The sequence below is a fragment of the Phyllobates terribilis genome, unplaced genomic scaffold (genome assembly GCF_046119375.1).
Source record: "Phyllobates terribilis strain yellow unplaced genomic scaffold, ASM4611937v1 Scaffold_529__1_contigs__length_1196974, whole genome shotgun sequence".
Classification (NCBI taxonomy): Eukaryota; Metazoa; Chordata; class Amphibia; order Anura; family Dendrobatidae; genus Phyllobates; species Phyllobates terribilis.
In genome coordinates, this window is record NW_027363289.1 from 165883 (window position 1) to 237971 (window position 72089).

The window sequence follows — 72089 nt, forward strand, 5'->3', positions numbered from 1 at the left end:
CCCAGCATTCAGACCCCCACTAATCAATAACTTATCACTTATCCTGTGGAGAGGTGATTACTTGTTTTCATCGGAGAACCCCTGTAAGTGCATCTTGTTCCAAGTATTTAATTAATCACTAATGGAAACAAAGAATCTTCTCCTAATTAATATCAGAGAGAACAGATGACTGCCATACACAACACAATCCACTGTACCAACACAAACAGTACCACATACAAGGGAGAAATACTGCCACATCATGACTGGACTACATATTACCACCACATAGTGACCAAATAATACTACATACAAGGGAGAAATACCACCACACCATGACCAGACCACATATTACCACCACATAGTGACCGAATAATACCACATACAAGGGAGAAATACCACTAAACCATGACCAGACCACATATTACCACCACATAGTGACCGAATAATACTACATACAAGGTAGAAATATCACCACACCTTGACCAGACCAGATATTACCACCCCATAGTGACCGAATATTACTACATACAAGGGAGAAATACCACCATGCCATGACCAGACCAGATATTAACAGCAAATATCGTCCAAATAATTCCCCATCATTTCTCTCTCCTACCTCCATAATTGCTCTTCCCCAACCCAATCATTGCTCTCCCCCACCTTCTCCAACATTGTCATATCTCCCCCACCTTCTCCATCATTGCCATATCTCCCCCCACCACCTCCATCATCATTGCCATATCTCCCCCCACCACCTCCATCATTGCCATATCTCCCCCCACCTGCTCCGTCATCATTGCCATATCTCCCCCACCTGCCCTGTCATCATTGCCATATCTCCCCCAACCTGCTCCGTCATCATTGCCATATCTCCCCCCTCCTACTCCATCATCATTGCCATTTCTCCCCCCACCTGCTCCACCATCATTGCCATATCTCCCCCACCTCCTCTATCACTAATGCCATGTCATATCTCCCCCTACCTCCTCCATCACCATGCCATGCATTTCTCCCCCCACCTCCCCATTGCCATGCCATATATCCCCCACCATGTCATATCTCCCCCCACCTCCTCAATCACCATTGCTCTCCCTCAAAAAACCCCAAAACTTATCTCTCAGCGCGCTCCCCCGCAGCACTGTCCTCTGCTTTCTGCCCGGCATCTTTCTCCCTGACACAGGTCCATGCTGCATGATGACATCATCAAGCAGCGTGAGCCTGTGTGAGGGAGGAAACGCCGGGCAGAAAGCAGAGGTGAGGACGGATCCCTGCAGCTACGCTGCCATTTTCCTCCTGTCGGCAGTGGAGCTGGAGGGATCGATCCTTGCCTGCCGCACAGGATGAGGGCAATCTGCCCATGGGACCGAGAAGCAGGCCAGATTGCCTTCATCAGCCGCACTGCAAGGGCCCCCCTGACCCTCCAGGCCCTTGCAGTGCGGAGCACCGGCGGCCATGTTAACCAGGGGCACCCGTGTGTCCTGCTCGGGGGCCCGCTGAGGACCCGGGCCCACCGGAGAATTCTCCGGTGTCCCGGTGCCCCAGTCCGACCCTGTATATAGACACACTTACACATTGGTGTGTACATACAGTACATGTGCATGTGTGTGAGTATATACTGTATGTGTATAGTGGCGTTGCTTGAAGTTTATAGGCCCTGTAAGGCAGCGCTAGTCATCATGCTGGGGGACACTCGCTGCATCGGGTCAATTAAAGCACACCAGCCACGTTTTCCAGTATTTCACAATCCAGCAGTTTATTACACTTCACTACTGCTTATCACCGAGTCCAACTCAGTGGCTCGCCGACATACACATATAATGTCCAGGAGCCTTTCAAGTGGCAGACAGGCCCACTTGGCTCCAGTTACAGCCATCAGCAAAGTCACTTATATCAACGTCCATATAATGCAGTGCTTTACCTTTGCCCGGTTTTAGCTGCTTTAGTCAGATTTGTTCTGCCACCACTGTGGCTTTACGGCTTCCCAGATGGGGGTCTCCAGCCCTCGTTCCTTCAAAGGCTACTGGTATGTGACGCGCCCCCTGGGCCAGTGTTGTTGGGGATACCCGGAGCCGGATCAGATGGGGGTTGTAGTCTCCGAGTGGCTGTGACCCGGTCCGTGCCCAGGGTGTCAAGCTCAGTGTGTGGCAGTCCTTATGATGTTACTAGATGTTCTTTTGTGTCGACTACGCCACCCGTTGAATTGCGGTCAATACGGCCGCCGCTGCAGCAGGGTCCACTGAGGCTGGTGATGTGTGTGCAGCTTAGGTAGTATAACCCCCAACGGGAGGGGTATAGCCTCAGGGGGTCAGCCGTGGAGGATGGTGGTTGTGAAGGTGCAGCAAGGAGACTCAGAGGCATAAAATGCAGTTCCAGGGTTTTACTTACTGGTGTTGCTCGGGTCACTGTGTACAGCAGTGACCACCCAAGCCGTGCTGCGTCCACCAGGTCCTGGACTCGGTCAACTCCCAGGCAATTCCGGAGTGTGGTCCTGAGCTCCTTTCTGACTCTCCCTTCTTCTGGCCGTTCCCACCAGGGATCCACCTAAGTCCGGCTCCCTCGGGCCTCCTGTTGGTAAACCCTTGTCTCTGGGTTCCCTGACCCTATTCTTGGTCTGCCTTCCGGGTGGATTTAGTGGGTGATCGTGGCAGATCCTGCCCATGACCTCCGGTTCCTGGCTAAGGTGTGCTGTAGCCTCTGCCAGCTTGGGATCCGGTACCCTGTTGCCGACCCTTCACCCTATTAGCTCTCTTAGGGGCTCTTGGGGTCCCCTCTGCGCCTCTGGGTCTCTCTCTCTTCTCCTATGCTCTGCTTCTCAGGTTACACTCTGACAGACTGACTGACGTCTCACAGACTGACCCTGATCATTGTAGAAGGATCATCTTTATTCTCATTTGCACAAGGAAAGACTAGAAGCAATGGGATGAAACTAAATGGGAGGAGACACAGATTAGATATTAGAAAAAACTTTTTGACAGTTAGGGTGATTAATGAGTGGAACAGGCTGCCACGAGAGGTGGTGAGTTCCCCTTCAATGGACGTCTTCAAACAGAGGCTGGACAGACATCTGTCTGAGATGATCTAGTGAATCCTGCTTTGAGCAGGGGGTTGGACCAGATGACCCAGGAGGTCCCTTCCAACTCTACCATTCTATGATTCTATGATCTAAGATGGTGCCCACCTTATATACTCCCTCTATGTGTGAGCTCAGGTGACCAGCACCCAATGAGCTCCTAACTTTACCCAGGCTGCTCCCCCTATCTGCCCCTACACTACTGGGATGTTCCACCCCCCCTCCCACTCCAGCCAGAAACAGACACTGTCGTACCTGCACATTTCTCTAGTGGGAGTACCATCGGTCTGTTCCCCGGAAATGGGATGTGTGTAGTGCATGCAGCCTACTAGCTCAGTTCCACACTCCATCCTTACCCGGGAGTGGAATATCACACCTCTGGGTTGAGGTGCAATACCCCTGTAGCAGCCGAATCCTCAGGGTGCTACATTCCCCCCTGGTAAATCACAGCACGTCCTCGGGCTGTAAAATATAAACATCCAAAACATACAAATTTTTTTTTTTTTTTCATAAACATATAAAACATATAAAACATCATATACATCATCAGCAGCAATAAACTCTTCATATAAAAACTTTTCATAAATAACATTCTTGTTTCTGGTTCCTCCGGTCACGGTGCAACTTGTGACCGGGTAAAGTGCTACAGTCTCTTGAAGAAAACAGTTTCCTATAAAACCGGTAGGGGGCGCTTTAGGAAGCGCAACTATATACAAGGGGATATGGCCGCTCTCAGTCCTCGGCCAGGTATTAGGAACTAGGGACACACGGGCATCAGTTCAATTGGCTGGTCCCAACGGGGACTATATTTTAACTAGAACAGTTCTTATACCCTGACGGGTAACTATGTACAGTCTCTCTCTACCGTACTTCAACGACGGCGTCCTCCTGCTCTTTCTTTAGATTCTTCAGACCCGTCCGGGTCCTCTTGCTCCTCCTCACACCGCAGCTCCTCCTCCGTCAGGCGATGCACATGGAGGGCGTAGGGTCCTTTGGCACACTTGTGCCGGGTGAAGGTGACCTCGTCCCCTACATACAGGTCACGACCTCTGTGTCCTTCTGGCAGATGGCTTTCTACGTCTCTGCGGGTTACAAAGACGTCGCCGGGGGTCTGATGGTCTCTGATAAAGCCCCATCCGTGCTGCATGTTGAATTTTATCACAGTCCCGGTGGAAGGGGGACCATGTGCTGCACGGGGATTCCTCCTGGTCCGGCTCTTCTGCTCCGCGCTCCTTATCTGCGCTTGCTGTTCCCGGACCCGCCTCTCTCTCCGCTCCCTCTCGAAGACCTCGAGCTGCTGCCGGCAGCACTCTGCACGCTCCGCTGCGGCCGCCCGAGTCTCCTGAGTGAACCCCATGAGGTCTTCTCCGGTGGGGTCCCACTCGAACTGTGCCTCCTCCAGCGGGGGCGAGGTCCTCTTTACAGGCTTCGGAGCCGGAATCAGGGGCTCGTCTAGGGGTCTCTCTTTCCGGAGTCGGGGATGGTGAAACTCCGGTGGCCATATGAAGGGCTGCCCATCCGGGCACGTATGCTGGGCAAATAGATCCTCACCCAGGTGCGGTACTCTAGATGTTGAGGGCGCGTTGATGGTAGTGGCGCCCGGGTCGACCAGGCCTTGCGACCAGGCTTGGGGCACCCTAAAGGCAAAGGGCACCGTAAGAACGGCGGCGCCCGTGGTTACTCGGCCCTGCGGCCAGGCCGGTGGCTCCGCGGAGGTAGGGGGCGCTGTTGGTATTGCGGCGCCCGGAGGTACTAGGCCTTGCGACCAGGCCGGTGGTATTTCCTGCTTGGCCACGCTCGAGGTCGAGGCGTGTGACGTCACAGGGGTCGCGGCCGCGGTTTCCGGTTGAGGCCTAGTCGGCGGCGGTGACGATGCAGCGACAGGCACGGCAGGGGGAATTTCGGGCTCTGCGACGGGGAGCTGGGGCAGGCACGCGGTTTCCCGGCTCGGGGTAGAGATGTCCCCTTTACCTGCCTCCGTCCGTTCAGCTCCCTTCTCGGCGCCGTCTCCTGCCTTCATTCCTCCTGCGCCATCCTCAGAGGCGGTCTGTCTCCTCGTCTCAGGTGGCGTGCTCCGCTGACGGGTGCCGGTCTGCTGGGCCATCTCTCGGCTCCACTCCGCCAACGTCTCCCGCTGCACCCGGGCCATCCTCCGTGCGAGGCCCTCCAACGCGGTCTGTGCACACTCCCGGTCTCGGGGGAGCTGTGCTAGGATCTCCAGCAGGCCTTCTGGAGTGGCGACCTGCAACAGGCTCCTGACCACTGGGTCGGTGCTGCCTGACTCTCCCTCCATCTCCGGGTAGGCTCTCTCTGGACTCTCTTCCAGACGTCTTGTCTCCGCGTGCGCTCTCTCCAGACTGCTCCAGGCGACACCCATCTTTGTTCTCTCGTTCTGTCTCCGCCCACATCGAGGGTGGTCCCGGGGCAACTTTGTGATTGTCAGTTCCAGGGGCAGTTCTCTTACGCTGATGGACACTTCCAGCATCACAGTCTCTGTTGGTGGGCGCGGTTTCCGCTTTTGGCGCCATTCTTCGACCTGGCCCACGATGGGAGGTGGCCTCTTGCCACCCTCTGGCACGCCCATAATGGCGTCCGCTCTTCCAAGGCGGGAAATCTTTGGAAATGGCGGGAATCGTCTCCCAGTGGCGGGAAACTCCATTGATGGCGGGAAAAAGCTGCAAATGGCGGACAACCGGCGGGAAACGACCTGTGATGGGGTCCGTTGGCGGGGACCCTCCGGAACCGGCGGGAGACTTCTTTTTGAGGTAACGGTGAACTTTTCTTCAGGCACGCAGTACCCGGTTGTTGCGGGCACGTGATCCTGCCGACTACGCCAAAGTTGACGCGCCCCCTGGGCCAGTGTTGTTGGGGATACCCGGAGCCGGATCAGATGGGGGTTGTAGTCTCCGAGTGGCTGTGACCCGGTCCGTGCCCAGGGTGTCAAGCTCAGTGTGTGGCAGTCCTTATGATGTTACTAGATGTTCTTTTGTGTCGACTACGCCACCCGTTGAATTGCGGTCAATACGGCCGCCGCTGCAGCAGGGTCCACTGAGGCTGGTGATGTGTGTGCAGCTTAGGTAGTATAACCCCCAACGGGAGGGGTATAGCCTCAGGGGGTCAGCCGTGGAGGATGGTGGTTGTGAAGGTGCAGCAAGGAGACTCAGAGGCATAAAATGCAGTTCCAGGGTTTTACTTACTGGTGTTGCTCGGGTCACTGTGTACAGCAGTGACCACCCAAGCCGTGCTGCGTCCACCAGGTCCTGGACTCGGTCAACTCCCAGGCAACTCCGGAGTGTGGTCCTGAGCTCCTTTCTGACTCTCCCTTCTTCTGGCCGTTCCCACCAGGGATCCACCTAAGTCCGGCTCCCTCGGGCCTCCTGTTGGTAAACCCTTGTCTCTGGGTTCCCTGACCCTATTCTTGGTCTGCCTTCCGGGTGGATTTAGTGGGTGATCGTGGCAGATCCTGCCCACGACCTCCGGTTCCTGGCTAAGGTGTGCTGTAGCCTCTGCCAGCTTGGGATCCGGTACCCTGTTGCCGACCCTTCACCCTATTAGCTCTCTTATGGGCTCTTGGGGTCCCCTCTGCGCCTCTGGGTCTCTCTCTCTTCTCCTCTGCTCTGCTTCTCAGGTTACACTCTGACAGACTGACTGACGTCTCACAGACTGACCCTGATCTAAGATGGTGCCCACCTTATATACTCCCTCTATGTGTGAGCTCAGGTGACCAGCACCCAATGAGCTCCTAACTTTACCCAGGCTGCTCCCCCTATCTGCCCCTACACTACTGGGATGTTCCACCCCCCCCCACTCCAGCCAGGAACAGACACTGTCGTACCTGCACATTTCTCTAGTGGGAGTACCATCGGTCTGTTCCCCGGAAATGGGATGTGTGTAGTGCATGCAGCCTACTAGCTCAGTTCCACACTCCATCCTTACCCGGGAGTGGAATATCACACCTCTGGGTTGAGGTGCAATACCCCTGTAGCAGCCGAATCCTCAGGGTGCTACATATGTTTTCTCACCTAACATCCAGCCTCTGCCTCTTGCGTTCCAAGCCTCTGGCCCTCCAAGGCTACTGGTATCGCTTACACATAAGGATCCAGCCTCTGCCTTTCAGGCTTCACTAGGCCTCACTAAGCCTCTCCAGGCTAACGGTGTCCCACACTCGGGAACAGGCCTCACGCCTTTCACACCTGTCTCAAATCTACCAGGGTTTATATATCCTCTAGTGCACACACAGGACCTGTGCTGATGTCACAGTCATGTGATCAGACCTTCTGTATGCACAGGACCTGTGCGATGTCACAGTCATGTGATCAGTCACCTCGGGAGGTACATGGTCGGCCAAAACACACCCTGGACCATTACAGTAATGCCGCAAGCCGCTGCATTACAGCCCCAATGAAAAATATCCAACATGGCCCCCAACCATTACAGATCTTTAATAGTACTGGTGTTCTCTTATGGGCCAAAAGGATATTTTGGCCCCATAGGCTCCAGGGCTAAGTGCGACTGCAACACATGTACCTACTATAGTTATGTCTCTATGTTTGTATCTGGACAATCAGACAGGCATTTACCATGTAGCCTATAGTTATTCTGTCCTATTCTGTAGTAGATGTGTAGGTACTGTAATAATCTGGCAATTCACCTATATCTCTGCTCTGTACAACAGCTGCATTTGCTCCTTGGTCTGGAATACGTGAGCTGCGGGGACTTTTACAGCTACTTACTGATGAAGGGGCAGCTTGACATCCCCAGTGCAAGGTAAAGTTTTTTTTTAATGTAATTATACACGAATAGAAATATACAGTATATATAAACAGCAGTTCTGTCATCAGTATTGATTGCTCTTTGATGGCAATATGGATTAGACTAAAGCAATATATTAGTCATCAGAACCTGGACAGAATCCTGACCGGCCACTTTATTACACTATGGATAGGGCAGGATTTCTTGTATTTCTGTAGACAGTCACTAATTTCTTGTCTCTCTGTCAGATTCTATGCCGCTGAACTCGTCTGTGGAATCCAACATCTCCACTCAAAGGGCGTCATCCACAGAGACCTCAAGCCCGAGAACATCTTGGTGGCTGAAACTGGCCATATTAAGATCACAGATTTCGGTCTCTCAATTGACAACATGCATGGAGACCGAACAGCCACTGGCTACGCTGGAACTGCAGGCTACATGGCTCCTGAGGTGAGAAGAACAAGGATTTTCTCTTTTTTTCATACTATAATTGTATGTCTGCCTGGATCACACACATAATCCAACAAATGTCCATTACAGTAAATGGGACATTCTGACATTGACATCTGGCATGCCATACACATTAGATAGGCAGCTTGGCTCAGCTGAGTGTACATGCGTTCTGAATGGGAGGGGGGAGTATGACCATGCCAGACACAAAGGATCGGGCACTGAAATTCAGCATCCAGGGTTTGAGGTGAATTGGGATGTCTCCATACACATTAGATGATCTCTCCGGAATCTGTGAGTCCGGCCACAATACATGATCATGCTATATGTTTTGCCAGCATTAGAGACCCAAAGAGTTACAAGTCAGCCAGCAAAGGTTCTGGAGCTCAGAAGAGCAGCATGGCTCCTTTCAGTCATTAGTGTAGTAATCATAATATCCAAGTGATGCCACAACCAGAGGAATCATCCACTCTCACTATATTACATAGTCTTACAATTATTATGCTGAGAACTTTGTTACACTGAAGATATGGAACTTTTTGACCAACTCTTTATCTATTTTCTTCTTCTTTATGTAGATTTTGGCTGGGAAGGAGTATAACGCCGGAGTAGACTGGTATTCTTTTGGTGTCATCTTAAAAGAAATGGTTACCGATGAGTGCGCCTACCATCAGACACTCAACGATAAATCCTCCGGCATCAGGAACATCATTAAACAGGTCAGTTGTCTTAACAGTCATTAGTACTATGATGTATACAATGTTATAGTTGTAGAGATGAGCAAACCTTTTGAAATTCAAATTAACCAGCTTGTTCCAATTTTTTCCCAAAAATGTTAAAATCGCAAGTACTCAACATAAGTGGGTAAACTTGTGGTAACTGTTCTTTACTGCTGTGCTGTCACATACTATCTGTGCAGTCTTTTACTGTTTTATGTCTTTCTCTCTCAATCTCTACTGCTAAGCTGTGATGTGCTCTCCCTATCCAGATTCACCACAAAATAACTCCTACATTCATTGCTTTGGCTTTCATACAGGCTATGATAGTCCCTCCTGATTGTGCTATAACATGTGATGTGACACCTTAAAGCATTATGGTGAAGCCTGGACGGCTTACATCAGAGGTCCTATAAGTCTTCTCTGGCTGATGTAATTTTTAGTAATACTGTATGAAAATTGGCTGCAATCATTTTAGGTGATTCCCAAGAAGCAAATCACAAATTGTTGAAATTCACCGGGTTCAGCAGATTCACAAAAATTCAACACAAATTCAGTTCGCATCAAGTGGATTTGCTCATCTCTGCATAGTAGTCATCATTTTCTCTCCAGCTTACATTCATGGATTTTGGTTTTATCTTTATTAGCTCCTTCAGAAAGATCCTGCCAGTCGCTTAGGAGCCAACGGTAACATCAGAAAGCACAGGTTTTTTCAGCGTATCGACTGGGTCTCTGTGGAAGCCCTGAAACTGCCTCCACCATACGTCCCTGTGGTAAGTATATGAGCAGATATGGTTTCTTAGTATTAAAATCTTTGTGTCTATTCTTTTACTAGTTTTCAATCAACACAACTTGTTTTTAACGGAGACTCTGATATAAAGTCATAATTTTAATGTTATAATTCCTTTTTTCCTTTATAGCCATCTGAGCCTCCCCGTCGTCATAAACCATTCCATCTGGAGAAACTAGAAGCAGCAGAGGCCACAGCACCTATATCAACAAAGGACCAGGCATTGTTTGAGGGATTTTCATTTGTCAACTTGGAAACCCTTGAGCAGACCCCAGCTCTATAGTCATCAGAGCGAGCGGCCCACCTGAGCCTCCGGAAGACTGAAAATCAGAAGACTGGACATCACTGGAGCAAACGCTGCAAGAATGAAGGTGACCATGGAGACGTCGAGGGACCCCGAATGAAGACACAGAGAATGACGGAGCCAGCAGATCCACCTATGGGCTGGCGGTAAGAATAAGCGCCATAATATCTGCGCTTTATTCCAATCATAGGCATGTGCCAAACATTTTTCACTGACCGGTAATAGGATTTCCTCCTGCTCATTTTAGCTCCAATTTTTGGTGCTGTCTTGGGCAACGATGAAATACCGAGGTGCGTGATGGCCGACTATTAAGGGGTGGCAGGAGGCCGGATTTTTTTTTTTTTAACAACATCTTGCACTTGCCTATGATAAATCTACCATTACCGGCAGTTGGATTTCCTCATACTTATGACAGTGTTGTCATAGGAGTGGGGAAAAAGGTGAGAGATGGCCGGCTATTAAGGGGTGGCAGGAGGCTGGATTTTTTTTTTTTTTTTTTTTAAATAGGGAAAATTTGGCCTATGGAGAACACAAGAGCTTACAGCTAGTGGACTTGCACATCCTCCAGATGTAAGTGTAAAATGAGAGCCGCAGTCTTAAAAAGTACATTTTGTTAAGACCCTGAGGATGGCAGAGCCGGCAGATCCACCTGGAGTACTATTTCATCAAATTCCTGTGAAGACACCCATGCCAATGTCATTCCAGTCCATGCCAGGGGTACCCATTCCAGAAGCCATTGAGCCTTCTCATGGAACATCTATATAGTTAAACAAAACAAAAAAACCTGCAAAGCTTTTTAATGCAACTAAAACCTCTTACATTTTTCTTACATCTGTAAATAACAACAGAATGAAGTGGGTTAAAAGTGTATTTTGAATATTCCCATTTTTTAAGGCACCTAAACAGGAAAGGGTTCTTTACAGTCAGAGCAGTCAGACTGTGGAATGCCGACCACAATAAGTAGTGATGGCAGACACTATAACAGCTTTCAAAAAAGGGCTGGACGATTTCCTCGATACACATAACATTGAGGGTTACAGTTAAATTAGACAAAATGTTACAACTATAGAAGTACATTTAATACCATAATAGTAATTACATAATTAGTATCATAATTAGGTTTGATCCAGGGTTCCTGGACTGATCGCCTATTTTCGGGGTCAAGAAGGAATTTTTCCCCTGTGACACAAATTGGCTGAAGGTGTCCTGGGGTTTTTGCCTTCTTCTGGATCAACAATGTAGGCATAGGGCAGTATTATTAGTGATAGGAAAGTTAGAATAATACTGTAATAAGATAGCAGGATGTTAATAATAGTAACGATATCAAATAGTCACATTTATAAAAATAAAAACAAATTAATTAATAACTGCAGTAGTACAATAAGTAGTGTAATATTAAATATATAACTAGTAATAACATAATTAGGTTTGATCCAGGGTTCTAGGACTGATCGCCTTTTCTTGGAGTCCAGAAGGAATTTTTCCCCGTGATGCAAATTGGCTGAATGTGTCCTGGGGTTTTTGCCTTCTTCTGGATCAACAGATTTAGGCATAGGGATTCTAGTAATACCATTATTAGAATCACAAGAGTAATACAAAATATAAAACTAATTAAAAAATTAAATTATAAATGGGTACATTCTTAATTGTTATAGTGCAGCAATAATAAAAAAGGTAATAATAATAATAATACATTTGTGAGGCCTAGTGCCAGTTAGTTAGTAAGTCAGTGTAGTGTTAGTGTACGGAGTACAATTGGGGGAGGAAAGTTGAACTTGATGGACCGAGGTCTTTCTTCAACCTACGTTACAATGTTACTAATATCTGCGCTTTATTCCAATCATAGGCATGTGCCAAATATTTTTCACTGACCGGTAATAGGATTTCCTCCTGCTCATTTTAGCTCCAATTTTTGGTGCTGTCTTGGGCAATGATGAAATACTGAGGTGCGTGATGGCCGGTTATGAAGGGGTGGAGGAGGTTGGATTTTTTTTTTTTTAAATAGAGAAAGTGTTTGACAAGTCAATGTATTGCTCAACCCGGCCACACAAGGCTTCAATACTTTATAACCCTAGAGACATTGCTTCATCTTCCGGCTCAGCTGTAAATGGAGAAAATCATAATCTTTGAATGGGCGTTAATATACTTTTTTTTTTTTTAAATCAAAGCAGCAAAAGCATATATAAATATAAGAGCTATAAAATACATACACATTTTGCCAAGACGTTCTTTCTGTAGGCTTTAATTCTGAAAAAGAAGAGGTATAATATAGCAGCACAGGCAGAAATAAGCATGCTGTTACAGTGTAACCCAATGAATGAGGTTATGACCCGGAAATATGAGCCCCGAGTCGCCGTCTGCTGTAAAGACTTAATATTCTATTCTGTATTGAATGATCTTAAGGGCAATAAGCACAAGAAGAACAGTTACTCGCTCCAACACTTTTAATGCTCTCACTATTGTAAGGCTACAATATGTTTACATGTGGTGTAATTATTGAGGATTCACCATCCAAATCTGCAATAAAGCTCAGTACAGAATTTGTGTTTATAAAGGAAAAATATCTCAGCAGATTTGAGAATTTCTTGTAAGGCATGGATGCTCCTAAAAAATATATATTTAAAAAATAAATCCAACGCAGTTCGCTCTGAGGTCGGTGCTGCCTGCTCCGTTTGGAGGACCCAAGACTGCTAAAGCCTGTGATTGGCAGCAGCGCTCAGGTGACTAGAATTGGATGTTTCTTTATTGTCCCCATCACAGCCTCGGTGCAGGAGATTTTGGGAAGCGAGTGACGTCTTACACTAAAACTATGACAGGGACATTGAACTCTTCTTCAGTCACAAAGAGGGGGCATGATTATAGCACATGAGGCCGGGCTAGTCCCGGCCAATAGATGCCCACCCCCCTCTGGACTAGTATTGGTGGCCAATAGATTGCGCATCCCCACTTCCCCCTCTGGACTAGTCCCAGACAATAGATGCCGCTGCCCCCCCCCCTCCAGACTAGTCCCAGCCAATAGACCCCCCCCCTCTGGACTAGTTCCAGCCAATTTGCATATTGCTAGCAGCGATGTAAGAAATGTTTTTACTGCACGTAGCAATCAACTTTTGGTTCCTGCATCATAATGAAGGATAATAACAGTTTGGGAGACTTGGAAGACATCACAGGTTTCCTTTGATAGGAATATCCCATAAAGTGTCATACATGACAAATCTATAGACTGCGTCTCTTGTTGGGATACCCCTTTCACTTTCCAGTAGAATAGGATTTTATAGCATAAGTATAAAAAAAAGTGCTAGGGGCCACACATGCTCAGTCTCCACAGCCAGATCTCTGTGTCCGTGCACAGGAAACTATTCCCATTGGTACTTTACAGTGAACAGAGGATAACTGTGCAGAGGACAGGATGGGGGGACATAGGTCCATTAGCATTAAGCTTATTAGATGGACATGCAATTTGATACACACTTTGAACACTGTTAAATGGTTAATTATGGAAATTCATTTGGAATGTTAATTAATAATGGATATTCATTTTATGCTTAATTTTGAGTTCTATACAAGGATTGCCTCAGCCATTGTGTCTAGTTGACATGCGCTATTTGTGTGTGTATTTTTGGTTCACTACCATATGTAGAACAGGTGTCCATACGACTGGCTATAAAAGCCCATGGTACAGAAAGGGGGGGCTCTCTTGCTCTTCCCACCCCACAAGAAGAATCTTCATGCTGAGAAGTATCTGACATGTAGGCCTGGACACGTGCTGGATAAAGACATGATTTACCTGCCAGGATCCAAGGAAAGATGGGTGAATCTCAACCATTAAGCTAATTATGGACAAATGGACAATTACTTTATAACTAATTATTGTATGTACCTGCTGCAATTTGATTCTTTTTAATGGACAATCCAAGAATAAATAGATACATTTTTTTATAAGAATATCGTGATATTGATACTTTGCGAAGTCCTCAGTAGGAAAAAATAATACAGGAAGAGTATTATTTTACAATGGTGAGCCAGCCAGTCCTGTTTTTTCGTTTTTTTAAATTAAGTAAGTGAATTTCTTCCGTGAACAAGGGGGGAAGTCCTGACGAGCTGAACACTGTTGTTCACGTGTCAGTAAATTCACTAGTTTGTCACGAGAAGCAGAAAGGACCTACAGACTGAGGACTAACAGGAAGCAGAGGTACTAACAAGGAACAGAATCACAAAGGAAAAGAATCAGACGAACTGAAGACAGGACGTGCTGATAAAGAGAAGCTAAGGAATCTTAAGGTAAGCAAAATATGGATATAATTTCTTCTGTTGCTAAACAAAGTAATATTAATTTCAAAGTTAATGTAGGAGATGACATAGAAGTTTTGTGGCTCAGTTTATACAAAGAATGTGAATTGCAGAATTTACAGTTATCTTCTAAATTGGTAAATAGAGACAAACAGAAATTGAGAAATATTCTACATTTGGTCGATTTTTTCATAGTCTTGTGTTAGAGATTTCTAAGCAGGAAAATAGTGTAGAAGTGTCAGATGGTGATACTGATTCTGACTGTAATGTGGAAAATGAACAAGAAGTAAGACACGTGTCTGTAACTGAAGGTGACCTTGGGTCTGACCAAGAGACGGACATACAGAAACCTGACATGGGAGGAGACATGACTGACATACGAGAAAACGACATACTAGGTGATGTGGGAGGAGACGTGAGTGACGTAGGAGAAGCGGACGTACAAGAGCCACTAAAAATATCAGAGAATTCAGGAATTACCCAGGCTCAACTGCAAATTAAAATGAGGAAAAATTTGCTGAAATTATACAAAATCATGCCAAAATATGATGTCAAAATCCATGCCTGTAGAAATTCAGAGACATTTGAGAGCTTTTCTGATAAGTTTGATCTAACCAATGAGGAGAGGAATCAATTATTTAAAATATGGATTCCTGTGACATTGTCCAGACGTTTACATTTAATGCCCTGTGAAAATGACTCTCCTAATGGATGGGAAAATGATTCGGACAGGTTAAGATATTTGATTTATTGTGTCACAAAGGATTTCCCCAACATAGAAGATCTGCAGAAACTAAGGATTGGTAGGAAGGAATGTACATATACATTCATGTCCATATTTGAACGGTTGTACAAAGCTCTCATCAAAAATGGAAAAGTACAACAAATGGTAACAACTTTTGTACAAAAATTCAAATTCCTAGATCCAGTATCTAGAGTTATAGCGTCACAAAAAGAATCCCTATTCAAATGTGCGCAGTTGCTGGATTCTGTTAGAAAACATGAGAATCGTGAAAAGAAAATAAATCAAGTTAAATTTATAAAACCAGGAAAGGTAAAATCTTACCAAAAGCCAATATCAAACTCTCCTAGACTGAGTCATCCCCATAGTGAACTCTATCAAATACGCAGGAGATTTCATATCTGTTATAAGCCATATCAGATGATTCAAAACTCCATATCTCCACAGAAAGAGTTAAAAATGCAAAGCTGTGACTTTTCCCTAGAAAAGAAAATGGCCGAAATAGACGGACAGAGACAGGTGAGACGACCAGGTGAGAGTGACGTCAGGGAATGTGGACAGAAGGACAGGCAGTTCTCTGAGGTTTTGAAGGATAGAAAAATGTCTTTCCTAAATAGGACGTTCCTGGAGATATTTGAGAGAGACAGAAGATTTGGTTTAGGGAGTGGCTAAGGAAAAACTGTAATTATAATGTAGCATAGAAGTGTTACAATGTCTCAATATTTATTTATAATCTTATACAGTAAAATTGTAGTTACATAGTTTCTAATAGTTCATATATATATATATATATATATATATACACTTGTCTAAGTAGAGATTGTGTATAATTGTATTTATATATATATTTATAAAAAATATATATATATATTAATTAATAAATTAGAACTTCATATATAAATTTAAGTAGCAATATTTTGAATTACATTAGAACCAACCAATATATGTATAAGATATTTAAATAATTCTTTTTCTGTATGAATTTGATATTTAATTTTATCTTCTTATATTTCCTTAGAGGTTTCATTCCAAAGCAGGATTTGATCAAACAACTCTAAAATGGATTTATTTCTTTATTCACACAGGAAGTTGAAAAATTGCATGATTTTATGTGTATAACATTTTAAAATAATAACAATATAACTAGTTGGATTATTATGTGTAGCACTTATGAATTAATATTTTCTGTGCATGAAGTGTTCGTTATAACAAGTAGCTTTACAGCATGACGTGTGACAGCTGCGGCCTTTGAACTTTGAGCTAATAGTATAGATCCCATTCATTCTATTTTCAGCTGATGTAACTTAAAACCTGGCAGCCAGTGAAAAAAGAATCTAAGTCAAGAGTTTTTTCAAGTGTCTGAAATTCCAGTGACTTACTCTCATATTATATAATATGTACTTGGGGAATATTCAAAGAAATATAAAGATATTCAATTTAACTGATAGTTTACAATGCGCATTAATAAATTGGGATACAATTTTGGGTTAAATATATATATATATATATATATATATATATATATATATATATAAAACTTCATATGTGGAATGTTTGAGTTGAACAGATCTGTGAATGTCAGAGTGAAGGTGACAGATGAGTAAATCAGCAGCTGCTAAGTGTGATTGATGTGACAGAGGCCTCGTATGTTTGTATGTTTGGAAAAAAAAAATGTTTCTTTATGTGAAGGTACAAAAATATATTTAATTCTGAGGAAATTATAATACATAATTAGGTTTTATCTACATATATATATTTCTATATTTCTTTAATAATTATTATTTCTTGATTTAACTAATAGTGGATAAGGGCAACCACACATCAAATGGTTTACATTTAGAATAATTTTTCCACATGATAATATTCTTCAATAACTATGATATTATTTTTAATGGTTACCTAAATAGGTACACACCTCTCTTTAGACAAATCTATGCTACTCATCGATATGAAATTTATGCAAAATATTTCTAGAAGAATAATTATTTTAATTTGGTTCTGATATATACATAAATTTTATAAAATAATATTTTTTGGTATTAAGGGGGAAAATGTGTTTTTGATCCTGATTACATAATCACTTTTGATCAATACTTATTTTCCACACATTTTAATAAAGGTAAAACAATAATAAGGTACAATGATATAATTAAGAAGGGTGTTACATGCAAAGTTGCATAGTTTAATAATTTTTTGGTGATACAAGGTTATGACAAATATGAAATCATCCAGATAATGGAGATATAAGGGTATTTTTTATGGAGAATATAATTACTCTGCATTTGTCATTACAATTTAAAGGCCTTATTTTTATTTTTATTCTTATTTTTACTCTTAATTTTATTTTTCATTTTTAAAATTTTATTCTTACTTATTTTCTTATTTTTCCATTTTTCATTTTTAATTCTCAATTTTTGATTTTAATTCAGTTCAAGATTTCAATTGAGAAAACACATTAATATTTAATGGGGTAATGTCAAGTACAAAGAATATTGCTTCATTAAATATAATTATATTACTTAATATAAGAAAAATGTTTTCTGAGTAAACACAACAATTCATTCATTTATTCCTTCATACATTCATATATTTATTCATTTTAGTTCAGCAGTATACATTCTTTGGTATTATTGGTTTAATAAAGATATAAACACTTGTTGTTTCAAAACACACTGACACCTATGGGTTGGAAAAGGTAATTACACCTATGACATAAAAATATTTTATCACATGGAGAACTTGATTGAATTATTATCTATTATTGTTTATTATTCCAAACATAATTTATTTTAATGTTTTGATAATAATTAGATGGATATTATTGATTGCTATGGTACGCTGTGATATTATAGGTTAGGAAAGTTGCCAGATTTGGTATCAGATTAGGGAATGAAGACTTCAATCAAGACAACACAATTATGAATTCTATCTTAATAAAGACTTTTCATATTTATAAATCAAAGAGATTCTCAAAAGTTACAAGAAGAAGCAACTGATATCCGGACGTCTCAGAAGGTAACAGGTGTGAATGCTGAGTGATCATAGACTGTGTCAGATACAATTCACACCACTGATCACCAGGACGGCAGAGGACGATGATCCTATATGAACTGGGTTGTGTTCAAGTTTCATCACGTTCCAGTGGTTTCTTATCACCTGCAACGCTTCAATGAAAGCTGGTGAACAGGTAATACCTGGCATATGTGTCCTGTATATAAAGGACTGAGTACTGGTTATGGGGCTATATAAAGCAGGGAAGTGTCAAGTTAACCCTTGCTTTACTGACCAAAGACGTCACATCTGTTCAAAAAGTGACACGAGACCAGTGCGGACGACACGGAAGATTATCTGAAGACGATCCAACGTAAGTCCAGGTGACATCACACAGATATTAAAGCTACATTTCATCCATGGACTTTGTTTTCTTATCAGTTGACACACATGATCTTTCTAATAAAGAGCACAGTTTATAGACTGCACAATGATGAATACAGTTATGGGCTGTACAATATCTACACGCTGTCATTTATTTCAAAGGAGTTTTCATCTAAAGACTGTTATAAAAGAACCAAGAAGAAGACGAGACGACGACCCGATGACATCAGACGATGACGATTGGACCCGCGATTGCTTCAATTTAGATATAGGGAAGTATAATTATACATATTAAATGAATATTAGTCACGGCTTACCATAACATGAATTCACATCATTATATAACAATAATCAGATATTGATATTAATAATAATAATAATAATAATAATATCAATATTATTATTATGGAAATTTAATAATATTGCCAAGGAAGAAGAAAAGGAAAAAAATGATTGTTATCCTAATGATAAACCTGTCTTCTTTTGAGGATTTTTCAGTCCTTTTTATCCTCAAAAAGGGGGGAATGTTAAATAATTAATAATCGATAATCATTTTTCTTAAATCTGAGTTCTATGCCTCAGCCATCGTGTCTAGTTGACATGCGCTATTTGTGTGTGTATTTTTGGTTCACTACCATATGTAGAACAGGTGTCCATACGACTGGCTATAAAAGCCCATGATACAGAAAGGGGGGACTCTCTTGCTCTTCCCACCCCACAAGACACAGAATCTTCATGCTGAGAAGCAGATGACATGTAGGCCTGGACACGTGCTGGACAAAGACATGATTTACCAGCCAGGATCCAAGGAAAGATGGGTGAATCTCAACAATTAAGCTAATTATGGACAAATGGACAATTACTTTATAACTAATTATTGTATGTACCTGCTGCAATCTGATTCTATTTAATGGACAATCCAAGAATAAATAGATACATTTTTTTTATAAGAATATTGTGATATTGATACTTTGCGAAGTCCTCAGTAGAAAAAAATAATACAGAAAGAGTATTATTTTACAGTGTTACAGGGGCCCACTGAGACCCTTTCGCCCAGGGCCCACGAAAACCTGGAGCCGGCCCTGGTTGAAAGCAGTGATGGAGGAGGGAGCATCATGTGACACCCCCTCTCCCATCATTCCTCCTCTGCATCTGACGCAGCGGCATGATGACGCGCCACGCTGTGCCAGACAGTGGAGCTGGCAGCTGCTGAGGTGATCAGCTGCAGAGACTGAAGCAGCGGGGAACGAGGAGCGGTAAGTATGGATTTATTTATTTATTTATTTTTAAATCAGTGTGTCCTGATAATACTGGAGGACTGGGGCTGCATTTTACCCTATGGTGGGGGACCGCATTTTACCCTTTGGGGGGCTGCACTATACTGCGTACAGGACCATGGCGAGTGCATTATACTGTGTGGAGGACCATGGGGTGTGCATTATACTGTGTGGAGGACCATAGGGTGTGCATTATACTGTGTGGAGGACCATAGGGAGTACGTTATACTGTGTGGATGACCATAGGGAGTGCATTATACTGTGTGGAAGACCATAGGGAGTGCATTTTACTGCATGGAGGACCATAGGGAGTTCATTATACTGCGTGGAGGACCATAGGGAGTGCATTATACTTAGTGGAAGACCATAGGGAGTGCAATGTACTGTGTGGAGAACCCTAGGGAGTTCATTATACTGTGTGGAGAACCATAGGGAGTTCATTATACTGTGTGGAGGACCTTAGGGAGTGCATTATACTGTGTGGAGGACCTTAGGGAGTGCATTAATCTGCGTGGAGGACCATGGCGAGTGTCTTATACTGTGTGGAGGACCATGGCGAGAGTCTTACACTGTGTGGAGGACCATGGTGAGGATCTTACACTGTGTGCACTTTCTGCTGCTCACGGCACTTTACTAAAACTGTGGATGGATGTTAGCAGAAATAACCATATCAAACCCACTAAAATGTAACGCTAATTCCCAGGTGCCGGTACGTGTGATCCTGATGCGGCACACTGTTGCCACACGTGTGACAAACAGGGACACACGGGACACGGATATCTCTGGTACCGTTTTTTCCTTTCCGGTACTGGAAATAAATGGACGTGTGAAACCGGCTTTATAGGGAGTCTGGCCGACTCTGACAGCGGCTCACCGCTCCTGCAGCTGCACGATCTCGCGACCTAAACACAACAAGGTAAAGGATTGAACTTTATAAAGACACAACGATCAATGACAATGATGTAAATGATTTATCACTTTTTATTAATTCTTCAATACCTTCAATATTTGTCACAGTTGTTAATAGTAAACTAAAATGTTCTATGGAGAAAAAAAAGACAAATGAGGAATAAACCTACACATTATTTCCCATATGACTGAGTATATCTTTTGGGTGTGTTCACAATTGGCTGTTTTTCTGCGGCAATAACACTGCACTTTAAAGTACGAGCTTAGTGAATGAGATTTCTGAAGTCTCATTCACATGCTGCGTTTCTTTTCTAGTGTTTTTTGTATTCTGCAGCTTGTCAATCCTTTTAGGGCCGTTGCAGCGTTTTTCACCAATTCAAATGAATGAGAAAAAAAACAATTAAAAACACAGCAAAAACGTGCGTATTTTACTCTGTTTTTCCTGCCACCAGTTTGGTTTTTGTTGAACAAAAAATGCTGCAAAAATGCAGCGTGTGAACATACCCTTATACTGGTTGTGTTCAGACTGGAAATAAAAGAGAACGGTCATGATAACATGGAGATGGATTTTATTCTATGGAGTTTCCACTGTACACATTGCTCGGCAGCATCTGTTTGTGCAGAGTCGCCTCATGAAGATTCTATCACAAGATTCCATCATGACATCACTGGTGATGCTCGCCCATTATGACATCACAGCTCACAGTCACTACTTCTACAATGTACACAGGGTAGCGGGTGCCATTTTGGCTCCATAGCTAGTTACTGAGCGCACTTACAGTTTCTCACTATGGCCGGATTTTTTCTGGATAATTTTCAGGTACAAGCACTATGGGGTATTCTTATCAACAATCGCCCTAACATTGTGCTTCTACCACCCGATGGCGTTCTCAGCTTCACTCACCGGCTGGTGGTGCAGCTAGTAAGGAACTGCCTGACCAAACACCAACAAGGTCATCTCACCTCAGAGTATGTGACGGATTTACTCCATAACATCAGGACATTACTGCAGCAGGTAAATAGCGGACGCTCCGCACAAAACTTCTCCATATAGATAACTAGCTATTGAACCCGTTCTACACCCTGGTGACAAGCATTTTTATTGGTACAATTTCGGCACCATTTTTTTAAAGACACTGTGTCTGCGAATTCACACAGAGTGTCTTCAATAAAATGCAGCCGGATAGAGTAGTATGCGCACACGCAAACCCCCATAGCCTCCCCACGTCCAGCAGGAGACCCCCATACCCTCCCCACGTCCAGCAGGAGAACCCCATAACCTCCCCACCTCCAGCAGGAGACCCCCATAGCCCCCCCACCTCCAACAGGAGACCCCCATAGCCTCCCCACGTCCAGCAGAAGACCCCCATAGCCTCCCTACGTCCAGCAGGAGACCCCCATAGCCTCCCTACGTCCAGCAGGAGACCCTCATAGCCTCCCTACGTCCAGCAGGAGACCCCCATAGCCTCAATGCATCAAGCAGGAGACCCCTAAAACCTCCCCACGTCCAGCAGGAGACCCCTATAGCCTCCGCACGTCTAACAGGAGACCCCCATAGTCTCCCCCGGTCCAGCAGGAGACCCTCATAGCCTCCCCACGTCCAGCAGGAGACCCCCATAGCCTCCCCATGTCCATCAGGAGACCCCCATAGCCTAAACACGTCCAGCAGGAGACCCCCATAGCCTCCCCACCTCCAACAGGAGACCCCCCATAGTCTCCCCACGTCCAGCAGAAGACCCCCATACCCTCCCCATGTCCAGCAGGAGAACCCCATAACCTCCCCACCTCCAGCAGGAGACCCCCATAGCCCCCCACCTCCAACAGGAGACCCCCATAGCCTCCCCACATCCAGCAGAAGACCCCCATAGCCTCCCTGCATCCAGCAGGAGACCCCCATAGCCTCAATGCATAAAGCAGGAGACCCCTATAACCTACCCACGTCCAGCAGGAGACCCCTATAGCCTCCACACGTCTAGCAGGAGACCCCCATAGTCTCCCCCGGTCCAGCAGGAGACCCTCATAGCCTCCCCACATCCAGCAGGAGACCCCCATAGCCTCCCCACGTCCATCAGGAGACCCCCAGAGCCTCCACACATCCAGCAGGAGACCCCCATAGCCTCAATGCATTGAGCAGGAGACCCCTATAGCCTCCCCACGTCCAGCAGGAAACCCCCATAGCCTCCGCAGGTCTAGCAGGAGACCCCATAGCCTCCCGTGGTCCAGCAGGAGACCCTCATAACCTCCCCACATCCAGCAAGAGACCCCCATAGCCTCCCCACATCCAGCAGGAGACCCTCATAGCCTCAACGCATAGAGCAGGAGACCCCCATAGCCTCCCCATGTCCAGCAGGAGAACCCCATAGCCTCCCCACGTCCAGAAGGAGACCCCTTTAGCCTCCACACATCCAGCAGGAGACCCTATAGCCTCCCCATGTCCAGCAGGAGAACCTCATAGCCTCCGCACATCCAGCAGGAGATCCCCATAGCCTCCCCTGGTCCAGCAGGAGACCCTCATAGCCTTCCCACATCCAGCAGGAGACCCCCATAGCCTTCCCACGTCCAGCAGGAGACCCCCATAGCCTCCACACATCCAGCAGGAGACCCCCATAACCTCCGCACATCGAGCAGGAGACCCCAATAGCCTCCCCACATCCAGCAGGAGACCCCCATAGCCTCCATACATCCAGCAGGAGACCCCCATAGCCTCCCCACATCCAGCAGGACACCCCCATAGCCTCCATACATCCAGCAGGAGACCCCCATAGCCTCCACACGTCCAGCAGGAGACCCCCATAGCCTCCGCACATCCAGCAGGAGACCCCCATAGCCCCCCCACATCCAGCAGGAGACCCCCATATTCTCTGCATTTCCAGCAGGAGACTCCCATAGCCTCCACACGTCCAGCAGGAGACCCCCATAGCCTCAATGCATTGAGCAAGATACCGCATAACCTCCCCATGTACAGCAGTAGAACCCCATAAACTCCTCATGTCCAGCAGGAGACCCCCATAGCCTCCCAAGATCCAGTAGGAGACTCCTATAGCCTCCCCACGTCCAGCAGTAGACCCCATAGCCTCTGCACGTCCAGCAGCAGACCCCCATAGACTCACCACGTCCAGCAGGAGACCTCCATAGCCTCCACCCCTCCAGCAGGAGACCCCCTTAGCATCCGCATGTCCAGCAGGAGACTCCCATAGCCTCCGCACATCCAGCAAGAGACCCCGATAGCCTCCCCACGTCCAGCAGAAGACCCCCATAGCATTCGCACGTCTAGCAGGAGACCCCCATAGCCTTCCCCGGTCCAGCAGGAGACCCTCAAAGCCTCCCCACGTCCAGCAAGAGACCCCCATAGCCTCCCCACGTCCAGCAGGAAACCCCCATAGCCTCTGCACGTCCAGCAGGAGACTCCCATAGACTCCCCATGTCCAGCAAGAGACCCCCATAACCACCCCACATCCAGCAGGAGACCCTCATAGCCTCAACGCATCGAGCAGGAGACCCCCATGGCCTCCCTACGTCCAGCAGGAGACCCCCATTAGCCTCCGCACGTCCTGCAGGAGACCCCCATAGCCTCTGCACGTCCAGCAGGAGACCCCCATAGCCTCCGCACGTCCAGCAGGAGACCCCCATAGCCTCCGCATGTCCAGCAGGAGACCGCCATAGCCTCCTCACGTCCAGCAGGAGACCCCTATAGCCTCTGCATGTCCAGCAGGAGACCCCCATAGCCTCTGCATGTCCAGCAGGAGACCCCCATAGCCTCTCCGCACATCCAGCAGGAGACCCCCATAGCCTCCCCACGTCCAGCAGGAGACCCCCATTGCCTCCCCACGTCCAGCAGGAGACCTCCATACAGAGGCGTACATAGGAATCATGGGGCCCCATAGCAGAAGCGCTAAATGGAGCCCCTCCAAAAAAGTGAAAATTGTCGGGGGTCAAGGAAGAGCATATCTCATAACTTTCCAGCCTTTACACAGTAATTTTTCTCCTGCTGAAGTCCTAGATTCCTCTTTTATTTCCCCATAAGGTATGATGCCAACAACAGTGCCCCCTCTAAACACAGTATGTTACCCCCATGGTGAATTCCTCCACATGCACAGTATAATGACTCTACCGTACCCCACCTCAACTCTCAAGGCAAAGTATGGTGACTCCAACACAGTATGATCCCCCAACTGTGACCCCCACACAGCCCTCCATGTAGTATAATGGCCCCACACCTCTCCACACAGTATAATGCACTCGCCATGGTCCTCCACACAGTATAATGCACTCGCCATGGTCCTCCACACAGTATAATGCACTCGCCATGGTCCTCCACACAGTATAATGCACTCCCTATGGTCCTCCACGCAGTATAATGCACTCCCAATGGTCCTCCAAACAGTATAATGCACTCCCTATGGTCCTCCACACAGTATAATGCACTCCCTATGGTCCTCCACACAGTATAATGCACTCCCTATGGTCCTCCACACAGTATAAGACATTCTTCATACAGAATACTGGCCCCCATATAGTCCTCTCCATACAGTATACTGGCCTGCATATAGTTCTCCATACAGTATACCGGCCTCCTTATAGTCCTCTATAGAGAATACTGGCCTCATATAGTCCTCCACACAGTGTATGGGTCCCAATATAGCCCTCCATACAGTGTATTGGCCCCCATATAGTCCTCCATACAGTATACTGGCCCCCATATAGTCCTCCATACAGAATACTGGCCCCCATAGAGAATACTGGCCCCCATATAGTCCTCCATACAGTGTACTGGCCCCCATATAGTCCCATATAGTCCTCAATACAGTATACTGGCCCTCATATAGTCCTCCACACAGTGTATGGGCCCCCATATAGTCCTCCCTACAGAATACTGGCCCCCATATAGTCCTCCATACAGTATACTGGCCCCCATATAGTCATCCATACAGTATACTGCCCCTCATATAGTCCTCCACACAGTGTATGGGCCCCCATATAGTCCTCCATACAGAATACTGGCCCCCATATAGTCCTCCATACAGTATACTGGCCCCCATATAGTCATCCATACAGTATACTGCCCCTCATATAGTCCTCCACACAGTGTATGGGCCCCCATATAGTCCTCCATACAGAATACTGGCCCCCATATAGTGCTCCATACAGTGTACGAGCCCTTATATAGTGTATGGGCCCCAGGCCTCCATACATTAAAAAAAAAAAAAAAAAATGACATACTCACCTCACCTGCTGCCGCTGCTCTGCTCCGGACTCCTCAGCGTCGCTGTCTTCCCGCTCTGCACTGTGACTGCTCAGCAGAGGGTGTGGTGGAAAGACGTCATCCCACCCTCTAACCTGAGACGTCACAGCACAGGACGCGGAAGACACCGGAGCTGCGGAGGCACGGGGAGAGGTAAGTATTGTGCCGGGGCCCTGAGCGGAGTGGGGCCCCCTGCCTGCTCAGGGACCTGGCACTTGCCCGGGTGCTAACGCCGGGCCTGGGAGCGGAGCCTGTTGCAAGGGCCCCGATGCGGGGCATACACGGTGCAGACGACTGAATCCTCCTGGATGGAGAAAGAAGAATGTTGTGAAGAAAAAACGGAGAGTGGTGGTCATGGGGGATTCCCTGTTAAGAGGAACAGAGGCTGCTATCTGCAGACCAGACATAACCTCAAGAGAAATGTGCTGTCTTCCAGGAGCAAAAATTAAAGATGTGTCTGACAGGATATCAAGACTCTTCAGACCTACAGATCACTACCCATTCCTGCTAATACATGTGGGGACAAATGACACCGCAAGAAAGGACCTGGAAACCATCTGCAGTGACTTTGAAGACTTGGGCAAGAAAGTGAAAGAATTGGGAGCGCAGGTGGTCTTCTCATCCATCCTCCCAGTGGATGGCCATGGAACAATGAGGTGGAATAAGATTCTACAGGTGAACAACTGGCTACGTCGATGGTGCCGTCAACAAGGATTTGGATTTCTGGATCACGGAATGAATTACCTATACGATGGACTACTTGCTAGAGATGGGGTGCACCTTACGAAGACTGGAAAACATGTATTTGGAAGTCGCCTTGCTACACTCATCAGGAGAGCTTTAAACTAGAACAATGTGGGAAGGGAAGCAAAAGGCCAGAAAAAGCCATACAGCTGACAAATACTATTGAGATCTCTGCTACTGGAAGTGGAAAGGAAGAACAAAGACAAAACAATTTAAATAATAAAAATATGGGAGGAAGAGAAACCAATCACAAACTAAAATGTTTTTATACAAATGCACAAAGCATGGGCAACAAACAAGGAGAATTAGAACTACTAACGCAGGAAAAGAAATATGATGTCATTGGAATCACTGAAACTTGGTGGGACGATACACATGATTGGAATAAAAGGCTAAAAGGATACAACTTATTTGCAAGAAACAGACTTGATAAACGAGGAGGAGGTGTCGCATTGTATGTTAGAAAAGCGTATATCTGCACAGAGATTGAAGCTTCAGAGACTGGGAGTTCTGTGGAAACTGTTTGGGTAAGAATACAAGGAGAGAACAACGGAAAGGACACCATTGTAGGCATTTACTACAGGCCACCTGGGCAAGCTGAAGATATGGATGAACTCTTTATGTATCAAATGACCAAGTTCTCAAAAAAATATGACGTAGTGGTCATGGGAGATTTCAACTATCCAGACATTTGTTGGGAATCTCTCTCAAGTAAAACTAACAGGTCAAGCAAATTCTTATCCTCTCTTGCTGACAACTTTATCTTCCAAAAGGTAGGGGAGAAAACAAGGGGATCTGCTACTTTGGATCTAATCCTTATAAACAAGGAGGAAATGGTTGAGGAGGTAAAAGTGGCTGGGACCCTAGGAGGCAGCGATCATGCTATTATAGAATTTTGGATAACTAGAGGAGGAAGACATGTGAAGACTCAAACTTCAAGGTTAGATTTTAGAAAGGCAGATTTTAAGAGACTCAGAAAGAGAATAGGAGGGATCCAATGGCTGGATGTCCTTAAGGACAAAAATGTCCAGAAAGGATGGGAAATTTTTAAAAATGAGATTCTCAAAGCACAATCGTTAACAATCCCGAAAAGTAGGAAGAATGGGAAGCATTTAAGGAAACCAGGATGGATGAACACAGAACTTAAACACATGCTAAAAAGAAAGAAAGAAATGTTTATTAAATGGAAAGAGGGAGGCATATCTAAAGAAGATTATAATGCAGTCTGCAGATCCTGCAGGGCATGTATCAGGTTAGCTAAAGCTGACAATGAATTAAGGCTTGCAAGAGATGTCAAAAGCAATAAAAAAGGATTTTGGGGGTATGTCAAAAGTAAAAGAAAAGTCAAAGATGCTATAGGATTTTTACAGGCTGAAAATGGAGAAATTGTAAGAGAGGATGTTGAGAAGGCCAAACTTTTTAATTCCTATTTTGCATCTGTTTTCTCTCAGAAAGAAAATGTAACATCAACTGATCTTCACTGTCCTTTTAAAGGAATAGAAGAATCCAAGTTATCTGTAAACAGAAAGATTGTGAGGGAATATTTAGCTAACATAAATGAGTTCAAGTCTCCAGGTCCAGATGAATTACACCCCAGAGTACTGAAGGAGATCGTAGAAGAAATTTTAGAACCACTCTCCATAATCTTTGAAAATTCTTGGAGAACAGGAGAAGTCCCAGAAGACTGGAGAAGAGCAAATGTTGTTCCTATCTTCAAAAAGGGGAAGAAGGTGGACCCAGGGAACTATAGGCCGGTGAGTCTGACTTCTATACCAGGAAAGATCTTTGAAAAAATTATTAAACAACATGTATGTAAGTACCTGGATAAGAATGAAGTGATTAACCAGAGTCAGCATGGGTTTATAACTAACAAGTCATGTCAGACTAACTTAATTTCCTTCTATGACAGAATCACTGACTGGGTGGATCAGGGAAATGCTGTAGATATAGTATATCTTGACTTCAGCAAAGCATTTGACAAAGTATCTCACACCATCCTTATTGAAAAAATGACCAAGTATGCAATGGACCAGGCAACTGTTAGGTGGATTCATAACTGGCTTAGTGATCGGACTCAAAGGGTGATTGTAAATGGCTTCACATCCAGCTGGATGAATGTCTCAAGTGGGGTACCACAGGGCTCCGTCCTGGGACCTGTATTGTTCAACATCTTTATCAATGATTTAGATGAAGGAATTGAGGGTAAACTGATTAAATTTGCTGATGACACAAAGCTAGGAGGGATAGCTAATACTAGAGAAGAGAGAGAGAGGATTCAAAAAGACCTAAATAAACTGGAGCAGTGGGCAGCAACCAACAGAATGGTTTTTAACAGGGAAAAATGCAAAGTACTACATCTGGGCAATAAAAATGAAAAAAGCATATACAGAATGGGAGGAATAGAGCTAAGCAACAGTACATGTGAAAAAGACTTAGGTATACTAATAGATCATAGACTGAACATGAGTCAACAGTGTGATGCAGCAGCAAAAAAGGCAAATACAATTCTGGGATGTATTAACAGAAGCATACAGTCTAGATCACGTGAAGTCATTATTGGTCTTTACTCCTCTTTGGTCAGACCTCATCTGGAATACTGTGTACAGTTTTGGGCACCACATTTTAAAAAAGACATAGACAAACTGGAGCAAGTTCAGAGAAGAGCGACCAGAATGGTGACTGGTCTGCAAACCATGTCCTATGAGGAACGGTTGCAGGATTTGGGAATGTTTAGCTTGCAAAAAAGAAGACTGAGAGGAGACTTAATAGCTGTCTACAAATATGTCAAGGGCTGTCACATTGTAGAAGGATCATCTTTATTCTCATTTGCACAAGGAAAGACTAGAAGCAATGGGATGAAACTAAATGGGAGGAGACACAGATTAGATATTAGAAAAAACTTTTTGACAGTTAGGGTGATTAATGAGTGGAACAGGCTGCCACGAGAGGTGGTGAGTTCCTCTTCAATGGACGTCTTCAAACAGAGGCTGGACAGACATCTGTCTGAGATGATCTAGTGAATCCTGCTTTGAGCAGGGGGTTGGACCAGATGACCCAGGAGGTCCCTTCCAACTCTACCATTCTATGATTCTATGATTCTATGATTCTATGACTGCTATGGGCCCCCCCCCCCCCGGCTCACGGGCCCCATAGCAGTGGCGTGGCCTGCCGCCATTGGCGGTACGCCACTGCCTCCATAGCCTCCCCACTTTTAGCAGGAGACCCCCCATAGCCATGATGAAATGACGCATACCTCTATTTCTGGCACCACACTCCTCCTCCATCCCCGTCCGCCTCCCGGTCTGGATGTGTTCTTCTGTCTGCGGCCACATTGTGCAGGTACAGTGCGCTTGCGCAGTCTATAGAGGCTTCGGAAAGAAGGACCCATCCCTGGTTATATTATAGATAATGGTGGGATAGAAGTTTCTTTCCTCCAATATAAAACACGATGAGTCCCCAGAGTTATTGTATCTGCAGAGAGGAGCAAATGTCACATACAATGGCGGCCTCCTCCATTGTGACCTTTCTCATCTCAAAATTTTCCTTTTTGTTTCTTTTCCTCTTTGTAGGCTGAAGAAAGATCTCAATATGGAGATTTGGCTTTTATTAAAGACCTGGCCGAAAAAGTCCTGTGTGTACTGGAGCGTCCGGCTCGCTCATTGGAACGCCTGGTAAGGAGCCGTCATCTTCTCTAGCACACGTCTGATTTGTACAGTTACAATTGGCTGCATCTGTAAATGCAGGTTTAGTCCTTCCTGATTTATCTATGTGATGATTTAGTGTAAGGTTCCACATGTTAATTATATATATTATATCTATCAGGAAACAGCAGAAGGCGACACCAAAGACGAGCAAAATCTAATCCCGGGACTGAACAGCGATCTGACTACAGGTAAGCCGATCACCCGACCTCCTACAAGAAATATCCAGATATTATAGAGAACAGGGAATAATCTTACATTTACTCTGTATATTCTGTGTAATGGGAACCTGTCAGCACATTTTTGCATATTGTGGAATGACTGTACTGGCCATTTCTCTGTAATAATTTTTTGCAGAAATCCAATGTCTCAGTCAAGGGAAATCTAATGTAGAAGCCGTATACAAATCAGCATGGAAGTGCACTGGGGGCGTGGAAGAAGAAATCCATACTGTGACACGCCCCCAGTGCACTTCCAGGATAATCTGCATATGGCTCCTACGCTTCAGATCTCTTACCATCACTCACATGTACAGCGAGGGTGGGGGGTTCCTCATTCATGTGATGATTGGGGGAGTCCTTCATCATTTCCATTACGTTTATTCATGGATGCTCCGTACGTTCTCATATTTAGAATCCCTATATAATAAGTATTATTCCCATTTACAGACATCTTGTCATGTCTGAGTTATATTGTTGTAATATATATGTAGGATTAATATCGTCTAATACATTTTATTTCTTCATCATTTTTTCACTCTTTTAGAAACAACTGTGTTGGCGGATGCTGACAGTAGAATCTGTGAGATCCCGGAGATCCAAGAATCTGACGGTGTAAGTATCATGGAGAGAGATGTCGGTGTATCACCAGATTATGGGGTGGGAATGACACCTCCAGTATTGTCCCCCATATAACCATGGGATGTCTATATTCTAAGAGGAGATGACAGAAGGGAGACGTTTTTGCATCTGGAGCTTTTTTCCAGCAGCTTCTATATCTTTATATAATTTCTTATTCTTTTATAGAGCGTGATCAAATCATTGACCCCGTCAAGACAGCCGCATAAGAGCGACTATGGGACATCCAAACTGATCAGCAGTGGAAGTTTTGGGTGAGTTTTCTGTTGGCATAATCCACATTTCTCACGGTTCCCAATGACAATGCTCCAGACTCTGTGCTCTTCCCTTCAGTGTTATCATAGGGAAATTATATGATCTGTAGGAAAACAAACTATTAAGGAAAGGGATTAAAATAGAATAATATATTACACCTGCCTGTCCTAGACCCTCATCTGTTCTTACACTGCCACCCCCATCAGAGCTTCCCCCTCCTCCGCACCGGTCTGTTCTTTTCGGAATCCATTAGCGAACTGATTATAGTAATTGGCAACACATGGTCAAGTGAGGGGGTGACACGAAATTTCATCAATGACATCTGCACCCCCCAACCTCCACCATGACCATGTGAGTCTACTCCCTGGTCTCAGCAATAAAGACTGGCACAGAGGAAAAGTGGCTATAATGGGTTTCATTTTTTGTAACTCCTTCGCTCCCCTCCATTTATTATGTTGTTATGTCTTGGGGTATGCGGGAGCATAATTAACGTCATGTTATGGCAATTGGAGCACTTTTAATTTGGACCAACTTTTATTTGCACTGAATCGTATCTACTGGTCTAATGTAGTGAATCTGCCCAAGAATAATTTCAGTAGATTCTCTCATCTGTAATGTGACCTGGGTGAGGGCTCCGGCGGACGTGGCATTGTGGACACCTCCCATAGGTGATCTATGTAGTGATCTTTTATCAAATTCTAGACATGGACTTCCAGTGACGGACAGACTTCTAGCATTAAACATTAGTACAAAACATTATATAATGACTTCTATAGATGTTCTTGTAGTAAAGATTCATTCTAACCATTGATTCTCTTTCTCTCCAGTGCCGTCTACTTAGCGCACCATAAAGACTCACACCAGATCTTTGCTTTGAAGAAAATGTTCAAGCGAAACCTGAACACTCCAAAAAGAGTGGCATTGGCCTTTCTGGAGAGGGACATCCTAACATTCGCTGATTGTCCCTTCGTGGTCTCCATGCTCTGCTCCTTTCCAACAAAATCTCACCTGTGTGTGGTCATGGAGTATGTAGGAGGTAGGACATGTATATTGTAGTATATTCAGCCCATGTCTGCTTACATCTTATCACTGCTCTTATAATTAGGATAATTAGGACAGTTACATCCTCACAGTGCGTTTACTGTAGGTTTTCTATTACCAAGATGCCTGGAAATTCATTGATCTGTGTGCAGCAGTGCTATGGTGCCAGTGAGTCAGATCGGGCCTGGCACCGCTCGGCACTGGGCCCCATTCCACCACCGGTCATCACAATTTCAGTGGTATTCACATTGTCAGAATATGAATACCGATGAAAACAATGGTGGATCAGGGAGCCAAAGGTTCCTAAATCCACCATTCAGCCTCCGCAGATGGGTCCGAGACTCCGTGTACTGCAGGTTCTTCGATGTCGCCACAATATTGCATCTGTAGTGTGGAGTCTCAGTACTTACACTGCACAGGTGGGGCTGGTGGGGGCCATAACACTGAGTGATGGGGCAGGTGGAGACCATATGCTGAGTGGTAGGGCTGGTTGTGGCCATAATACTGAGTGGTGAGGCTGGTGAGGGCGATAATTCTAAATGGTGAGGCTGGTGGGGGCCATAACACTAAGTAGTGGTGGGGGCCATAATACTGAGAGGTAGGGCTGGTGGGGGCTATAGTACTGAATGGTGGGGCTGGTGGGTGCCTTACTACTAAGTGGTGGGGCTGGTGGGGGCCATAACACTGAGTGGTGGGGCTAATAAGGGCCATAATTCTGAGTAGTGGGGTTGGTGAGAGCGATAATACTGAGTGTTGATACTGGTGGGGGCCATAATACTGAGAGGTGGGGCTGGTGGAGGTGGTAGTACTGAGTGGTGGGTGCCTTACTACTAAGTGGTGGGGCTGGTAGGGGCCGTAACAATGAGTGGTGGGGCTGGTGAGGGCCATAATACTGAGTGTTGAGGCTGGTGGGGGCCATAATACTGAGTAGTGGGGCTATTGTGTGCCTTACTACTAAGTGGAGGGACTGTTGGGGGCAATAACACTGAGTGGTGGGGCTGCTGAGGGCCATAATACTGAGTGGTGGGGCTGGTGAGAGCAATTATACTTAGTTGTTGGGCTGGTGGGGGCATAATACTGAGTTGCGAGATTGGTGGAAGCCATAATACTGAGAATTGAGGGTTGTGGGTACCATAATACTGAATGGTGTGCCGTGTGAGGGGCTATAGGGGACTGTGAATGCCGCTATATTGAGTTGGTGACTGTACATGCCCCTACACCCCCTGGGGGTCCTCATATTGAATGGTGTGCAGTGGGGGTCCTTATTCTGTGTGGGGATCCTAATTCTGTTTGATTGGCTTTGGGGGCCATCATACTGAGTGGGCAGTGGTGGAAACCATTATATTGTCTGAGGGGCTATGGGGGCCATTATATTAAGTAGGGGGGGCTGTGGGCGTCATTATACTGAGTAGGGGGCTGTGACTGGCCTCATACTGAGTGGGGACATTATAGACAGGTGCTACATTATATCTGTAAGGTGAAACTGGATTAAGATTTCACTGTGGGGATATCTAACTCAGTCTGTGGGTGGGGGCATTTTTGGGAGCATCATATGCTAAAATGGCTATAAAAGGTGTATTGCTGTTGAGAACATCGATTGACTTCAGTAAGGGTTTTTTTTGAAGGGGCGTGCAGTTAGAACTTTTGCTATGGGGCCCTGAGATTTCTCTGTCCGCCACAGTCTGTGTGATCTCCCTGTAAGTCCGCACTGAGCATGTCAGTATCTCCAGCTGTAGACGAGATGTGACATCACTTTATGTTATTAGTTACATGGACAACATTTCTCCATCGATTCAGACTAATATTATGTGCACTATACATTATATCTGTTTATATTCTCTCCTATCCCAATGTCTCCGCTCACTTCCCATTATACATCATGGTGATCTGCCGTGTAAACCACTCACCGGTCATATTTCCTTTCTTCTATAGGTGGTGACTGTGAGACCCTCCTAAGCACCAGGGGTCCTCTATCTGTCCCCTTGGCCCGCTTATACTTTGGAGAAGCGGTTCTTGCTGTGGAATACCTCCATAGCTACGGTGTGGTGCACAGAGACCTGAAGCCGGATAAGTAAGTGCCCCTCGTAGTATAATAAAGGGGGGAAGTTATCATTTATTATCATACGGTCTGTGAGGCTAAAACCATCTTCTCTTCCACAGCCTCCTCATTACATCTGCTGGACACATAAAAGTTACCGATTTTGGGATTTCAAAAGTTGGTGTCATGATACCAAAAACCAACACCTACAAGGAATTAGCGGAGGACATCACCAGGGAGTTCCTGGACCGTGAGGTGGGTAACACTTACAGGAATTTAGCTTGTTCTTTACAAATCTCCAAGGACCAAAGCAAAGAAAGACCTTAAATATAACTTTTAATAGATACATTTAAAAGCACCCATATCAATATATAAAGACAAAATCCATAAAATGTGGCGGCAGCAGTATTCTCCGATCGGGGTGTATTTATCTCCCGCGTCTGTCCACTGACTCATTGTGGCTATCTCCTAATATGATCCCCTGATGAACCCCAAATTAGGAGGGGGAGAAACGTGTTGGGACAATTTACAGATAAGTCCTCTGGTTACTGCTGACTAAAATGCTTTTTTGGCAACTTTTTTTGTAATTCGCACACTGGATAATGCTCTGTCCCAACATTTGGACGTGTCCTGTGTAGATCAGTCCTGATTATAGATTAGCCAGGGGGATTTTGAGGTTGTCTATATGTACCGTCTGTCCTAGACTATTATCTTCATGCTCAATGTCATTATATAGGTGACTTGTTACTACTTTGGACATATTTATGTTCCTATGTTTACCGTTAATTGAGCACACGTGCTTTTATAATATTGTTCTTGTTGCCCGTAATTGCCAGCACTAATGTACTTTATGTATCTATAATAGGCTTCTGAATGATGGTTTATATATCATACTGAATTGTGTATAGATTGGTGCATTTGATATCCTATCTGTACTAGTGGAACTACATTATATCAGCTTCCCTGTTTCCATATAATTGATACATTGAATATTGCCTTTTTTTCATTCAGCATGTTAGCAGCGACATGACTGTCTGCCTTTCATCATTATCTGTATATGTGTATGTCTGTCTAGGGGTGGATAGCGTCACGGAGGGTGTGCCGATGTGGAGCGGGGGCGCCAAACCGATTAGCTAGGGTGTCAACCTCCACTGGCAGGCGGGATCTCAGCCCATTTGGGATCTCTAGGGCAAGCCTGCATGTCAATTATCCTACGTTTATCCCACTACCCATATATTGTACATTTTATGCATTTTGTCTTCATATATTGATATGGGTGCTTTTAAATGTAGCTATTAAAGATTATATTTTAAGGGGTTTTCTTTGTTTCGCTTTGGTATTTGGTTAACTAATATACCCCATCTGTTCACCTTGCCTTTGGCATATGTTTTTTTTTCTTTACAAATCTCATCACACTATTGTGTCTTCTCTACATTCTTCATTTCTAGAGAACGTTTCCATTGATATTTTATCTTTTGTCATTGTGTTTTTATGGCGAGAACGTGTTATAATAACAATTTTATCATTTTCATCTTTATCTTCTGTTGTTTTCCAGTTATGTGGCACCCCATATTACATCGCCCCAGAGGTCATCCTCAAAGAAGGCTATGGAAGACCTGTTGACTGGTGGTCAATGGGGATAATCCTACATAAATTTCTCACGGGATCTGTACCATTTGATGGAGATTCTGTAGCTGAGCTTTATGACAGGATTGTCATTGGTAAGTGGAATGATCCGACCATTGCTTTGATCAGTTACATTGGTTTAGGTGTTTACTTTGCTTTAGCTTACAGTCCAGTAAAGAGATTTTATTTTCTGTATAACAGGTGACATAATTTGGGATTGTAATTCCGCTCCTACTCCCAATGCACAGAACCTGATTACTGAGCTGCTCAGAACAAATCCTGCAGATAGACTTGGGACAGGTAAGAGATATAATACTATTCATATTAGTATTAATATTCACCTATCACACTTATCACTCATGTCCTTGAGGATCAACACTTCTCTATCAGATTGTCCATTTCTAGTTCTCCACACTATGACTTTCAGTCTTCTTCCTTCATGTTGACTCAGTTATGTCATTAATTCAGATTAAGTTAAACTGTTCAGATGTGAAGCAATCTCTGACAATGTCCACATCACTTTTGTTTTGTTCTTTTTCCAGGAGGATCACTTGAGATCAAGAGTCATCCATTCCTGAGTGACTTAGATTTTAACAACCTTCTAAGTCAGAAGCCAGAGTACATTCCTCAGCTTGCCTCAGATGTGGACAACAGCTTATTTATCGGTAAGTAGAAGAAGACATCATCTAGACTAAGCGGCTGTTTGTCTTGTCTTCCATAAAATGTAATAATCAGTACCCACTAATATTGTGATAAATGACGCCTGTTTTATACTAACAACCTCTAATAATACTTCATTACTTTTGTAGATCACTCTGAAATAGACCATTCGGTCTCAGAGGATGAGGAGGGTACAAGTGAGAACAATGAGAACCTTGACTTCCAAAATTTTACATCATCTTCTGAAAGGCTTTCTAAAGTAAGTACCGTATGTGATCAATAAATCCAAAATATGTGAAACAAAAAAGACCTCTAAAAGTAAAAAAAAGTATTTCATATCTTGTTTTTGTCCATGTTTAGCTCTGTACCATCACTACCAGAACGATGAATGATGAGGACCAGAAGTCTCCTCCAGAGTGTACGCCAGCAACCAATACAAATATCTCAGAAATGTGAGTAGATTATGGGGTCATTAATGGGAGTTCCAGGCTGATATATATGCACAACACATAATATAGGACATAAATACCATAATATCAAATTCAGCCTCAATGATTAGCGGTCATTGTGCTTTTGGCTTCAGAAACCGTTGGTGATAATAGCCCATAATTGCAGCCATTCACGCGTATTAGAGCTGCCCATACTGTAGGAGAGATGTAGTATTACATGCCAGCCATTATTGCTAGTTGTTTTTCGCTCTGATCCATAGAAGGTAGATTGGAGCATAAAACCTTCCTCACTATGACAGTCATATGTCCTATTAGGCCCTCTAGTCGGTGTTCTTCTAGTGAGACCACCCCTTTTATTCTGCATTGACTTGTGATTTACATGTTTTTCTTAAATCATAGAATGGGAGAGTTGGAAGTTACCTCCTGGGTCTTCTGGTCCGACCCCCTGATCCTTCCTGACAGGCAGACAGAATCGCTTTCTGAATCTGATAGCGACAATGCTATAAACAGCTTGCCCTCCTCGTCCCCATCATCAGGTATGTATGTACAGCATCAAAAGGTGAATGTTGACTTCAAGGCTCAAATATTTGGTTTTTCTGTATTAGGTCTCCTATGTTGTCCAGGTTTCATGGATCCCAATTATTTTTTCCATGGGCCCATACTGTATTTCTATTTCCTTAATTTTATCCAGGAATTGTTTTCATGGATTCTGTAAAATACGTTTTAGCATCCAGGAACTCACTTCAATATAAGAAGACATCGTCTCCTATAGTAGAATATCGCTCATTAGTGATGCACCACGTGGCGGCACACAGGGCGCTTACTGCTCCATATCAGTGATACATCTAATGCCCCTCAGATTAGGTCATGAACGGTATATAGGACTTATTCTGTCCTATAATAATGCAATGCCAGATTATCAGGACTATAGGGGACAGGACTAGAACAATTCTTCTATATACAGTACACAAAGCAGATCCTATAAGAATATTTCTTTACTGAGTTTTTTTACTTTCTGATCAGAATTTACAACTGAAGAGGAAAGAAAATCTGAAATGAATCTGAGTATAGACCAACAAAACTCAGAAAATGGGAAAAAGGGGAAAAAGAGACGAGGTAAGTGTGAGAATCATCTCCATGTTGTGTGATGTTAGTGATGAGAATAAGTCATGGGGAGCAGATGTCATCTGTCAGTGATGGGATTGTCACATGTATGATGGCTGACAATGACCCCGGACATCTGTGTGAATAAGATTCCTCTGCTGTCCGGCCGGCCACACTGACCGCACAGTAGCATCATGTAATATGGAGTCCCATCACTTACATTGTATGTATTTCTCTTCTCTTAGGTTCCATCTTCCGCCGGATCTTATCATCCTGCCGGCGTGGACTATCCAGGGCTGCTCGCGCATTTGCATGCTGTCGCTGTTGCCCAAGTGTCATCTAAAAGACAGAAAAGCTCCGCATCTAGCGGAGTACAGCTGATCCACCATCACTGCTGGACCTGTAAAGAAGGACCTTCACCATCTACCTGTGGCCTTCTAACTGTAACACCTCTACCCGGACTTGTTTCGGTAATGCCTCTGTCACCAGGCTCCGCTCTATCCATACTGCTCGCCTGACTTGGCTTTTTTTACTGATCACCTGGTATCTGACCCGGATTTCTTCCTGACTATGATTTTGTCTACTGATTCTGTCCCTGATTTTGTTCATCCCTTATCCTTCTACCCTATCCCTAATAAAAAAAAAAAACAACTTCTATATTTATTGAGATTTTCTTATATCTATTAAACTTCACTCTGCATTCTGCTAAGCGATAAAAAATACATATTAACACTTCTGCTTTTAAAAGAATTAGAAAGAGAGAAAGAGAGAAAGAGAGAAAGAGAGAAAGAGAGAAAGAGAGAAAGAGAGAAAGAGAGAAAGAGAGAAAGAGAGAAAGAGAGAAAGAGAGAAAGAGAGAAAGAGAGAAAGAGAGAAAGAGAGAAAGAGAGAAAGAGAGAAAGAGATCAGGGCTGGAATGGGATGAAAAATGAAAAAGCACGCCTGTCACACAAACCCCACCAGCCCACATACCAAATCACCGCCCCCCTCATCCCATTGAGGCACAATGAAAGGTTCAGCACATTTTGCTTTCTTGTTCATGCCCCTCACCACTCCATTATAGGGGATGTTTATTAAGCCACGTGTGAATGGAGCTGCAATGCGAATGATCGACTACCGCTCCATTCACCCAGAGCTCTTCAGATCCCTGGTTCTCGGAAACAGTGGGGGTCCCGGCTGTTGGACCCCCAGCAATCAGAAAATTATTTCCAAACTTCAGATAACCCCTTTAAACAAGTTGTTCAGGATTAATTTTTATTTAACCATAGGATTGTAGACATAGAAAATAATAAACCCATCAGTACTGACCCTCCCCAAAGCCAATGCCACCTCTTCTTCAGCAGAACAGGAGAAGTGGTACTGTGCAGAGTATATATACAGAATAATACAGATACTGAGAATGACACCCAGTATACAGGACAGGAGAAGTGGTACTGTGCAGTGTATATATACAGAATAATACAGATACTGAGAATTACACCCAGTATACAGGACAAGAGAAGTGGTACTGTGCAGTGTATATATGCAGAATAATACAGATACTGAGAATGACACCCAGTATACAGGACAGGAGAACTGGTACTGTGCAGTGTATATATACAGAATAATACAGATACTGAGAATTACACCCAGTATACAGGACAGGAGAACTGGTACTGTGCAGTGTATATATACAGAATAATACAGATAGTGAGAATTACACCCAGTATACAGGACAAGAGAAGTGGCACTGTGCAGTGTATATATACAGAATAATACAGATACTGAGAATTACATCCACGATTCAGGACAGGAGAAGTGGTACTGTGCAGTGTTTATATACAGAATAATACAGATACTGAGAATTACATCCACTATACAGGACAAGAGAAGTGGTACTGTGCAGTGTATATATACAGAATAATGCAAATACTGAGAATTACATCCACAATTCAGGACAGGAGAAGTGGTACTGTGCAGTGTTTATATACAGAATAATACAGATACTGAGAATTACATCCACTATACAGGACAAGAGAAGTAGTACTGTGCAGAGTATATATACAGAATAATACAGATACTGAGAATTACATCCACTATACAGGACAAGAGAAGTGGTACTGTGCAGTGTATATATACAGAATAATACAGATACTGAGAATTACATCCACGATTCAGGACAGGAGAAGTGGTACTGTGCAGTGTTTATATACAGAATAATACAGATACTGAGAATTACATCCACTATACAGGACAAGAGAAGTAGTACTGTGCAGAGTATATATACAGAATAATACAGATACTGAGAATGACACCCAGTATACAGGACAAGAGAAGTGGCACTGTGCAGTGTATATATACAGAATAATACAGATAGTGAGAATGACACCCAGTATACAGGGCAGGAGAAGTGGTACTGTGCAGTGTATATATACAGAATAATACAGATAGTGAGAATGACACCCAGTATACAGGGCAGGAGAAGTGGTACTGTGCAGTGTATATATACAGAATAATACAGATAGTGAGAATGACACCCAGTATACAGGGCAGGAGAAGTGGTACTGTGCAGTGTATATATACAGAATAATACAGATAGTGAGAATGACACCCAGTATACAGGACAGGAGAAGTGGTACTGTGCAGTGTATATATACAGAATAATACAGATACTGAGCATTACACCCAGTGTAATATACAGAATAATACAGATAGTGAGAATTACACCCAGTATACAGGACAAGAGAAGTGGTACTGTGCAGTGTATATATACAGAATAATAGAGATACTGAGAATGACACCCAGTATACAGGACAAGAGAAGTGGTACTGTGCAGTGTATATATACAGAATAATACAGATACTGAGAATTACACCCAGTGTAATATACAGAATAATAGAGATACTGAGAATTACACCCAGTATACAGGACAAGAGAAGTGGTACTGTGCAGTGTATATATACAGAATAATACAGATAGTGAGAATTACACCCAGTATACAGGACAAGAGAAGTGGCACTGTGCAGTGTATATATACAGAATAATACAGATACTGAGAATTACACCCAGTGTAATATACAGAATAATACAGATACTGAGAATTACACCCAGTATACAGGACAAGAGAAGTGGTACTGTGCAGTGTATATATACAGAATAATACAGATACTGAGAATGACACCCAGTATACAGGACAAGAGAAGTGGCACTGTGCAGTGTATATATACACAGAATAATACAGATACTGAGAATGACACCCAGTATACAGGACAAGAGAAGTGGTACTGTGCAGTGTATATATACAGAATAATACAGATACTGAGAATTACATCCACTATACAGGACAAGAGAAGTGGTACTGTGCAGTGTATATATACAGAATAATACAGATACTGAGAATGACACCCAGTATAATATACAGAATAATACAGATTGTAAGGCAGCGCTAGTCATCATACTGGGGGTTACTCGCTTCGCTGCGTCAATCAATGCACACGTGCAATGTCTTTACGTTTTTCTCACATTGTTGCAGTTTATTACATCATAAGCCACAGTTCACCAGGTCCAACTCCGTGGCACGCCGACACACATATCTACAACATTCATGAGACAAGTGGCACACAGGCCCACTTGCTCCAGGTTACAGCCTACGGCAAGGTAATAAATTATCAATGACCATAACACAGTCCATGTAACAAAGTGTACTACCTTTGCCGGGTTTAGTTGCTGCAGTCCATTTTAATCCGCCACCACTGTGGCTTTGTGGCTTCCCAGGTAGGGGTCTCCAGCCCTCGTTCCCTCAAAGGCCACTGACATCCACACAGGATCCAGGCTCTGCCTTTCAGGACTCTTCCTCAATAATCCGCCACCACTGTGGCTTTGCGGCTTCCCAGGTGGGGGTCTCCAGCCCTCGTTCCCTCAAAGGCCACTGACATCCACACAGGATCCAGGCTCTGCCTTTCAGGACTCTTCCTCAATAATCCGCCACCACTGTGGCTTTGCGGCTTCCCAGGTAGGGGTCTCCAGCCGTCATTCCCTCAAAGGCCACTGACATCCACACAGGATCCAGGCTCGACCTTTCAGGTACCAGGCTTCACTCCAAAGCCGCTGCCTTCCAAGGCCACTAGCATCCGCACAGGATCCAGTCTTTGCCTTTCAGGCTGCCAGGCTTCACTCGGCCTCACTAGGCCTCTCACAAACGGTGTCCCACACACACGGAGCACAGGCCTCACGCCTCACACCGAACACACCTGTCTCCAATTACCGGGGTTTATATATCCTGTGCACACATACACCCATACTGACAGGACCTTGCTGATGTCACAGTCATGTGATCAGTCAGCTGTGTGTATAGGTCCTGTGTGCTGTCCCAGTCATGTGTACAGACCTTTACTGTGCATACAGGACCTGTGTGATGTCACAGTCATGTGACCAGTCAGTTAAAGGGGAAGGTACATGGTCAGGTAAAACACATCCTGGACCATTTACAGTAATGCTAGCAAGCTGCTGCATTACAAGATACTGAGAATTACACCCAGTATACAGGACAAGAGAAGTGGTACTGTGCAGTGTATATATACAGAATAATACAGATACTGAGAATGACACCCAGTATACAGGACAAGAGAAGTAGTACTGTGCAGAGTATATATACAGAATAATACAGATACTGAGAATGACACCCAGTATACAGGACAAGAGAAGTAGTACTGTGCAGAGTATATATACAGAATAATACAGATACTGAGAATGACACCCAGTATACAGGACAAGAGAAGTGGCACTTTGCAGTGTATATATACAGAATAATACAGATACTGAGAATGACACCCAGTATACAGGACAAGAGAAGTGGCACTGTGCAGTGTATATATACAGAATAATACAGATACTGAGAATTACACCCAGTATACAGGACAAGAGAAGTAGTACTGTGCAGAGTATATATACAGAATAATACAGATACTGAGAATGACACCCAGTATACAGGACAAGAGAAGTGGTACTGTGCAGTGTATATATACAGAATAATACAGATACTGAGAATTACACCCAGCATACAGGACAAGAGAAGTAGTACTGTGCAGAGTATATATACAGAATAATACAGATACTGAGAATGACACCCAGTATACAGGACAAGAGAAGTGGCACTGTGCAGTGTATATATACAGAATAATACAGATACTGAGAATGACACCCAGCATACAGGACAGGAGAAGTAGTACTGTGCAGAGTATATATACAGAATAATACAGATACTGAGAATTACACCCAGTATACAGGACAGGAGAAGTGGTACTGTGCAGTGTATATATACAGAATAATACAGATACTGAGAATGACACCCAGTATACAGGACAGGAGAAGTGGTACTGTGCAGTGTATATATACAGAATAATACAGATACTGAGAATGACACCCAGTATACAGGACAGGAGAAGTGATACTGTGCAGTGTATATATACAGAATAATACAGATACTGAGAATGACACCCAGTATACAGGACAGGAGAAGTGGTACTGTGCAGTGTATATATACAGAATAATACAGATACTGAGAATGACACCCAGTATACAGGACAAGAGAAGTGGTACTGTGCAGTGTATATATACAGAATAATACAGATACTGAGAATTACATCCACTATACAGGACAAGAGAAGTGGTACTGTGCAGTGTATATATACAGAATAATACAGATACTGAGAATTACACCCAGTATACAGGACAAGAGAAGTGGCACTGTGCAGTGTATATATACAGAATAATACAGATACTGAGAATGACACCCAGTATACAGGACAAGAGAAGTGGCACTGTGCAGTGTATATATACAGAATAATACAGATACTGAGAATGACACCCAGTATACAGGACAAGAGAAGTAGTACTGTGCAGAGTATATATACAGAATAATACAGATACTGAGAATTACACCCAGCATACAGGACAAGAGAAGTAGTACTGTGCAGAGTATATATACAGAATAATACAGATACTGAGAATGACACCCAGTATACAGGACAAGAGAAGTGGTACTGTGCAGTGTATATATACAGAATAATACAGATACTGAGAATTACACCCAGCATACAGGACAAGAGAAGTAGTACTGTGCAGAGTATATATACAGAATAATACAGATACTGAGAATGACACCCAGTATACAGGACAGGAGAAGTAGTACTGTGCAGAGTATATATACAGAATAATACAGATACTGAGAATTACACCCAGTATACAGGACAGGAGAAGTGGTACTGTGCAGTGTATATATACAGAATAATACAGATACTGAGAATGACACCCAGTATACAGGACAGGAGAAGTGGTACTGTGCAGTGTATATATACAGAATAATACAGATACTGAGAATGACACTCAGTATACAGGACAGGAGAAGTGGTACTGTGCAGTGTATATATACAGAATAATACAGATACTGAGAATTACACCCAGTATACAGGACAGGAGAAGTGGTACTGTGCAGTGTATATATACAGAATAATACAGATACTGAGAATTACACCCAGTATACAGGACAAGAGAAGTAGTACTATGCAGAGTATATATACAGAATAATACAGATACTGAGAATGACACCCAGTATAATATACAGAATAATACAGATACTGAGAATTACACCCAGTATACAGGACAAGAGAAGTGGTACTGTGCAGTGTATATATACAGAATAATACAGATACTGAGAATTACACCCACTATACAGGACAAGAGAAGTGGTACTGTGCAGTGTATATCTATATATATAATCGTCTTATCCCGTCTGTCTGTCTGTCTGTCTGTCTGTGTGTCTGTCGGTGTGTCTGTCTGTCCAGGAAATCCCGCGTCGCTCATTGGTCCGGCAGCGGCCAATCAGCGCCGGGGGATTTCTAAAAAAAGATGGCGGCCGTTAGCGGCTCATCTGCGGGATGGAGCTGAGCGGCGATGCAGCCGGGAGATGAGTGCCGCGAGGCGCTCATCTCCCGGCCGGCAACAGCAGAAGGAACCCGACCGCCAGACCCATCTGCGGGAAGGAGATGCAGCCGGGAGATGAGCGTCGCGAGGCGCTCATCTCCAGGCCGGTAGCAGCGGAAGGACCGCCGGCGCCGCTGACCTCCATGCGGAAGGGAGGACCGGGGACCAGCGCTGCGGGTCGGGATACTTCTGCTGCGAGCGCCCGCGATGTCCCGGGTTCTCGCAGCGTAAGTAGCCGCACAGGCAGCGCCGCTCCCCGGTCCTCACCAAGACGATTCGATGATTGGTCTGGGTCTTCGGACCCGACCAATCACTGATCTTAGCGCAAAACTTAAACACCGCTGTGCTGATTGGTCGCCGACGCTGCCCGCGACCAATCACCGATTTGGGCGCCAAATTTAAATATCGGCCGCGACCAATCACCACAGCGGTGTTTAAATGTGGAGCCAAGATCGGTGATTGGTCGCGGCCGATATTTAAATTTGGCGCCCAAATCGGTGATTGGTCGCGGGCAGTGCCAGCGACCAATCAGCGATTTTTAACACAAATGTCCGGACCTTTGTAACACCATGCGGATACTGTGGGGACATCAGCGGCTAGGGTGTGAAGGGAGGACCGGGGAGCGGCGCTGCGGGTCGGGATACTTCTTCTGCCAGCGCCCGCTCATGTCCCGGGTTATCGGAGCGGAACTATCCGCACAGGCAGCGCCGCTGACATCCATGCGGCTATGGTGTGAAGGGAGGACGGGGGAGCGGCGCTGACATCCAATTGGTCGCGGACGCTATTTAAAAGTGCCGCACAAATCGGTGATTGGTCGCGGTCTTGTCCCACGACCAATCACGGATCTTGCCGCAAAAGTTAAACACTACGGTGCTGATTGGTCGCGGATGCTGCCCGCGACCAATCACCGATTTGGGCGCCACATTCAAATATCGGCCGCGACAAATCACCGATCTTGGCTCCACACCGCTGTGCGGATTGGTCGCGGACGCTATTTAAATGTGGCGCCAAAATCGGTGATTGGTCGTGCCCAGCGTCGGCGACCAATCAGCACAGCGGTGTTTAAATGTGGAGCCAAGATCGGTGATTGGTCGCGGCCGATATTTAAATTTGGCGCCCAAATCGGTGATTGGTCGCGGGCAGCGTCCGCGACCAATCAGCACAGTACTGTTTAACTTTGGCCGCAAGATCAGTGATTGGTCGCGGGCCAAGTCGGCGACCAATCACCGATTTGTGCGGCACATTTAAATAGCGGCCGTGACCAATTGGATGTCAGCACCGCTCCCCGGTCCTCCCTTCACGCCCTAGCCGCATGGATGTCAGCGCCGCTGCCTGTGCGGATACTTCCGCTCCGAGAACCCGGGACATGAGCGGGCGCTCGGAGCAGAAGTATCCCGACCCGCAGCGCCGCTCCCCGGTCCTCCCTTCACACCCTAGCCGCTGATGTCCCCACAGTATCCGCATGGTGTTACAAAGGTCTGGACATTTGTGTTAAAAATCGCTGATTGGTCGCTGGCGCTGCCCGCGACCAATCACCGATTTGGGCGCCAAATTTAAATATCGGCCGCGACCAATCACCGATCTTGGCTCCACATTTAAACACCGCTGTACTGATTGGTCGCGGACGCTATTTAAATGTGCCGCCAAAATCGGTGATTGGTCGCGCACAGCATCGGCGACCAATCAGCACAGAGGTGTTTGAATTTGCCGCCAAGATCGGTGATTGGTCGCGGCCAGCGCCAACGACCAATCAGCGATTTTTAACACAAATGTCCGGACCTTTGTAACACCATGCGGATACTGTGGGGACATCAGCGGCTAGGGTGTGAAGGGAGGACCGGGGAGCGGCGCTGCGGGTCGGGACACTTCTGCTGCGAGCGCCCGCTCATGTCCCGGGTTCTTGCAGCGGAACTATCCGCACAGACAGCGGCGCTGACATCCATGCGGCTAGGGTGTGAAGGGAGGACCGGGGAGCGGCGCTGACATCCAATTGGTTGCAGCCGCTATTTAAATTTAAATGTGGCGCCAAAATCGGTGATTGGTCGCGCCCAGCGTCGGCGACCAATCAGCACAGCGGTGTTTAAATGTGGAGCCAAGATCGGTGATTGGTCGCGGCCGATATTTAAATTTGGCGCCCAAATCGGTGATTGGTCGCGAGCAGCGCCAGCGACCAATCAGCGATTTTTAACACAAATGTCCGGACCTTTGTAACACCATGCGGATACTGTGGGGACATCAGCGGCTAGGGTGTGAAGGGAGGACCGGGGAGCGGCGCTGCGGGTCGGGATACTTCTGCTCCGAGCGCCCGCTCATGTCCCGGGTTCTCGCAGCGGAAGTAGCCGCACAGGCAGCGGCGCTCCCCGGTCCTCACTAATACGATTCCGCTCCCCGCTCCTCACCAATACGATTCGCTGATTGGTCGCGCTCTCCACACTCGACCAATCAGTGATCTTGGCGCTAAAGTTAAACACCGCTCTGCTGATTGGTCACGGCCGCTGCCCGCAACCAATCACCGATTTGGGTGCCACATTTAAATACTGCTGTGCTGATTGGACGCGGACGCCGGACGCGTCCAATCAGCGAGATTGGCGCCAAGTTTAAACAATGCTCTGCTGATTGGTTGCGGACTCCAGCCGCGACCAATCAACGAGATTGGCGCCAAATTTAAGCAACGCTCTGCTGATTGATCGCGGTCGCTGGCCGAGATCAATCAGCAGTATTGGCGCAAAATTTAAACAACGCTCTGCTGATTGGTCGCGGTTGTCGGCCGTGACCAGTCAGCAGTATTGGCGCCAAATTTAAACCTCACTCTGCTGATTGGTCGCAACCACCGGCCTCGACCAATCTGCGTTTTTTGTGCCAAATTTAAACAACGCTCTGCTGATTGGTCGCGGTCGCCGGCCGCGACCCATCAGCATTATTGGTGCCAAATTTAAACCCTGCTCTGCTGATTGGTCGCGGCCGCCAGCCGCGAACAATCAGCGAGATTGGCGCAAAATTTAAACACCGCTCTGCTGATTGGTCGCGGTTGTCGGCCGTGACCAATCAGCAGTATTGGCGCCAAATGTAAACCTCACTCTGCTGATTGGTCGCAACATTTGGCGCAAAATTTAAACACCTCTTTGCTGATTGGTCGCGGTCGCGACTAATCAGCGATTTTGGTGCCAAATTTAAACACCGCACTGCTGATTGGTCGCGGCCGCCATCCGCGACCAATCAGCGAGATTGGCGCCAAATTTAAACACCGCTTTGCTGATTGGTCGCGGTTGCCGAACGCGACCAATCAGCGATTTTGGCCCCAAATTTAAACACACAGCTCTGCTGATTGCACCCGGTCGGCCGCATACCTATTCTAGAATACCTGATGCATTAGAATCGGGCCACCATCTAGTCTATATATATAATCGTCTTATCCCGTCTGTCTGTCTGTGTGTCTGTGTGTCTATGTGTCTGTCTGTCCAGGAAATCCCGCGTCGCTCATTGGTCCGGCAGCAGCCAATCAGCACCGCGGGATTTCTGAAAAAAGATGGCGGCCGTTAGCGGCTCATCTGCGGGACGGAGCTGAGCGGCGATGCAGCCGGGAGATGAGCGCCGCGAGGCGCTCATCTCCCGGCCGGCAACAGCAGAAGGAACCCGACCGCCGGACCCATCTGCGGGACGGAGATGCAGCCGGGAGATGAGCGGCGCGAGGCGCTCATCTCCCGACCGGTAGCAGCGGAAGGACCGCCGGCGTCGCTGACCTCCATGCGGAAGAGAGGACCGGGGAGCGGCGCTGCAGGTCGGGATACTTCTCCTGCAAGCGCCCGCTCATGTCCCGGGTTCTCGCAGCGGAAGTAACCGCACAGGCAGCGTCGCTCCCCGGTCCTCACCAAGACGATTCGATGATTGGTCGCGGTCTTCGGACCCGACCAATCACCGATCTTGGCTCCACATTTAAATACCGCTGTGCTGATTGGTCGCCGACGCTGCCCGCGACCAATCACCGATTTGGGCGCAACATTTAAATATCGGCCGCGACCAATCAGCACAGTGGTGTTTAAATCTGGAGCCAAGATCGGTGATTGGTCGCGGCCGATATTTAAATTTGGCGCCCAAATGGGTGATTGGTCGCGGGCAGCGTCCGCGACCAATGAGCACAGTAGTGGTTAACTTTAGCCGCAAGATCAGTGATTGGTCGCGGGCCAAGACCGCGCCTAATCACCGATTTGTGCGGCACATTTAAATAGCGGCCGCGACCAATTGGATGTCAGCGCCGCTCCCCAGTCCTCCCTTCACACCCTAGCCGCATGAATGTCAGCGGCGCTGCCTGTGCGGATACTTCCGCTGCGAGAACCCGGAACATGAGAGGGCGCTCGCAGCAGAAGTATCCCTACCCGCAGCGCCGCTCCCCGGTCCTCCCTTCACACCCTAGCCGCTGATGTCCCCACAGTATCCGCATGGTGTTACAAAGATCCGGACATTTGTGTTAAAAATCGCTGATTGGTCGCCGGCGGTGCCCGCGACCAATCACCGATTTGGGCGCCAAATTTAAATATCGGCCGCGACCAATCACCGAACTTGGCTCCACATTTAAACACCGCTGTACTGATTGGTCGCGGCCGATATTTAAATTTGGCGCCCAAATCGGTGATTGGTCGCGGGCAGCGGCCGCGACCAATCAGCAGAGCGGTGTTTAACTTTAGCGCCAAGATCACTGATTGGTCGCGTGCGGAGAGCGCAACCAATCAGCGAATCATATTGGTGAGGGGCGGGGAGCGGAATCGTATTAGTGAGGACCGGGGAGCGCCGCTGCCTGTGCGGCTACTTCCGCTGCGAGAACCCGGGACATGAGCGGGCGCTCGGAGCAGAAGTATCCCGACCCGCAGCGCCGCTCCCCGGTCCTCCCTTCACACCCTAACCGCTGATCTCCCCACAGTATGCGCATGGTGTTACAAAGATCCGGACATTTGTGTTAAAAATCGTTGATTGGTCGCTGGCGCTGCCCGCGACCAATCACCGATTTGGGCGCCAATTTTAAATATCGGCCGCGACCAATCAGCACAGCGGTGTTAAAATCTGGAGCCAAGATTGGTGATTGGTCGCGTCCGATATTTAAATTTGGCGCCCAAATTGGTGATTGGTCGCGGGCAGCGCCAGCGACCAATCAGCGATTTTAACACAAATGCCGCGACCAATCAGCAGTATTGTCGCCAAATTTAAACACCTCTTTGCTGATTGGTCGCGGTCGCGACTAATTAGCGATTTTGGTGCCAAATTTAAACACGCTCTCCATTCCTCACTAACACGGTTCGCTGATTGGTCGCGGCCGCCGCCCGCGACCAATCAGCGATTTTGGCGCCAAATTCAAACACCGCTCTGCTGATTGGTCGCGGTCGGCGACCGCGACCAATCATCAGAGCGATGCAGAGCGAGGTTTAAATTTGGCCCCAAAGTCGCTGATTAGTCGCGTATGACGGCCACGACCAATCAACAGAGCGTTGTTTAAATTTTGCGCCAAAATCGCTGATTGGTCGCGGCCGTCAGACGCGACTAATCAGCGACTTTGGGCCAAATTTAAACCCCGCGCTGCATCGCTTTGCTGATTGGTCGCGGTCGGCGGCCGCGACCAATCAGCAGTATTGGTGCCAAATTTAAACACCGCTCTGCTGATTGGTCGCGACTAATCAGCGATTTTGGTGCCAAATTTAAACACGCTCTCCAGTCCTCACTAACACGGTTCGCAGATTGGTCGCGGCCGCCGCCCGCGACCAATCACCGATATTGCCGCCAAATTTAAACACCGCTTTGCTGATTGGTCGCGGTTGCCGAACGCGACCAATCAGCGATTTGGGCGCCAAATTTAAACGCCGCTCTGCTAATTGCGCCCCGTCGGCCGCATACCTATTCTAGAATACCCGATGCGTTCGAATCGGGCCACCATCTAGTATACAGAATAATACAGATACTGAGAATTACACCCAGTATACAGGATAGGAGAAGTGGTACTGTGCAGTGTATATATACAGAATAATACAGATACTGAGAATGACACCCAGCATACAGGACAGGAGAAGTGGTACTGTGCAGTGTATATATACAGAATAATACAGATACTAAGAATGACACCCAGTATAATATACAGAATAATACAGATACTGAGAATTACACCCAGTATACAGGACAAGAGAACTGGTACTGTGCAGTGTATATATACAGAATAATACAGATACTGAGAATGACACCCAGTATACAGGACAAGAGAAGTGGTACTGTGCAGTGTATATATACAGAATAATACAGATACTAAGAATGACACCCAGTATAATATACAGAATAATACAGATACTGAGAATTACACCCAGTATACAGGACAAGAGAACTGGTACTGTGCAGTGTATATATACAGAATAATACAGATACTGAGAATGACACCCAGTATACAGGACAAGAGAAGTAGTACTGTGCAGTGTATATATACAGAATAATACAGATACTGAGAATGACACCCAGTATAATATATAGAATAATACAGATACTGAGAATTACACCCAGTATACAGGACAAGAGAAGTGGTACTGTGCAGTGTATATATACAGAATAATACAAATACTGAGAATTACATCCACGATTCAGGACAGGAGAAGTGGTACTGTGCAGTGTATATATACAGAATAATACAGATACTGAGAATTACATCCACTATACAGGACAAGAGAAGTGGTACTGTGCAGTGTATATATACAGAATAATACAGATACTGAGAATGACACCCAGTATACAGGACAAGAGAAGTGGTACTGGGCAGTGTATATATACAGAATAATACAGATACTGAGAATGACACCCAGTATACAGGACAAGAGAAGTGGTACTGTGCAGTGTATATATACAGAATAATACAGATACTGAGAATTACATCCACTATACAGGACAGGAGAAGTGGTACTGTGCAGTGTATATATACAGAATAATACAGATACTGAGAATTACATCCACTATTCAGGACAGGAGAAGTGGTACTGTGCAGTGTATATATACAGAATAATACAGATACTGAGAATTACATCCACTATACAGGACAAGAGAAGTGGTACTGTGCAGTGTATATATACAGAATAATACAGATACTGAGAATTACATCCACTATACAGGACAAGAGAAGTGGTACTGTGCAATGTATATATACAGAATAATACAGATACTGAGAATGACACCCAGTATACAGGACAAGAGAAGTGGTACTGGGCAGTGTATATATACAGAATAATACAGATACTGAGAATGACACCCAGTATACAGGACAAGAGAAGTGGTACTGTGCAGTGTATATATACAGAATAATACAGATACTGAGAATTACATCCACTATTCAGGACAGGAGAAGTGGTACTGTGCAGTGTATATATACAGAATAATACAGATACTGAGAATTACACCCAGTATACAGGACAAGAGAACTGGTACTGTGCAGTGTATATATACAGAATAATACAGATACTGAGAATGACACCCAGTATACAGGACAAGAGAAGTGGTACTGTGCAGTGTATATATACAGAATAATACAGATACTAAGAATGACACCCAGTATAATATACAGAATAATACAGATACTGAGAATTACACCCAGTATACAGAACAGGAGAAGTGGTACTGTGCAGTGTATATATACAGAATAATACAGATACTGAGAATGACACCCAGTATACAGGACAAGAGAAGTAGTACTGTGCAGTGTATATATACAGAATAATACAGATACTGAGAATGACACCCAGTATAATATATAGAATAATACAGATACTGAGAATTACACCCAGTATACAGGACAAGAGAAGTGGTACTGTGCAGTGTATATATACAGAATAATACAAATACTGAGAATTACATCCACGATTCAGGACAGGAGAAGTGGTACTGTGCAGTGTATATATACAGAATAATACAGATACTGAGAATTACATCCACTATACAGGACAAGAGAAGTGGTACTGTGCAGTGTATATATACAGAATAATACAGATACTGAGAATGACACCCAGTATACAGGACAAGAGAAGTGGTACTGGGCAGTGTATATATACAGAATAATACAGATACTGAGAATGACACCCAGTATACAGGACAAGAGAAGTGGTACTGTGCAGTGTATATATACAGAATAATACAGATACTGAGAATTACATCCACTATACAGGACAGGAGAAGTGGTACTGTGCAGTGTATATATACAGAATAATACAGATACTGAGAATTACATCCACTATTCAGGACAGGAGAAGTGGTACTGTGCAGTGTATATATACAGAATAATACAGATACTGAGAATTACATCCACTATACAGGACAAGAGAAGTGGTACTGTGCAGTGTATATATACAGAATAATACAGATACTGAGAATTACATCCACTATACAGGACAAGAGAAGTTGGTACTGTGCAATGTATATATACAGAATAATACAGATACTGAGAATGACACCCAGTATACAGGACAAGAGAAGTGGTACTGTGCAGTGTATACATACAGAATAATACAGATACTGAGAATGACACCCAGTATACAGGACAGGAGAAGTGGTACTGTGCAGTGTATATATACAGAATAATACAGATACTAAGAATGACACCCAGTATAATATACAGAATAATGCAGATACTGAGAATTACACCCAGTATACAGGACAAGAGAACTGGTACTGTGCAGTGTATATATACAGAATAATACAGATACTGAGAATGACACCCAGTATACAGGACAAGAGAAGTAGTACTGTGCAGTGTATATATACAGAATAATACAGATACTGAGAATGACACCCAGTATAATATATAGAATAATACAGATACTGAGAATTACACCCAGTATACAGGACAAGAGAAGTGGTACTGTGCAGTGTATATATACAGAATAATACAAATACTGAGAATTACATCCACGATTCAGGACAGGAGAAGTGGTACTGTGCAGTGTATATATACAGAATAATACAGATACTGAGAATTACATCCACTATACAGGACAAGAGAAGTGGTACTGTGCAGTGTATATATACAGAATAATACAGATACTGAGAATGACACCCAGTATACAGGACAAGAGAAGTGGTACTGGGCAGTGTATATATACAGAATAATACAGATACTGAGAATGACACCCAGTATACAGGACAAGAGAAGTGGTACTGTGCAGTGTATATATACAGAATAATACAGATACTGAGAATTACATCCACTATACAGGACAGGAGAAGTGGTACTGTGCAGTGTATATATACAGAATAATACAGATACTGAGAATTACATCCACTATTCAGGACAGGAGAAGTGGTACTGTGCAGTGTATATATACAGAATAATACAGATACTGAGAATTACATCCACTATACAGGACAAGAGAAGTGGTACTGTGCAGTGTATATATACAGAATAATACAGATACTGAGAATTACATCCACTATACAGGACAAGAGAAGTGGTACTATGCAATGTATATATACAGAATAATACAGATACTGAGAATGACACCCAGTATACAGGACAAGAGAAGTGGTACTGTGCAGTGTATACATACAGAATAATACAGATACTGAGAATGACACCCAGTATACAGGACAGGAGAAGTGGTACTGTGCAGTGTATATATACAGAATAATACAGATACTAAGAATGACACCCAGTATAATATACAGAATAATACAGATACTGAGAATTACACCCAGTATACAGGACAAGAGAACTGGTACTGTGCAGTGTATATATACAGAATAATACAGATACTGAGAATGACACCCAGTATACAGGACAAGAGAAGTAGTACTGTGCAGTGTATATATACAGAATAATACAGATACTGAGAATGACACCCAGTATAATATATAGAATAATACAGATACTGAGAATTACACCCAGTATAATATACAGAATAATACAGATACTGAGAATTACACCCAGTATACAGGACAAGAGAAGTGGTACTGTGCAGTGTATATATGCAGAATAATACAAATACTGAGAATTACATCCACGATTCAGGACAAGAGAAGTGGTACTGTGCAGTGTATATATACAGAATAATACAGATACTGAGAATTACATCCACTATACAGGACAAGAGAAGTGGTACTGTGCAGTGTATATATACAGAATAATACAGATACTGAGAATTACATCCACTATACAGGACAGGAGAAGTGGTACTGTGCAGTGTATATATACAGAATAATACAGATACTGAGAATTACATCCACTATTCAGGACAGGAGAAGTGGTACTGTGCAGTGTATATATACAGAATAATACAGATACTGAGAATTACATCCACTATACAGGACAAGAGAAGTGGTACTGTGCAGTGTATATATACAGAATAATACAGATACTGAGAATTACATCCACTATTCAGGACAGGAGAAGTGGTACTGTGCAGTCTATATATACAGAATAATACAGATACTGAGAATTACATCCACTATACAGGACAAGAGAAGTGGTACTGTGCAGTGTATATATACAGAATAATACAGATACTGAGAATTACATCCACTATTCAGGACAGGAGAAGTGGTACTGTGCAGTGTATATATACAGAATAATACAGATACTGAGAATTACATCCACTATACAGGACAAGAGAAGTGGTACTGTGCAGTGTATATATACAGAATAATGCAAATACTGAGAATTACATCCACAATTCAGGACAGGAGAAGTGGTACTGTGCAGTGTTTATATACAGAATAATACAGATACTGAGAATTACACCCACTATACAGGACAAGAGAAGTGGTACTGTGCAGTGTATATATACAGAATAATACAGATACTGAGAATTACATCCACTATACAGGACAAGAGAAGTGGTACTGTGCAGTGTATACATACAGAATAATACAGATACTGAGAATGACACCCAGTATAATATACAGAATAATACAGATACTGAGAATTACACCCAGTATACAGGACAAGAGAACTGGTACTGTGCAGTGTATATATACAGAATAATACAGATACTGAGAATGACACCCAGTATACAGGACAAGAGAAGTAGTACTGTGCAGTGTATATATACAGAATAATACAGATACTGAGAATGACACCCAGTATAATATATAGAATAATACAGATACTGAGAATTACACCCAGTATACAGGACAAGAGAAGTGGTACTGTGCAGTGTATATATACAGAATAATACAAATACTGAGAATTACATCCACGATTCAGGACAGGAGAAGTGGTACTGTGCAGTGTATATATACAGAATAATACAGATACTGAGAATTACATCCACTATACAGGACAAGAGAAGTGGTACTGTGCAGTGTATATATACAGAATAATACAGATACTGAGAATGACACCCAGTATACAGGACAAGAGAAGTGGTACTGGGCAGTGTATATATACAGAATAATACAGATACTGAGAATGACACCCAGTATACAGGACAAGAGAAGTGGTACTGTGCAGTGTATATATACAGAATAATACAGATACTGAGAATTACATCCACTATACAGGACAGGAGAAGTGGTACTGTGCAGTGTATATATACAGAATAATACAGATACTGAGAATTACATCCACTATTCAGGACAGGAGAAGTGGTACTGTGCAGTGTATATATACAGAATAATACAGATACTGAGAATTACATCCACTATACAGGACAAGAGAAGTGGTACTGTGCAGTGTATATATACAGAATAATACAGATACTGAGAATTACATCCACTATACAGGACAAGAGAAGTGGTACTGTGCAATGTATATATACAGAATAATACAGATACTGAGAATGACACCCAGTATACAGGACAAGAGAAGTGGTACTGTGCAGTGTATACATACAGAATAATACAGATACTGAGAATGACACCCAGTATACAGGACAGGAGAAGTGGTACTGTGCAGTGTATATATACAGAATAATACAGATACTAAGAATGACACCCAGTATAATATACAGAATAATACAGATACTGAGAATTACACCCAGTATACAGGACAAGAGAACTGGTACTGTGCAGTGTATATATACAGAATAATACAGATACTGAGAATGACACCCAGTATACAGGACAAGAGAAGTAGTACTGTGCAGTGTATATATACAGAATAATACAGATACTGAGAATGACACCCAGTATAATATATAGAATAATACAGATACTGAGAATTACACCCAGTATACAGGACAAGAGAAGTGGCACTGTGCAGTGTATATATACAGAATAATACAAATACTGAGAATTACATCCACGATTCAGGACAGGAGAAGTGGTACTGTGCAGTGTATATATACAGAATAATACAGATACTGAGAATTACATCCACTATACAGGACAAGAGAAGTGGTACTGTGCAGTGTATATATACAGAATAATACAGATACTGAGAATGACACCCAGTATACAGGACAAGAGAAGTGGTACTGGGCAGTGTATATATACAGAATAATACAGATACTGAGAATGACACCCAGTATACAGGACAAGAGAAGTGGTACTGTGCAGTGTATATATACAGAATAATACAGATACTGAGAATTACATCCACTATACAGGACAGGAGAAGTGGTACTGTGCAGTGTATATATACAGAATAATACAGATACTGAGAATTACATCCACTATTCAGGACAGGAGAAGTGGTACTGTGCAGTGTATATATACAGAATAATACAGATACTGAGAATTACATCCACTATACAGGACAAGAGAAGTGGTACTGTGCAGTGTATATATACAGAATAATACAGATACTGAGAATTACATCCACTATACAGGACAAGAGAAGTGGTACTATGCAATGTATATATACAGAATAATACAGATACTGAGAATGACACCCAGTATACAGGACAAGAGAAGTGGTACTGTGCAGTGTATACATACAGAATAATACAGATACTGAGAATGACACCCAGTATACAGGACAGGAGAAGTGGTACTGTGCAGTGTATATATACAGAATAATACAGATACTAAGAATGACACCCAGTATAATATACAGAATAATACAGATACTGAGAATTACACCCAGTATACAGGACAAGAGAACTGGTACTGTGCAGTGTATATATACAGAATAATACAGATACTGAGAATGACACCCAGTATACAGGACAAGAGAAGTAGTACTGTGCAGTGTATATATACAGAATAATACAGATACTGAGAATGACACCCAGTATAATATATAGAATAATACAGATACTGAGAATTACACCCAGTATAATATACAGAATAATACAGATACTGAGAATTACACCCATTATACAGGACAAGAGAAGTGGTACTGTGCAGTGTATATATGCAGAATAATACAAATACTGAGAATTACATCCACGATTCAGGACAGGAGAAGTGGTACTGTGCAGTGTATATATACAGAATAATACAGATACTGAGAATTACATCCACTATACAGGACAAGAGAAGTGGTACTGTGCAGTGTATATATACAGAATAATACAGATACTGAGAATTACATCCACTATACAGGACAGGAGAAGTGGTACTGTGGAGTGTATATATACAGAATAATACAGATACTGAGAATTACATCCACTATTCAGGACAGGAGAAGTGGTACTGTGCAGTGTATATATACAGAATAATACAGATACTGAGAATTACATCCACTATACAGGACAAGAGAAGTGGTACTGTGCAGTGTATATATACAGAATAATACAGATACTGAGAATTACATCCACTATTCAGGACAGGAGAAGTGGTACTGTGCAGTCTATATATACAGAATAATACAGATACTGAGAATTACATCCACTATACAGGACAAGAGAAGTGGTACTGTGCAGTGTATATATACAGAATAATACAGATACTGAGAATTACATCCACTATTCAGGACAGGAGAAGTGGTACTGTGCAATGTATATATACAGAATAATACAGATACTGAGAATTACATCCACTATACAGGACAAGAGAAGTGGTACTGTGCAGTGTATATATACAGAATAATGCAAATACTGAGAATTACATCCACAATTCAGGACAGGAGAAGTGGTACTGTGCAGTGTTTATATACAGAATAATACAGATACTGAGAATTACATCCACTATACAGGACAAGAGAAGTGGTACTGTGCAGTGTATATATACAGAATAATACAGATACTGAGAATTACATCCACTATACAGGACAAGAGAAATGGTACTGTGCAGTGTATACATACAGAATAATACAGATACTGAGAATGACACCCAGTATAATATACAGAATAATACAGATACTGAGAATTACACCCAGTATAATATACAGAATAATATAGATACTGAGAATTACATCCACTATACAGGACAGGAGAAGTGGTACTGTGCAGTGTATATATACAGAATAATACAGATACTGAGAATTACATCCACTATACAGGACAAGAGAAGTGGTACTGTGCAGTGTATATATACAGAATAATGCAAATACTGAGAATTACATCCACAATTCAGGACAGGAGAAGTGGTACTGTGCAGTGTTTATATACAGAATAATACAGATACTGAGAATTACACCCACTATACAGGACAAGAGAAGTGGTACTGTGCAGTGTATATATACAGAATAATACAGATACTGAGAATTACATCCACTATACAGGACAAGAGAAGTGGTACTGTGCAGTGTATACATACAGAATAATACAGATACTGAGAATGACACCCAGTATAATATACAGAATAATACAGATACTGAGAATTACACCCAGTATAATATACAGAATAATATAGATACTGAGAATTACATCCACTATACAGGACAGGAGAAGTGGTACTGTGCAGTGTATATATACAGAATAATACAGATACTGAGAATTACATCCACTATACAGGACAGGAGAAGTGGTACTGTGCAGTGTATATGTATTTCACCCAAAATTGTACTAATAAAAGCATCATCTAGCCAAGGCAAAAATAAGCCATCACACAGCTCCAGTATATAGAGGAAATGTCCAGTGCGCTGTAGTATATAGAGGATGTGTCCCGTGTGGTGTAGTATATAGAGGATGTGTCCCGTGTGGTGTAGTATATAGAGGATGTGTCCCGTGTGGTGTAGTATATAGAGGATGTGTCCCGTGTGGTTTAGTATATAGAGGAAATGTCCAGTGCGCTGTAGTATATAGAGGATGTGTCCCGTGTGGTGTAGTGTATAGAGGATGTGTCCCGTGTGGTGTAGTATATAGAGGATCTGTCCCGTGTGGTGTAGTGTATAGAGGATGTGTCCCGTGTGGTGTAGTATATAGAGGATGTGTCCCGTGTGGTGTAGTATATAGAGGATCTGTCCCGTGTGGTGTAGTGTATAGAGGATGTGTCCCGTGTGGTGTAGTATATAGAGGATGTGTTCCGTGTGGTGTAGTATATAGAGCATGTGTCCCGTGTGGTGTAGTATATAGAGGATGTGTCCCGTGTGGTGTAGTATATAGAGGATGTGTCCCGTGTGGTGTAGTATATAGAGGATGTGTCCCGTGTGGTGTAGTATATAGAGGATCTGTCCTGTGCGCTGTAGTATATAGAGGATGTGTCCCGTGTGGTGTAGTATATAGAGGATGTGTCCCGTGTTGTGTAGTATGTTATGCACACACCTGGGCTGACTGGCATGTGCGTGATTTAGTGATTCCACTGTGCCATGAACCGGAGAGTGTCTGGAGGGGCGTAACTAAGTATCAACCCGATCCGACCAAGTTCGCACGACGGCTAACGACGCCGTGCACCAGGGAGGAACCGAGCAGTGGGACCAGGTGCTACTCCAGGCCAGATCCCAGACACGGCTGTTGACCCACACCGGGGAATACAGGAACAGGCGGGTTAGGCTTGCACACAGACAGGTGGGTATTGGCATGCACGGCTGGAGTGCAGACAGGAGGATACTGGCAGGCACGGCTGTTATGCAGACAGGAGGGTACTGACCAGTGCGGCTGGCGTGCAGACGGGGAGGTACTAGCAGTTTGGACCACAGGCTGGATAGAGTCCAGTACAGACTGGGATACAGGAACCGAACCGCAGATGCGGTAGACAAGCAGAGCAGAGAGGTACCGCCGGAGTGGTGGGAAAGGCGGAGCAGAGAGGTACCGCTGGAGCTGTGAGCAAGCAGAGCAGGGAGAAACCGCCGGAGCGGTGAGCAAGGCAGAGCAGGCAGGAACCGCCGAAGCGGTGAGCAAGGCAGAGCAGGCAGGAACCGCCGGAGCAGTGAGCAAGGCAGAGTAGGCAGGAACCGCTGGAGCGGTGAGCAAGGCAGAGCAGGCAGGAACCGCCGGAGCGGTGAGCAAGGCAGAGCAGACAGGAGCCGCCGGAGTGGTGAGCAAGGCAAAGCAGGCAGGACCCGCCGGAGCGGTGAGCAAGGCAGAGCAGGCAGGAACCGCTCGAGTGGTGAGCAAGGCAGAGCAGGCAGGACCCGCCGGAGCGGTGAGCAAGGCAGAGCAGGCAGGAACCACTGGAGCGGTGAGCAAGGCAGAGCAGGCAGGAACCGCCGGAGCGGTGAGCAAGGCAGAGAAGAGGGGACAGGGCTCTGTTCACACGGAACAGACTGGAAGGGAAAGGCAGAACCAGATATACACAAGATACTTGCAATGAAGTAGCGAGTGGACTCTAAACTCACAAACGGAAGTACAGCGACAACGAGTAGGAGTTAGGTGCAGGTTCAGACTCTGCAGAAAAAGGGAAGGTACGGACATAGAGAAAAACAGGTAACAGGCTTGGAGAGTGTTCAGACAGGAACTGAGTGTTCAGACAGGAACTGACACTGCAGCGAGATACAGGAGCGAGTCTGGGTATGCGGCCCCCAGAATTGCGGACAAACAGGCTAGAAGACACAGATAACAGGTCTGGGTATGCGGCCCCCAGAAGGCGGGACGAACAGGCTAGGAGCGTGTTCAGACAGGCCTGGGAATACAGCCTCCAGGAAGGCGGACAGGCAGGAAAAACAGAACAGGACCGGGCACATCAGGCAAGAAGCCCTTGGAGGATAAGAGTTGCTCAGGCACCAGCTTCAAGGTGGAGCTGGTTTAAATATCCAGTGACAGACAGCAATAGGCTGAGGACGCATTAGGGGTGTGCCCACAACAGCTACAAAAAACAGGAAGTAACCGGGCTGCTGCCCTAAGCAGTCAGAACAGAGACAAACAGACAGCATGAATAGAAGCCAGGCTAGCAGACTGGACTGAAGATCAAGTTTGCAATCTTGCATAGTGAGAGATGGTGCACCATTAAAGCCCGCCACCAGGTATGTTACAGTGTATATAGAGGATCTGTCCCGTGTGGTGTAGTATATAGAGGATGTGTCCCGTGTAGTGTAGTATATAGAGGATGTGTCCCGTGTGGTGTAGTATATAGAGGATGTGTCACATGATGCGTAGTATATAGAGGATGTGTCCCTTGTGGTGTAGTATATAGAGGATCTGTCAGCTCTCCTGTGTGGTGTAGTATATAGAGGATCTGTCCTGTGCGCTGTAGTATATAGAGGATGTGTCCCGTGTGGTGTAGTGTACAGAGGATCTGTCGGCTCTCCTGTGGGGTGTAGTATATAGAGGATCTGTCCTGTGCGCTGTAGTATATAGAGGATGTGTCCCGTGTGGTGTAGTATATAGAGGATCTGTCCCGTGTGGTGTAGTATATAGAGGATGTGTCCCGTGTGGTGTAGTATATAGAGGATGTGTCACATGATGTGTAGTATATAGAGGATGTGTCCCTTGTGGTGTAGTATATAGAGGATCTGTCAGCTCTCCTGTGTGGTGTAGTATATAGAGGATCTGTCCTGTGCGCTGTAGTATATAGAGGATGTGTCCCTTGTGGTGTAGTATATAGAGGATGTGTCACATGATGTGTAGTATACAGAGGATCTGTCCCGTATGGTGTAGTGTATAGAGGATCTGTCGGCTCTCCTGTGTGGTGTAGTATATAGAGGATCTGTCCCGTGTGGTGTAGTGTATAGAGGATCTGTCGGCTCTCCTGTGTGGTGTAGTATATAGAGGATCTGTCCTGTGTGGTGTAGTATATAGAGGATCTGTCCCATGTGGTGTAGTATATAGAGGATCTGTGCCGTGTGGTGTAGTGTATAGAGGATCTGTCGGCTCTCCTGTGTGGTGTAGTATATAGAGGATGTGTCACTTGTGGTGTAGTATATAGAGGATGTGTCCCGTGTGGTGTAGTATATAGAGGATGTGTCCTGTGTGGTGTAGTATATAGAGGATGTGTCCCGTGTGGTGTAGTGTATAGAGTATCTGTCGGCTCTCTTTGTGGTGTAGTATATAGAGGATCTGTTCTGTGCGCTGTAATATATAGAGGATGTGTGGCGCCCTGCTGCGCAATAGTGCCACAGATCCTAGAGGGGTGCTTGGACGGATTTCTCCACAAGAGGCCCTCAGAGCATACACACACCTCCACCCTACCTCAGACCACCAGACGGAGCCCGGATAGGGACATATATATACGGAGGGTGGAGTTAGGCAGTCAGAACAGAGCAGGAAGCTCCTGCAAGTACAGCCTGTGAGTCTGCTGCAGCCACAGAGCAGAACAGTCTAGTTGTGTTTTAGTGTAGGCTCAGACACAGAAACAGGTCTGCAGCCAGTTCCTGCAGGAGTCAGTCTGCAGAGGTAGGCCAAGCTAGACTCAAGTAGCTCAGGTTAGTGAGCTTAAGGTGTACCAACGCCATAAGAGAGGTGAAGCGCAGCCTGCCAGCTGCTAGTGTGTATAGCCTAGTGAGGGCCCCGAGTAGGCTGAAGGCTAGTGGAGTGAGTAGCATTGGGGGCAGAGGAGCTGTACAAGCTCACCCCAGAAACATATACCGGACACCGGGTCCGCGTCTACAGGGCCATATATTCCCCTGTAGAGACAACCGGATTCCCTGGAAGACTTCAGGTCCCAGGATCACCCAAGAGCTGATACGTACCAGAGCCAGGAGTCACGGAGGCCCCGCAAGCAGGGAGTGTGAACTCCAAGAGAAGGCCCTATCAGAAGATCAGCAGGTGCAGGACAGTGACAAAGTTAGGCCTAGCTCCAGGCAGGTCAGAAACTTACTACACAAAGGCAAGAAACAGGAGGCCCTATACCTGCTCACTGGGGAGAATCCTGATATGCACCCTTCACCCTATAGTGCTCTGGAATGTGCCTGAATTTCCACCAGTAAAAGGTACTGAAGTGAACTGTGTGTGGTTGCCAATCCTTCTTCAGACCCGGCTGGGTCCCCTCTGTCCTGCATCCCTACATTTACACTGCCCTGAGGCCCAGCTCCACCTGTGGGGAGCTATACCACCCAAGCTGCCTTAACACCGGCCTCAGCGAACTGCCGCAGCGCTGGTGATCCTCACCAGACACCACAGGTGGCGTCACGAACTTTCACATAATTATCCACCTTTTTAAAGAGAGGCCCAGGGTACGGGCCCGGGAGCCGACTACCGCGACATCCCCCAAGGCCAGGCATCAAGGCCCAGGCGCCAAGTACATCCCCATCCCCTGGGCTCGTCATCTCTTTCCTGGCGTCACGAACAGGATAGCGTGCCCGCGGCTACGGAAGGAGTTGTGCCCGTTGCCACCGGGTACTGTGCGCCTTTATTCACGAACTGTATATTGTACTGTGGCGAAGATTGACGCCATTGTTACGTCACTGTGCGAGAAGAAGGGCGTAACCACGCGAAAACTAGGAGGCGTACCTGTGTAACCGCGCGAAGTCTCTGACACGCCCCACGCACTGACGCAGCGTCAGGTCCTGGCAGGAAGCCCCAACGCACGCTCTGACGTAAGACGAGAAGCGACGCAAGGTCCTATCCGAAGACCGTCACCTGCAGAGCTGCGGCCTACGGAAAAAGAAGGTAGGCCACGGTTCGCTAGGGGGGTGCCAGGATGTCGCAGGAGGAGCCCGATACCGGGGTTCGGGTCGAGAACCCCGATGATCCCACCGGGGATGATGCCGCGCGGGATGGAGCAACCGCCCCATCGACAGGGCCTGTAGCGCCTATCGTACCATTGACTTTACAGTACATGCCTGGAGCAAAGTGGCTCCCCCAGTACAGCGGCAAGCCAGACACCCTGTCTGGATTCAAGCGAAAAATATGCAGCATACTGGACATGTATTCTATGATGGGCAAACAAAGAGCTGCACTTGTTGTGGGACAATTGACTGGTGCTGCGGAGAGAGAAGTAGAGACTTGGTCGGCCGCAGACCAGGAGTCAGTGTCCGTAATCTTCAAAAAGTTACAAACTTCTTTGAGGCAGACCTCCAGATGAGGTTCTACCACTGCTCACAGAAACCGGTGGACAGTGTTCGGGACTATGCCTGCCGTTTGCAAGGGGCCCTGCGGGCTCTGAAGCAGGTCAGTCCAACCAGTATAACTGATGAAAGTAAAATGCTAAAAGAACAATTTGTCCGGGGGCTGAGGTCCCAAGAGGAGAGCAGGACTGTGCGTTGGTGGTCCTTGGATCATCCAGATGCTACCTTTAAGGACATGGCTATAAAGGAACTGCAACCCCTGGAAACAGCAGATACTGCTATACAACATTACCAGGGTAGGGCCACTCCAACGCCCGCAGCACCCACCTTTTCCCCACTGGCTAATGAAGCCAAAGTGCAGGCAGCGCCCCCTTGTGAGCTGGACAGTCTGGGCTCAGAAGTGCGCCAGCTGACTAAAAACCTGGTCACTCTGATGAGTGCCCTGCAGCTACGGACGGAGCCAGAGACGGAGGGAAGGATCCTGCTAGCCGACTGCCCTGAGGATGTCCCCTGGATGAGAGGAAGGAGGAGGACGCCGCCGCCCCGGAGGAGGACAACGCCGCCCGGGAGGAGGACAACGCCACCTCGTGGAAGGACCAACAACCAGCGCCACCCTCAACGAGAGTTTGTCAGCCACCGCTGCCAGAAGGCAGGCCACACAGTGCGCAATTGCCCTTTAAAAGAGCAAACCCTCGGTCCGAGGGCCAACACCCGGGAATAGACTCAGCAGGCCCCTCAGACTGGCACAGCAGGTTCGTGGGAGGAAGACCTTTCCTGTCCATAATCCTGGACGGCATTGAGATACCTGCCCTGCTGGACACTGGATCTCAGGTAACCATAATGCCTGATGCCCTTTACAAGAGATTCTGGTCCATGGACAATCTCCAACCCCCAGATACAGATTTCTCCGTTTATGCCTCTAACAACCTCCCTCTTAACCTAGTCGGGGTTAAGGATGTGGCGGTAAAGGTGGGGAGAGTGGAGCTGAAGGACCAGGGGTTCATTGTAGTAGAGACTCTCTCTGATGAGAATGGACTGTATATGGTACCAGGTACTAATATTGTTGATAACTGTTTGGAGGAAGTGGTGTTTCTACTCCAACAGCTCGCTGACGTCGCCAGACCGGGGCAGAGGAGAGCCCTCCAGAAGGAGATTCGAGCCCTGATGTACCAGCAGCAAGTAAAGTTATCCGGTGGTGAGATTGGTAATGTGCGGGTAGCAGACCCGATGCCCATTGTGATTCCCCCAATGAGTGAAATGCTTATATGGTGTAGAGCAGCAATAGGTCTTAAAGGACAGAGTTACCAGGCGGTAGTAGAACCCCTTAGCTCAGAGCACAGACCTACACTCTTAACTGCCAGAGGGGTAGTGGATGTACGCAATGGGAGGGTGCCCGTCCGTCTTCTCAACTATGGGGAAGACGAGGTCAGATTACCACGATATACCACTGTTGCCAAGTTACATGCTGTAAATAACAACTCCATCCACACGGTGGAGTCCTTAACCTCCCCAGACCAAGTGGAGGATAATGACCCGGCAACCCAGGTGGAGGACTGGTGTCAACAGATCCATGTTGGGACAGACACCACTCCAGCTCACCAGAAACACGGGGTACACCGGGTGGTTCAGGAATACGCGCAGGTATTCAGCAAGCACCCACTTGACTTTGGGAGGATTTAGGGGGTACAACATCACATCCCCACAGGCAACCATCCCCCCATCAAAGAACGGTACAGGCCTATACCACCAGCACACTACCAGAAAGCCAAGGAGATGTTGCACGACATGAAAAAGGCAGGGTAGTAAGGGATAGTTGTAGTCCCTGGGCAGCTCCCCTAGTGTTAGTCAGGAAGAAGGATGGAAGCATGAGGATGTGTGTAGATTACAGAAAAGTAAATCGCATTACACATAAAGATGCATACCCTTTATCACGAATAGAGGAATCCCTGGCTGCCTTAAAGTCTGCAAATCAAATTACTTTTCCACCCTTGACCTCACTAGTGGGTACTGGCAAGTAGCTGTGGCTGAGGAGGATCGGGAGAAGACGGCCTTCACCACCCCGATGGAACTCTGCGAGTTCAACAGTATGCCGTTTGGACTCTGCAATGCCCCTGGAACGTTTCAGAGATTGATGGAGTGCTGCCTGAGACACCACAACTTCGAGACTGTGTTACTATACCTGGACGACGTGATTGTGTACTACAAGACGTATGAGGACCACTTGAAGCACCTGGCGGAGGTATTTGAGTCACAGTCCCAGTATGGGATGAAGCTGAAGCCCTCAAAGTGCCACCTGCTCAAGAGAAAGGTACAGTACCTGGGGCACATTGTCAGTCCAGAGGGAGTGGCACCAGACCCAGAGAAGGTCACTGCCATCCAGAAATGGCCAGAGCCGAAGAACCTCAAGGAGGTACGTCAGTTCCTGGGACTAGTAGGATACTACCGGAGGTTTGTAAAAGATTACACCAAGAAAGCAGCGCCTCTGCAAGACCTCCTGGTAGGACAGTCCCCCCAAAGGCAGAAATCCCCCATTCCACTGGGGTGAGGAGCAAGCAGAATCATTTCAAGAGATGAAGGAGATACTGACAGGCGACGAGATCCTAGCCTACCCTGACTACAGCCAACCGTTCTTGCTGTATACTGATGCCAGCAATGAAGGATTAGGAGCTGTCCTAAGTCAGAAGCAGAATGGCCTAGAGAAAGTGACAGCCTATGCAAGCAGGAAGCTCCGCCCGACTGAGAGGAACCCAGAGAACTATAGCAGCTTCAAGTTAGAGTTCCTGGCCTTGGTCTGGGCCATCACTGAAAGGTTCAAGCACTACTTAGCCTCCAGCAAGTTCACTGCCTACACTGACAATAACCCCCTGACTCATCTTGAAACAACTAAGCAAGGAGCCATGGAACAGCGATGGATGGCTCGGCTGTCCAATTACCAATTCACAATTAAATACCGGGCGGGCCGCAAGAACGCCAACGCCGATGCCCTGTCCAGGATGCCTCACCAGTCAGACACAGAAGAAGAAGTGGATGACCTGGAGGAGATTGAGCTACCTGCCTTTCACCGGAATGGGATGATCCACGAGTAACGAGCCTCCAGGAGGCAGCGTGGTAAGACGTTAAACCCTTTGCCTCACCACAGCTGGAAGGAGACCAAGGACAGCAACCCGGTTGTCAGCCGTATCAAGGAGCTGATAACCCAAGAAGGTTCCTCCCTGGAGAAGGATGCGTCTTTCCAAGCAAAACAGCTGTGGAATGAGAGAAGCCGGCTGTTCATCTATCGAGAGAAGCTGTGCCGGAGGTACATCAATCCCAAGACCCACGAGATGGTATGGCAGATAGTGGTCCCCAAGATGGACATCCAGATGGTGTTGGAGGCCTACCACGATCAGGCGGGGCACTTTGGCTGGAAAAAGCTAGAAACCCTGCTAAAGTGTCGATTCTACTGGGTGGGAATGCGCAGCTCTATTGAGAAGTGGTGCAGAGACTGTGGATCCTGTAGCCTCAGAAGAAAAGACTACAGCAGCCAGAAGGCGCCCCTGCAACCCATCAAGATGGCTTGACCCCTGGAGATCGTGGCACTGGACCATGTCAAGCTGTCACCCAGCAGGTCAGGGTACTCCTATGCCCTGACCATGGTAGATCACTACTCCAGGTTCCTGGTGGTCGCCCCTGTCAAAGACCTGACGGCAGAAACAGCAGCAAAAACGTTCCAAGCATATTTCTGCAGACCCCATGGATACCCTGAGCAGGTGCTGACAGACCAAGGCCCAGCCTTCGAGGCCGAGTTGTTCAAAGAGTTCTGCCATTTGTATGTGTGTAGGAAGATAAGAACTATACCGTACCACCCCCAAACCAATGGTCTCTGTGAAAAGATGAACAACATTGTCATCGACCTGCTGAAGACCTTACCACTTGAGGAGAGAAATCAGTGGCCAGACCTACTACCTGACCTGGTAGATCTGTACAATCACATACCTATGAGTTCCACCAATTGCACTCCAGCATATCTCATGCGAGCAAGACCAGGAAAGTTGCCCATGGACCTGGAGCTTGGTGTTGCAGAACCAGAAGCAGATATGTCCACTGAGGACTGGGACACGTCCAGACAGGAGCAGTACAGAAGAGTACAAGCCTGTGTCGAAGACAGTCTCGCTAGGGTGAAGGACAAGCAGGAAGACCACTATAATAAGAGTGCACAAGCAGAACCCTTCACACCAGGATAAGTGGTATTGAAAAGGAAAAGGAGAAACCACAAACTTGATGACCAGTGGGAGACAGAACCCTACCCTGTGTTGAATTTATAGGTTTGATAACAGGAAGACGTGTTTGATTAGCAAAGATGAAGGAAGAACAACTGCAACGGTATCTAGAGACCACCTGAAGTTGTGTCCAGAACTGCTAAAGCCCCAAGAAGAAGTGCCTCTCATCACCCCGGAGGAACCTGAAGAAGCAGTAATACATACTGATTTAGGAGATTTCCCGGCAGATTGGCCTCAAATAGGAGGAGCAGTCATAATCCCAGTACTCCACTTCTTTCGACAGCCAGAAGACCCTCCACAGCCAGATGAACCTGTAAGTGCTGCAGAAGAGCCTAGTGCTGCAGAAGAGTCAGCTCAAGAAGAATCCCCGGACGAAGCATCCCCGGCAGGAGCAGAGCAAGAAGGCCCAGCCAATGGTGAACTTGCCAGGCCAAAGGGAGGTTAAGGCAGTTTTTCAATACCATCACTAGTAGAACAAATCGGGTAACTGACAACACAGATACCACACATTCTATGAAGAATCCTTTATCGTGATTAGTAATTCTTCTATATAAAGTAAATGACATGTGGGAGTATGGTGATGATTACCGCACCCATCCTTCTAAAATAATTCCAGTGCAGAAGAACAGCATGTAGTCTGACCTGGGTATCAGGGGTGTATTAAGGATAGCCAGGGCCCCGCGTGGCCCCCCCACGTGACGGGTCGGAGGTCACCATATACCTGAAACATTATTATTGAAAAAAATAGCTGCCGAGTGAAACTAACCTAAAAAACATCCATTAATCTAAAATTTACCTTCAGTTAAAAAAAATACTTTACCCATAGTATTGAACAGACCAACTTTAATATGTAATCAAGTCTCTTGCCAATTTTCACAAGGTTTTCATATCAATAGTGCAACAAACACAGAATACAGTAGAAAATATTAACAATATAACACTTCCATTACAATAGAAACATCAGTCATTATATCAATAAAGTGTCAAATGCATAACAATAAATAAATATATATTTTTCAAAAGCTGTCAGAACCATAAACTGTAGAAGCAAAGTATCCTCTCCCTAAGCCTAAGCTCCAGCATACCAGATAGTTTGGGGTATGTTACTTGCTACATTTAATAGGTTAATTTGAACTTTAGCCAAGGGATGTTAGTAAAGATTTGTCTCTGGAAGTGTCACCCATTTCCCCTGTATGAGGTTGACCAACCAAACTGGAGGCATGAAGGAAAAAAAAAAGAAAAACCAACAGATTAAGGGAAGACCTCACCTTTTCTGAGTAATATAAGACTCATGTTTAAAGCAATACTGCAGTTTTTTTGTATTACGGCACTGGAGTAGAGCCACTAATCTAAGTTCCCTGCCCCTAGTCTCATCCTTACCAACCGGCATCTTCATCTGTATTCCGTGAGTCTCCTGACGTTCTCCAGCAGTTTGTGACCTGCCAGCTTGCTCCAGTGTTTGCTGGCCTATCAGGAAGTCATAACTCAATTTAAGCCCATGAGATCCAGAACAAGGCCAGCAACAGGCCCCCACACTTACACTGAGAGCTACTGACCATTACTTCAGGTCAGTCCAAAGTTGCAGTCAAAACATGGCTGTGGGACTGAAGCGGCGCTGGGAAGAGCTGAAGACAGTGGCTAGTAAGTATAATAATAGGGTTAAGGAACCACTAGTTTAGTTGCACCACTCCAGCGCTGAAATAAAAGAAAACAAACCCTGGAGTGGGGCTTTAACCAGGTGACAAAACTGTCACTAGCAGTGATTACTGTGCAGGCGGAGGAGAGCAGAGGTGTGTGATTCCATATACTGCTCTGCATCTATCTCAGGCTGTGTGGAATAATGCCCTGGTACCTGAGGTAGATGCTGAGCGCTGTATGTGACACCTTCTGATCGGACACTGCAGCTCTCATCTCAGTAGTGTCCTGCTGCTGTGAGACTAGAGCTGTAGTGTGCGATCAGCACTTGTAACAAACAGCGCTCAGCATTTAGCCCTGGTGCCTGAAAGTTAGAAGGCAGGTTTTTTTTTTTAACTAGTTAGACATGAGTATTATATACAGCGAAAGCCAGCTCTCATATCCTCTGCGATTGTGCGCTTTATCCTCTGCCTGACACCTCCTGCACATTATTGGGTAACATCATACAGGGAAAAAAGTAAATGCCCCCTTACTTGAAGGGGAAATTGGCATAAAGTTTACAAGTAATTATAAAAACTGAAAATGACTGCTGTGTCAGTCTGTGTGTTTTGTGAGTAACTTACAGTTTGGCTGGTACTTTGAAGAGGAAACA

General features: G+C 45.3%; 1 protein-coding gene across 1 annotated transcript; it reads left to right on the top strand.

Moving 5' to 3' along the window:
* Nucleotides 1-30462: 30462 nt before the first annotated feature.
* LOC141231558 (microtubule-associated serine/threonine-protein kinase 3-like) lies at nucleotides 30463-37274 on the top strand (the record flags this gene model as incomplete). Its single annotated transcript, XM_073667732.1, has 11 exons — nucleotides 30463-30532; nucleotides 31107-31174; nucleotides 31367-31452; nucleotides 32281-32489; nucleotides 34427-34565; nucleotides 34655-34787; nucleotides 36088-36253; nucleotides 36360-36458; nucleotides 36701-36823; nucleotides 36968-37077; nucleotides 37179-37274. Coding segments are annotated over 11 exons (1299 nt in total), but the record flags the coding sequence as incomplete, so codon positions are not given.
* Between the last annotated feature and the right edge of the window lie 34815 nt (nucleotides 37275-72089).